The sequence below is a fragment of the Lethenteron reissneri genome, chromosome 17 (assembly GCF_015708825.2).
Source record: "Lethenteron reissneri isolate LAM-NWPU_2019-01 chromosome 17, ASM1570882v1, whole genome shotgun sequence".
Lineage (NCBI taxonomy): Eukaryota > Metazoa > Chordata > Hyperoartia > Petromyzontiformes > Petromyzontidae > Lethenteron > Lethenteron reissneri.
Genome location: NC_083795.1, coordinates 6,182,298 through 6,254,005, shown reverse-complemented (window position 1 = coordinate 6,254,005; position 71,708 = coordinate 6,182,298). Strand labels below are relative to the sequence as shown.

Genomic DNA, 71,708 nt, shown 5'->3' with positions numbered 1-71,708 from the left:
GTATTTGCGGTGCGACAAAAGATGTACACTGCTAGAATGTGCACCCAGAAAGCGACCTCCCGTTGCCATGTTAAAAAGCAAAAACATTTTGCTGGAATTTTTCAACCGACTTGTGGTTGAAGGCCTCCTGCATGCCTGGTGGACGATACGTCTGTTTGACCATCCGTCAACACGCTGGTCAGTGCGGGTTTGATGAAGGGGGGGAAGGGGGAGTGGGAATTTCCAGGACCCGTTCAGGTCTCGCTGTTGCCAGAAGAAGCGCGCGTGATGGTTCGTGAATGAAACAATTCACTGGAGCAGAAGAGCGAAGCGTGGGGCAGAGGCGACGCGCCAGTAAACTTGTTGCGTCACGCTCCGTTGAGAGTCAGCCACTTCTCGGGCAGGGGTGATTATTGGGATGATTATTGGGATGATTATTGGGATGATTATTGGGATGATTATTGGGATGATTATTGGGATGATTATTGGGATGATTATTGGGATGATTATTGGGATGATTATTGGGATGATTATTGGGATGATTATTGGGATGATTATTGGGGCCAGTGATGACTTTCTGTTGTGGGAGGGGCGGAGGAGGAGGAGGACAGAGTTGGGGAGGAACTTTTTTTTTACCACTTTTTTTTTACCACTTTTTTTTTACCACCCAAAACTTCCCAACGAAGGGTCACACGACCCTTCACGACTCCACGGCACGGCACGGCATTGGGACGGCTTCATCCAGCGGTGGATGGAGCACGATGGCAGTGATGAGCAGAGGGGGGGGGGGGGGCGAGTCCGTCGCCTTGCAGAGGGACGGATCGACGGTGCCGCATCGGTCACGCAGCTGGCGTGCCGAGGACGGCACACCGGGTCGGACGTGCCGAGCCATTACCCCACGTTTCCACTGATGGAAATTTCCACTGCTAAGCGCACAATAGTCAGCATTGACATTTACCACCGATAATGTGTTTATGTTGTGTGCTTCATTTCGTTGCTTATGTTAACTTCGTGAAAACAGGTGTCGCGAACCCTTGAAAATTGATTTTTATTTTTCCGTTTGCTTTTATGTCTCGGTGCTTAAGAAATCTTACAAGGAAATAGTGGAGTCAAATCGTCCCAAGACTTTGCTGAATGTGATCAAGGATATAGGCTACTTACAATGAATTCATGAATTTTTCCATGTAAATTATGGTAAAATATATGTATACTTTGATAGTGTAGGCTTTCCAATTTAACATATATTTACATATTGTTCAACGTGTATTTGCTTTAAAGTAGAAAAATAAAACGTATGTTACAGTTTTTAATAGATTTTGGGTATTTAAGTTCACAGTAACAAAAATAATTAAATCTTATGCAAATGCTTTTGTACGCATAATATGACCCATTTCTTATCATGCAGGTAAATTGTCTGAATTCTGCTTGGACTGCCAGCAAATATAGGTGATGAATTATTATTCTAAATTGTACTTATTCAGTGTAATCTAAAACTATGAAGCTACATTTATTACATTTTATCAGGTAAGGCCTACTGAGCTCTATACAGCTCTTTTTCAGAAGCGACCTGGCCAAAAACAATAACCTGATGAAGTGGCTTATGTCGACATGTATAGCAGCCAAATACTCTAAACGCGTGTTTCTAAATTTGGAGGGGAGAAACCAGAGGACCAAAAGAAAAATCCACAAGACCACGGGGAGAAACATGCAAACTCCAAATATACAGGCGTCATGGTTGGGATTTAACCCACGACCTCCTGTATACCAGGCGAGGTAGTTAACATCTCACCATCACGGCACACCTCTCAATGATACCTGTACAAATGCTTTTTTTTGGAACTGAATTGCATCAGGTCAGCGGTCTGCTCTCGGAGAGGTTAAACGACCAACGTTGATCCACGTGGAGTTTTTATCTGACGATGAGATGTTCTTTGTACTGATCCGAATAAGGGCTTGCTTTGAAATGCTTGAGCAGACAGGTGAGAGATGTTTTCGGATGCTCACACGAAAGGATTTTTATTTATTTAAATGCGATGAACCCATCATCCCAGCAGCTTTCTCTGGATGTGCGCGTGTTCAACATTCTAAATTGAACCGTGTTTATGTATTACGCGAAATAATAAAATAATGCTGCATGTTCATAATCCCACCAGATAAGTCGCAAGCCCGTCATTAGAGCTGGCAAATGACTTTTAATCTGCATCGCCCATCGCGCTCTGCTTTCGTCGTCTTTCGGCACCCACTGTGTCCGTTCAAAATCTTGCCTCGTGGTGATTTATTTCCACCCCACCCCCCCGCCCGCCCGCCCGCCCCCGTAAATCCACATCTTTGATCTCCAGAAGTAGCACTTTTCTTTTCTTCTGCACCGTCCCTTCCCTCAAAAGCTGTTTTGATATAAGCTCTTCCTTTTACAACTCTTCCATTTGTCTCCCCCAAACGATTACAACGGCCCCGTTAGTGTAATGGGCCGAAACCTGAGACCACTACCGCTGCACCAAGCCCCGCCCCGCTCGCCAGCCAGCCAAGTGTAGCGGTGTTGGGTTACCGGCGGGCTAATCCCCCCTCCCGCACCGTGATTGTCAGAGCTGTGCAGCACCGGTGATGGGAGTGCTCACACCCCTTAACGGTATAACGCTGGGGCTCCCTCCTCCCCCCTCTTCCCCCGTCCCCCCCACACACACTCCTTCCCTCCCCGCCTCTCGTCCCCACCTCTCCAGCACCGCTGCCTGTTGACAGACGGGTCTAGCAGAGACAGATAAGAGGCTTGACCCGATGAACCCTGGCCCAGCCTCTCGGCTGTGCGGGGAGGCTAAATCAAACATGTAAGGCTTCGCGCGGGGGGTTATGCCTTGAGAACTGTATTAACAGCAACGGGGGTAACTTATTGCACGCGCCGCGGACCCGAGCACCTTTGTCGTTGAATGCGTTCGGCCACTTTTGTTTTCTTTTTTTACCATTCGTCATTTGCTCTCGGCGTTATTTTGAGCGGCGAATTTGCCATTTTGACGCTCGCATCGCTTTGCAAGGTGTCACCCCCCCTCCCCCTCCTCTCACCGCTTCGCAGTGGTAACCAATAACACGCAGCTATTCTTTCAAAATGCGAAAGGATGGTTTAGGTTTTTTTAAACAACTTCGCAGCTTTGATTTAAAACCAGAAAACGCGAGGCCTGTAATGATAGCTCAGGGAAGAAGAAGAAATTTGGAATCTCGACGGCGAAGCGTCCCCAAGTGTTGCACGGAAGAGTCACTTTGACCATTGTGTCTTGTGCTCGCGTCAAACACGGCCACGGCTTAGCCGAGGGACAGCCTGCAACGTGTAGCAGCAGCAGCAGTGGGGCCAGATTAAATGAGAGGCATTAGCGTGCCAATTTAGTTTTGTTCTCATTCATAATGGGTCTCAGCTGGGGCTCGGATCAATGGTAAAAGGAACGCGTTGGCACCTGACGCTTCATCTACATCACCGTGGCATTTCTCAGCAGTGTTAGACTGCGTCGCGTTAATTTAATACTTGACAACATAAAAATAAACATCGTACCAAACGACTTCAGAGTTGCGGTTGGGGGCGCGTTGTTATTGTTGCACTGCGGCGATGTCACTCGTGGCACAGGTCAAACGTCCCCATTGCAGGACCCTCGTGGGAAGAAAATAAAAGTATGAAGGCTTAGCGAGGCTTTCATAGACAAATAAAGGGCAATGTTGTTTTTGTTGTTGTTCATAATCGAGGTTTTATGGGTTAGATCGCGTAAATATAAAGGTGTCATTAAACCCGCCACCACCCGACACAGCCAATTAGTAAGGTTTGTCACGTAAACAGAACGTGCCAATTCGTTACTAGTACAGCACACCGGTGTGTTGGAGAGCAAATGCACAACATTTACAATATTTACATCTATGCATTCGAACCCCCAAAAAACTATATTACGGATGATATTGGTTGCGAAAGCCTACGTGTTAAATTGTTGTTGTTACGCTTTCGTAACGTGCACTTCCACAAAAGTGTCCGTGCGTCCGCACACCGCGATCGCGCTCACGCTCGGGACGATTTCGTGTTTCTGCTCATCTCCAAGCTCAATTTTAAGAAGAAGAAAAGGAAAAAAAGACAAACCCCTCCTCTAAACTGATTCACGGTTGACAAGCTTAATGACAGTGACAGGGGGGGGGGCTGCGCATAAAACGCGACTTCAAATAAAGTGAAGGCCGGAGCCCCCCCCCCCCCCCCGCTTGACGGTGCCACGCCCGCGTGTCCGTGCCGGAGGCTCCGCGCATCTCAGCCGCGACACCAAAGACAGCAGCCCCCCACCCCACTCGTACGCCCCCCCCCCCCGTGCTCGGATTGAGACGACCTCAGTCGCCGCTCGGTAATTCAGGACCGGTGATTTTGATCTCGAGTCTTTGCGCCGTTTGCCCCCCACAACCACCCCACCCCCCACCGCCCCCCGAGGCACGCTTAAGCTGCCTCTGAACTCCAACAACCCGACACAGTGTACATATTTCTTTTTTCATTTTTCCGCAGCGGTTTTTTGACGCCTCCGTAATTTGACGCTGTGACATCGTCCGACGACAGCGGTCAAACACACTTGGTCATTTTCAACTGCTGTCGCTCCAGTGTCAAGCGGTTGGATGAACGTTTTATTATTTGTTTCTTTTTCTTAACCCATCACCCACCCCCTCCTTCCCCGTTCTCGATTTCGCCCGCGCTGCTGCGGCATCACTGCCGGCAGCTACACCTCGGTGCCGATGCTGTTTTTGATCATGTGACTGTGCCATCGGATAGAATTTTATTTTTTTACAACGATGATGATTTGTTTGGTTTACAAAGCGCCCTGTATGCCGGGTCGTGTCATCGCATCTCCTCTCGACGCGCTTGAAAGGGAAACCCGTCAGTGGAGGCACAAGGCGACCCAAACGGGGCTTCGTCCGCCAGTCGTGGGCGATGATTGCTCACCTCCGATTAGAGCGGTTGGCTATGTACGGCATAGAATAAGTTCAACATATTATCCCAATTGAGTAATTTGCGGGTAACTTTAAAATTTGATATATATATTCTTTTATTTCGCACACCTTTACTACGTACATAAAATTTTTATTAGCAGTGACCTCCTATTCTCAACGAATTTAGCTCTCAACCATTGCGACTTACGTTTTTGAAATGGGCTCTGGCCATCGAGGTGTAGGCTTGTGAGGACGCGGTGACGTCGCTCCCGCTTCGCTTCTGTGTGGAGCTGTGAGCTTTACTCACTCGTATGCTGCCACGTGAAGCCAGATACTCAAAGGAATTGGCCTAACATTCAACGAGAGACCATCCTACAAAAGGCCCTGCAGACTCAGCGAGGTTTTGACTTGTAAATGAATGCCATTGCTCTACAACGCTGAATACTTGTCGCTACATCGCGAGAAACAGAAGGCAGCGCAGAAAAACAAAAACAGAACTCATTATTGCACTGTACTTCCATGTCCCCACATCTACTCTCCCCCACCTTCACAAACCCATCTTGGTGAAGTGTGGTGAAAAGAAGACACCACACCACGGACCCACACGGCGTGGATAGAGGCCCTCCTTCCAGCCAGCGGATTGACATGAGGGCCGCGCGTGCTGTACTCCACGTCCTGCCCGTGCGTCTGTCCGTGTGTCTCTCCGTGTGCCTGTCCGTGTGTCTCTCCGTGTGTCTGTCCGTGTGTCTCTCCGTGTGTCTGTCCGTGTGTCTCTCCGTGTGTCTCTTCGTGTGTCTCTCCGTGTGTCTGTCCGTGTGTCTCTCCGTGCGTCTGTCCGTGTGTCTCTCCGTGTGTCTCTCCGTGTGTCTGTCCGTGTGTCTCTCCGTGTGTCTCTCCGTGTGTCTGTCCGTGTGTCTCTCCGTGTGTCTCTCCGTGTGTCTGTCCGTGTGTCTCTCCGTGTGTCTCTCCGTGTGTCTGTCCGTGTGTCTCTCCGTGTGTCTCTCCGTGTGTCTGTCCGTGTGTCTCTCCGTGCGTCTGTCCGTGTGTCTCTCCGTGTCTCTCCGTGTGTCTGTCCGTGTGTCTCTCCGTGTGTCTCTCCGTGCGTCTGTCCGTGTGTCTCTCCGTGCGTCTGTCCGTGTGTCTCTCCGTGTGTCTGTCCGTGCGACTGATTCATGCAGCGCGCAGCGCGACGCGTGGGCCTGCTGTCACGAACGCCGGTGCGCTGTGATGCCGCAAAGAAGCTGACAGTTGAATAATTGCAATCAGCGCCCTTTCTGTTGCTGTTGAGCACATTCTGCTGGTGCTCCCAAAGATAGAGGCCATGACCACTGTATGTTTGAGAGTAGGAGCGCTCGGGTGTTTTTGTTGTTCTTGTTGTGCAATGTTGTGCCCCACGCATGCTGCTGCTGCTGTGTTATTGCTAGCAAATGTGGGTCACAAGGGCGGTGGTGTAATAATCCTGCGTTCAACTTTACGATACGCTGTGACCAGTCTGGCTACGTAGAATTGCTCCATACTATTGGACAATTGAGTGATAATTTGAATAATCAATGCATCTTTTGGTCGAGCCCTTGCCGGGTGAAGGGCTTCCCCACAACCGTGTCACTCGTGGGAGTTGCTTGACCATACTTCACCGCACCGGTCAGTGCGAGTTGGTGAAGGGGCGGAGACCCATAAGCGGATTTGGCGTCACTCGCTACTGATCTCAGCCATTGCCTGGGAATCGAACTCAAGTTGGCCTGGGTTCAAGGTGCATCGCGCTAATCATTGCGCCACCTACCCAGCGAAAAACTATTCAGCTACCCGTAGCATTGACAACTCATTGCGATGTGTCTTTCTGCATGCCTGTACATTCTTGGAATAGTCGCGGTTTGCATTGCCAAAAAACATTTACAGCTGATTGTTGGGTTGACTGGGCAAGTGCTGTTAGTAAGCACTTGACTGAGGTCTTTTCGGCACTTGAGGGTGGGTGGGTGGGTTGGTGGGTGGATTGGTGGGTGGGTGGGTGAGTCACGCCACGCCTGGCTGACTAGCTCCCTGGCAGCAGCTAAGGCGGCTTCAGGAGCTCATTCCAAGATGAGTCAACCTGTGAAGGGCGCAGCATCCTGACTCACGCGGGGGTGTGAGGGAAGAGAACTTTAATGCCCCTTCACTGGCTGTTGTTATTTGCCTGTTGTCTGTTTGTTATTCCCTTGTAACAAAAGTTTACCGGCTGAGTCACACGTTGTAAAGACGCCCCTCCAAAATCACCTCCCCACCCTCCCCCCCCCAACAAAAAATACCTAGAAAAAGAATTTGGACCATTTATTTTTATGGCTTAAGAATCCGTTTTTTTCGTTTAAACGAACGTTTTCAATAATTGTAACGCGCTTGCGCCGTGTGTGTTGAGAGGGAAGCGTGTTGGAGCACACGTTCGGCCGGTGCAATGAGAAGATGAAGAAGAGTCGCGTATTTTGTTTGTCAAAACGTTGCGATGCGCCGTGATTTACAGACATAATAAAAGGCAGCAACACGTAATAGTCGTGGCGGACAGAACCTTCAATTTTTCCCCGCCCCCCCCCCTTCTTTTTTTTGTTCACCCGTCCTCCTTTCATCCGCCGAAGACACAACACTCGAGCAAAATGTTAGTTTCGTCTCGTGTTACTGAGAACCGTTGACATTACGGCAATATTTGCGGAGTGGCCAAACGCTGAGGAAACAGGTGTTGTGTGTGGAGCACAATGTGGGTTGTGACTTCAGAGAAACGCAGAGACACAGGAACACCCTTGCTGATTACAGCCGAGCCTGTCACTCCTCTATAATATGGAGGAATTCCTTTCAGTGCCTTCGCTTTGGTGAATCTTTTTTTATTTTTTCTTCCTTTTTTTTCTTCTCTCTCTCTCTCTCTTTCTCTCTCTCCCCACTCCGACTCCGTCGTGTGGTATCGTTTCAAAAGCATCAAAAGCCACGTTAATCCAGAGGTGGGGCTCCTCATGCTTCAGATTGGTACTTACAGACAAACTCTTCTCTTTGCCTTGTTTGAGCGGAAGGTGAAAAAGACTTTTTAATTCACCGTTTGCCTTACATCGCAATGCGGGCATGCAGCGTCCGTGTTCATAAATGACCCCTTGGATGTGCGCACGCGTGTGTGTGTGTGTTTCTTGTGTGTGTATGTGTTTCTTGTGTGCAAGCGTATGCGCGTGCGTGTGAGGAATCTTTGGCGTTCGCAAGCTTATTTAGCTCCTTGAAGGTTTCGTTACCATTCGTTAACAGCAATGAATGTTTTGAATTTGTATCGTCGCTTAACAAATTATGCTTTGTCATCTTCACGATGAACAAAAACACTTTATCATATTTTGAATTTATAGTTGCTTTGTGCCCAAGAGTGAATTATGATTAAAATTACTGAAGCCGAACCATAATATCTTTTTACAAATTTTTTTTATCCACACCTCTTGTGTTTATTTGTGAATGTGTGTGTGTGTTACCACAGTAGGGGAGCGCTAGTGCAGCGGTTAGACCTCTGTGCTATGAGCCACGGCGACCCGAACTCGACTCCCGCAGGTCGACTCAGCCTCAATAGAGTACCTGGTGCAGTGTGGAACCATTAGCCGGTCGGGAGACAAATGCGGCCGGGCGTGGTGTTGGCCACTCACCCCTCCTCGTGTGCCGCTCCGGCTTTCATAGGTGCTATTCGCTAACAGCGCATGCCCCAAAATGTCTCTTAAGCCTATTTAGGGCATCGTTGTCTTTGTTACCACAGCGACATGTCGATTGTACGTAGCGACGTGGCTATTGAGTGTGCAGGCGGTGCAATTAAACCAGGGCCCACAGGCCGACAGGGCCCACACCTATCCAGCTCAACGATATCAAATTAATCGCACCTTGCTCAAGGGCCGCATTTCAACCACGCATCGCCACTGATATGAAACAAGTTCATGGATTCAATCAAATGCAGTAGGTGTCCAGCGAGCTATGGCCAAACAACTCCCATGACTCGCACGGCACGGGGATGCTTTCATCCAGCAGTAGATTGACAAAAGGGGGGCTCCAAATGATGAATGAATGAATCGATGCAGGGTGTGGGTGTGTGTACACCCTCATTGACACACTCGGGCATGAATGGGTAAAGTGGGGCCGCGCTGCCCTCTGCTGGTAAGAAGTTCCACTGCAGGGGATGTGCATTGGTTACCCGCGGGGCAGGTGAGTTAACGTTTGTGTGTTGTAGAGCAATATGGGTGAAACATCAATGAAGTTATTTATGTTTTAAATTAAGTTGTTATTTTTTTGTCTCGCCACATAAAATTATAAATGTTCGCCCATCAGCCTGTTGGCCTACCAGGCCCATGTTATCCGGCAAAAATGTGTTTTAGCAGGCAAACTCTCGGCTGCTTTTAACCTTTTGGGTTTCATCAGCAGTCAGCCCCGTTTAAACAAACATGTTTCTGTACCTGGATACTATTGGTTGATAATCATGGGGCCTGTTAAGTGGCGTACGCATTTCACTTTGCAATCGATGCCTCGTAGCTGTGATTGTTTATTTTCTGTAACTATGGTAGCACTGTGTTTTCATTTGCTTCAGTAACATTTTAAAACAGTGCAGCTTTTAAAATAATATATATTTTACGCAGTTTGTATTCACACAATTGAAGGTAACATTATAAAGAAAAATGAAGTCATACCGAGGCTTTGACGACCTTAATTGTGATTGATAATTGGTTTCTTCTCGGTTAGGTCGTGTAAATAAAATGTGTGTCGTAAACCCTCCTCCACCCGACACAGCCGTTTAAAAAGTGTGACGTGAATGAAACGTGTCCACGTTTAATACTGCTTCAGCAGCACCACCGATGGTGATGATGATGGTTGTTGGAGAGCAATCTCACAGCATTTTAATGGGTACGACGTTTCGTTGTAGATTGCATCTGTCATGATCAGATCTGGGATCTGAGCTCCTGTTAACAGGCTGATGATGCTGGATAGGGCAGGAGTGAGGGATGGTGGGGGGGGGGGGGGGAATTAGACATATTTACCTTTATTTAATCAAAATCACAATCTTTATTTAGACTTCAGGAGGAATCCGATGAGCTATGAATCTCTTTTTCACAAATGTGCAATATGGACGGGTCAGCAGGTTACACCAGCAAACAATACACAAAATGATAGCAGTGCAAAATAGCGAACATGGTACGCAACTTATTAAATAGAATAAAGGAATCACTTCATTCGATATAAGTCCGATATCTAAAGCTTGGTCAAGGCAGCAAAAACAACAACCACAACAAGAATTCCCAGACCGCACCAAGATAACACACATTCCCTTCGTGAAAATGGCACACTAACATTGAACTATCGATACACAGGCAAGGACCAACGTTACGAAATCACATTCGCAAACGTGACTGCGACCAGCACCAATTCCCTGCACCAGTGCCTATGCCAACCACCTGCGGTGTCGCTGTCAAAGTGTTCGCAGGTGGCACGGACGCGTCGGAGCCCATGGGCCGGAGGGGGCCGAGGTTCCCTGTGGCCATGAGAGTGTGGTGGGCGGGGGGGGGGTTAGGTAGGAAATTGGACCGGGGTTTGCCCCATTTCCATTACCTGCACTCGGGCCCGTGCCAACCACGCTACGGGTTTTGCCCCATTTCCATTACCTGCACTCGGGCCCGTGCCAACCACGCTACGGGTTTTACCCCATTTCCATTACCTGCACTCGGGCCCGTGCCAACCACGCTACGCCACTGGGCTACACGTGCAACGTGAACCTGTTGCGTGCCACGTAACCGCGTCGCAAAAACATCAAATCGTGTAGGAGCGCTTCGACGCGTGTTTCGTGATTCTTCAGCAACGACGCACTCACAGTTTCATCCCCGATTTATTGTCGACGGCAGCGTTCGCCTGCGGTAAACTTTTGTTTAAATCTCGCCAACAGCAATTGGCATTTAATTAGCGCTCTCGCCGACCGCGCGACATATCACGTGAGTTTAAATGTTAACAGGATTTTCCCTGGCACTCTTACGAGCATGTGCGTGTTATACATCACGATAATATACGCTGACAACAAGTTGTTTCTGCTCGCGAAGCTGGTAACTAAATCTCCGTGAATTCGGCCGCGGGGGGCACCAGCCGGGGGCCGTCGGCATGAAGAGATTTACAGTGGGTCTGTTTGCATGCTGATAGGCGCGTCAGGCTTGTAAATATCTCACTTGTGAATTGCCTTAACGCCCGAGCTCCGTGCACTTTGAGCTTCGCTTCCCGATCACGGGCGCAAGGGACACTCTGAAGTTTCCCTGATGTGGCGAACGAAGGCATCGGACGTGCCAGTGCAGCAAACGGAACGAACCAGGCGCCCATCTGTCAGTCTTCGCCCCATCTCATTTGTGCTAATACTACTTCTACCAGAACACGGGTTTATTCATGTCTAAAAGAATCGTATTCCAACTGGCCAAAGCGGACACAATCAACTATTTCCCCAATGGAAAATAAAAGAGTAACTAAAATACAACATCGGCGCACTGCAACGTCCACTCTCAGTCTACGGGTCTCTGTGTGAGCATGTGGGTCTCTGTGTGAGCATGTGGGTCTCTGTGTGAGCATGTGGGTCTCTGTGTGAGCATGTGGGTCTCTGTGTGAGTCTGTGGGTCTCTGTGTGAGTCTGTGGGTCTCTGTGTGAGCATGTGGGTCTCTGTGTGAGCATGTGGGTCTCTGTGTGAGCATGTGGGTCTCTGTGTGAGCATGTGGGTCTCTGTGTGAGCATGTGGGTCTCTGTGTGAGCATGTGGGTCTCTGTGGGAGTGTATGGGTCTCTGTGTGAGCATGTGGGTCTCTGTGTGAGCATGTGGGTCTCTGTGTGAGTCTGTGGGTCTCTGTGTGAGTCTGTGGGTCTCTGTGTGAGTCTGTGGGTCTCTGTGTGAGCATGTGGGTCTCTGTGTGAGCATGTGGGTCTCTGTGTGAGCATGTGGGTCTCTGTGTGAGCATGTGGGTCTCTGTGTGAGCATGTGGGTCTCTGTGTGAGCATGTGGGTCTCTGTGTGAGTCTGTGGGTCTCTGTGTGAGTCTGTGGGTCTCTGTGTGAGCATGTGGGTCTCTGTGTGAGCATGTGGGTCTCTGTGTGAGCATGTGGGTCTTTGTGTGAGCATGTGGGTCTCTGTGTGAGCATGTGGGTCTCTGTGGGAGTGTATGGGTCTCTGTGTGAGCATGTGGGTCTCTGTGTGAGCATGTGGGTCTCTGTGGGAGTGTATGGGTCTCTGTCTCAGCCTGTGGGTCTCTGTGGGAGTCTATGCATCTGTGGGAGTGTATGGGTCTCTGTGGGAGTGTATGGGTCTCTGTGTGAGTCTGTGGGTCTCTGTGGGAGTGTATGGGTCTCTGTGTGAGTCTTTGGGACTCTGTGTGAGTCTTTGGGACTCTGTGTGAGCCTGTGGGTCTCTGTGGGAGTCTATGCATCTGTGGGAATCTGTGGGGCTCTGTGTAAGTCTGTGGGTCTCTGTGTGAGTATTTGGGCCTCTGTGTGAGTCTTTGGGACTCTGTGTGAGCCTGTGGGTCTCTGTGGGAGTCTATGCATCTGTGGGAGTCTGTAGGTCACTATGAGTCTGTGTGACCTCGTGTCCACTGCGAGTGATGTCCGACAGCACAAGTTGGATTCGTTGTGCCCCGAAGCCAGCAGCTGGATTCACTACCGAGACATGGATTCATTTCAACTAGATTCGAAGCTTTCGTGACTGCAGAAATTACTCTTTGGTTATTTCGGTAAAGTCACGCAGAAAGAAATTAAATTAAATAATAATAGAAAACGACGTTTCGATTGCAGCACAAGCAACCATCATCAGGTACAAATGAATGAGAAAACAAACATAGTAAACTTGGAAATGTAATGCAATACAACACAGAGAGTCGGCCAACACAACAGTCAACACCCCACCTGGTTGATTACGTTCTTCCAAAGATTGCTAAATTTGAGAGAGAGACAAAACACAGGCACGGAGACACACAAGTCCTGTGTGCCTATGTGTGTCTCTCTCTTTGTTTGTCTCTGTGTGAGTCTCTCTCTGCGTGTGTGTCACTGGCGAGCCGGACAAGCCCCTCTCTGTACCAGCGTGGACGGCACCCTCGTTTTCACCTTCTGAAGCGCTCGCTCATCACCGTAGCGTGCGCGATGACCACCACGTGACTTTTCTTTCGTGTTTTGCGCGGTGCTTTTAGCGCCACAGCGCGTGGATTTGTAGCGTTTATTTTCATTTGTGTTGCTGGTGACTTTGTGTATTTCATATCGAAATCGCTTCCAGTGCTTTTGCTGCTGGCGGCAATAAAGTTATTTAAAGTAAAAAGTCTGCGTGTGTGTCTGTCTGTGTGTCTCCGTGTCTATGTTTTGTCTCTCTCTCTCAAATGTAGCAATCTTTGGAAGAACGTAATCAACCAGGTGGGGTGTTGACTGTTGTGTTGGCCGACTCTCTGTGTTGTATTGCATTATATTTCCAAGTTTACTATGTGTGTTGTGTTCTCATTCATTTGTACCTGATGATGGTTGCTTGTGTTGCAATCGAAACGTCGTATTTTGTTAATATTTGATTTTCTTTCTTTCTACGTGACTTTACCGAAAGAACCAAAGAGTGGATTCATTTAGGTCTTGGTTGGAGACAGCTTGAATAGCGGCATCAATGCACACTGACCCCAATGCCTTCTCACAGTTGACAGGGTTGAGCTTGCCATTCTGTAGTCTTTGCGTGAATTTGATTGACAGTGTGCACGTGGTCGATGGGAGATAAATATTTCTTGCACCCCGCTTGCTCGCATGGTTGGGTTTGCGCTCCAAATATTTAGTGTTTAATTTATAAGTCCACTTTTAACAAACGTGTTTTTTATTCTATATTCGGTTTTGGGTTAGGCCACGTGGTGGTACTCCAATCGTGTTTTTGTCTTGCGTGTTGTAGCCTTCCTGCCCGCCCCTACTGGACATCTATGAAAAAGAGCTTTATAGCTCATCGTATTCTTCGAGTATAAATACATATTCTGATTCTGGTAGTTTTTTTTGCCAATGTTCTTTTCATTAACCCTGCGCCACCCGACTAGATTGACCGAACACAGAAACAAATATGGACAATTGTTTTGGCTACGAAACCCACGTTTTCAATTAATCACATTTGTATTGATAAATTCATTAATTGAGTTAATCCACGTGCTTATTTTTTATTTTTATTTCAACTACATAATGTAATTGTATCGCTAAACATTATTGGGCTGCGAGGTGGCTAGGTGATGGCAGTGCGGCAATGTCTTCGCTTAACGCGTGGTGTTCACACAACGTGTCTTCGCTATAACACGTGGTGTTCACACAACGTGTGTTCGCTATAACACAGTTCTTCCATTCGGTAACAATTTTCGCACAACGCGGAACGTGCACCGTTATAACGCGATTTCTGAGCGGTTGACGATTAACTACTTTTCTTGAGCTGCGTGGCTGTACAGTACGTGGAATGAAACAGGAACGTGGCGGTATTCCCTTAGTTATTCGTCCCGCCATCTAACGGTGTGAGCGCAGGACATCGTAACTCGCCAAACATCATCCTACCGATTATTTACGAGAACATTTTTTCACTTTGCGCATTTGTCGCTTTCGCACGACACTGTCCAGGAACGCATCTACCGCGTTAAACGAGGACTTGCCATACTCAATTTCCATCCCACATGCCATGAAATGGAAACTGCTCAAACTTTCCAAAGTAATACCCTCTTGACAGATATCATCTTCAGATTCAGTGAGATTTTCCTGAGCAACTAAAGAACAATATTTCTTGTTACATATAATTTGCACTGACGTGTGCAATATTTCTTCAAAAAGATACTTATTCTGTACCATGCAGTGGCTTTTACCTTTGCATTTTTTTCCAATATCCATGAATTTCAAAGTCACTTTCGATACCCAAGTCTGGAATGGGTCAGTGTTGGTTTGGGAGTAGTGGTTGCTGTGGGGGGGGGGGGGGGGGCGCGGGGGGGAGGGGAAGGTAGGAATGGGGGGGGGGGGGCACGGGATGATGAAAGCAGCATTGGATTTGCGCGGTAGAAACATTCTCCGTGTCGCATAGGGAGGGACCTTCAAGTGAATGCGGAGGCAAATGAAAACACTGCGGCTTGGAGTGAGGCCAGGACCCTTTGAAGAAAAGAGAGGGGCAGGCTGTCTGCGCAAATGGTGCACGTTGTTGTGCGAACGCCCAGGGAACAAATGCACTTCGCTGCTTGCTAGCGGTGTAACTCCACGCGCATTCGCCGCGGCTGCCCGTTTCGCCGATAACACGCGGTGCCTCCCACGTGTTGTTCGGCGTGGTGCCCGTTGTTTTTCGCTCCTCCAATGTCGGGTGCTTCTTCAGCGTGATGAATGAAGCTCCCGGAATCCACTTGGGATACGCCACGTCTCTTGACGTGGTGAAGATGGCACCATTCGTATAAATTAAGGGAAGGGGAAAAAAACAAATACAACAAAAAACATGAAGCACGCTTACGTGCCAAATGGGTTGAACTTAAGAGTTTTGAGTGTAGGCATGTGGTGCATGTTGACAAACCATTTGCATACTGAAGCGTTGTCACGATGTTTACTTATTGCATGTTGTCTTTAGCCACTCCATATTGTTATCGATACTAATGTGGGCCACTTCATTTCGCCGATTGAATTTACAGTGTATAACTTGAGATGTTTGAAGATTTCCATAGTTCCAAAAATATACATTTTCCACGTGGTTATCAATGCATTGTGGGTTTTCAACATTGCTTGTTTGTATAGAGACTTGGGAATGTGGAACTTCCTTCACTGGCTCGGAAATGCCAGTGGAGATGACCGTTGGAGCACATGGACACTGTCAATGTGATTTTTAAAAAAATCCGAGTGCGAGTTTTTCCCACGAAAAAAGCAACTATATTTGCCAGTTTTCTTCAGCAGCAGCAATGGTAAATCCACTGCTGGATGAAGGCCTCCGCAAGCAGCTACCATCTCCCACAATCCCGCTCCATCTCCTGCGCTCCATCTTATCCAATTCATTGCTCCATCTCCTCCGCTCCATCTCCTCCTTGTAATCGCTCCATCTCCTGCGCTATAATCTCCTCCGTTTCATCGCTCCATCTCCTCTGCCCCATCTCCTGCGCTCTATCTCTGTTTCATCACTCTATCTCCGCTCTATCCTTTCTGATCGATCTCCTCCACTCCATCTCCTCTGCTCTATCTCATCTGCTCCATCTCCTCTGCCCCATCTCCTCTGCCCCATCTCCTCCACTACATTTCCTCTGCCCCATCTCCTCTGCTCCATCTCCTCCATTGTCACACGCTCAGACTCAATCGTTACTCTTGACCATCGGTGATTCTTCACAGATTTTCAAATCTACAGAACTAAATATATAGTGACTCAATGAAGTACATTTTGGCCCAAAATTATTACTTACAATTTTAAATAAATTAAGATGGTTATGTGTTTTAGCCTCCGGGGGTGTGGGGTGGTCGGCGAGGGGGGGAGGGTGGAAGGAGGGAACGGCGTATAATTCACTTCAAGCAAAAGGACTGAAGCTCTCATCTCCTTGAAATAAACGAAGCCTCCGTTTCTCGATCCTGAACCGCACTCTCATTTTTTTTGGCGGGTTGTTCCCCCCTCGCACCGCACCGTGCAGCACTCGAGGCACTGGCCCGACTGTTGTACCAACAGAGAGAGAGGTGCTCCAAGCGCGGCGCTGTTTTCTCTTTGCTGAACTTGGACAGCGGCCCTCTGGAATGCGGCCCGCGAGGCAGCCGTGGTGGGCACTGCCGGTTTGTTTAAGGGATTTCTTCGCCGGCGAGGAGCGGGCGACGGGGCGAGGAACGAAGAGCCGCTCCGCTGCTCTTGGGGTATTGCCGCGTGAGCCCAGCGAGCCAGCCCAGTGTCGCCACCTCTCCCCCACCACCACCACCACCACCCCCACCTCCGTCACAACCTTTGAGGACCATCGTCTTGTTGATCTTGGCAAGAGACGCGTAAGCAAAGAGAAGCCCGTGCGATCAAAAGGGCCTCGAGAAAATGAGCTCGAGTGAATCCGCGGTGATTAGTTGCATTTTAAGTCAACTTTCGGATTCCCCTACCCAGTAATTGGATGATTTGGAAGAAAAAAAAAGAAACGAAAACTATGGAGGCGCATGAAGCATCCTTTCTGCTCTGCGGCTGTTATGAGGGTGTTTGTTCAAGAGATGTCGAACAATTGCGCTTTTTAAGCTTTACAGAACACTTAGGGCACTCGGGACGAGGAAGGTTCCAGGGAATGTCCCGCGCGGGGCATTCCCAAGAGAAAACCAGCGGCGTTTGTGACAGCGATGTTGAAAAGTACACCCCCCTCACTCACCCACCCGCCCACCCACCGTCATTAACACGAATATGTTGAGCAAAGAGCCGCTCTCTCCTGAGCACATATTAACAAGTAGCTGATTACGTCCTTAGGAAATGGCTTTGAAATGGCTCCTCTTTCAAGAGACGCAAAGATGAGTTTCAGAGCTGCCCTTTTTGTATCTGACTCGTGTGGTGTTCAAATCACAAACTTCCACCCCCCCCCCTCCGCATGCTTTCGTGTTCTACTATTGTGTTATATCTTCTGCGTACGCGTATATGCGTGTGTGTGTCTGCCTGTGTAACGCAGTACTCTGTGCGGCTAACTGATAGTGGCGTGGAAAATTATTTGGCTCACTGTTGACGAGGGTGGGGTATTTAGAGCGTTTAGCGTGCGAGTTGAAGCAGTGTAGACTAAGGCTGCACTTTACGTGAAACGTATCAATCTCTGGGCTGCGATTATTGGGGGCCAAAATAAGAACATTTGCGTTTTAATGAGCATGAACTCAGTTACGTTTGCCATACATGTATATATTTGTAGCCCTTCTAAAACACAATTAAAATGTACACCAGTCACAACTGTACGTGTGCATTCTCAAGGTTTATCATTTGTCACTAGTTCCATGTTAAGTTTGGCTACCCTTCTACTTCCAAATGCGTACTTGATGAGAAGTCCCGACATCTAATCATTAATCATGAGATAGTGAATAAAGATATTCGTCTCCTCCGCTCCATCTCGTCCTTTTCATCGCTCCATCTCCTGCATAATGTGCAACATGACATGTACACCTTATTACTCTTACATTTTTATTTCAAACCGAAGCCAATGCCTGTGGCAGCATTATGCCATTACCAGACGAGGCAATTAAATTAAGTCGTATTTAGATATCGGGCCATGTAAGTCAAATTGATTACATTTTAGGTATCGTGGTCAGGTTAATTCGATATGTTCAGTTCTGTTTAGATATCGTGGCAATGTCAATCAAGTAAAACGAGTTCATGCAATTTCCTTTTTTTTTCCAACAAAGTATGTGAACGATGGACTATGTACATAAACCCTTCTGGTTCTTCTTCAGAATATTTGAGGACACAGTGGTGGCTAGGTCAGCACTGCCGAGAACTTGGGTTCAATTTCAGTTTACAACCACCTGTGGTTAAACTGGATTCTCCAGTGTAATGGTTTGACGGTCTGAGACTATAATAGAGTTTTTGGGTTAGATCCTGTGAATATGAATGTGTCGTTAAACCCGCCACCACCCATACAGCCAATTAGTAAACCCACAACATTTACAACTCTGGCTATCGCATGTTGATGCTAGTTGTAATTACTGCTGTACTAGCAACAAATTGGCATGTTTTGTTTACATGACCAACCTTATAAATTGTTTGTGTCGGGTGGTGGTGGGTTTAACGACATTTATATTTACGCGATCTCACCCAAAAACCTCTTAGAAATAATATTGGTCGCGAAAGCCTTCGTGTTAAAGTGGTCTGAGACTGGTCACCAATGATTGCGCCCAATAAAAACCCCCATTATATATATGTTTTTTATTTTACAATCAATTTAGTAAAATTCAGTCTCTAAAAATTGTATTCTTCACGTTACTTTATTGACAGCAGGGCATGCGCAGCACCTTGAAGGGATCTCAGCAGCGGATCTGTGACATCTCTATCTGTGGTCCGTTCACTGACATGCGGAGATGAACTGCTGTACGAGATCTCATGACATGATGCCGACAGCACAATTTGAATAATTTTGTAAAAGTTAATCAATTTTATTAAAAACAACATTTAAGTAACTTTTGACACGAGCATCCTGTAATGATTGCATAATTATTTTCATACCTTTATCAAGTCACTACTAGACCATACCTCACCCCACTGGTCAGCGTGGGTTTGGTGAAGGGGGGCGCCCAGGACCAGCTCAGAGATCGCTGACCGCTAGAATTGTCCACAGCTGGAAATTGACCTCAGGTCGCTGTGTTCATTGTGCACTGCGCTAACCATCGCAGCGCTGCTCCATAACAGTGGGCAAGTACTTTACCATTCCATTAGAAACGAATTTAAATGTCGCCCGAGTGTGTTCAGATGTATCCAAATCAAAGCAGGATGCATCCAAATCCCTTCAGGAGACATTATACGGTCGTGCTCATTACACACAAAGTGCTTGCTGCAAATGAATCACAATGCCTTGCCGATCTCGTCATGGAGCATACACCGTCACGCAAACTCCGGTCGTCCTCGCAGGCAGCGGCTTTTGGCTGGCCATCGAACAAAAGACGGTCACTGCAATGTGCGCTTTCAGATGCGCTTTTGCGACCGTCTGGAACGCTCTTCCTTCTGATAACAGGAAGCCACTGGAGTTATGCATTTTTAAATCTAAATTGAAAACGAATCTCTTTACAACTGCTTTTTGTGTTTAGTGTGTTGCTCTTCCCCCCCAACTCCAATCAGCACGATTGTATACGTACGGTGTGAAAGAAGTTCAGCATACATACACACGTACAAGTTGAGGATTGGAATGTTAACATCGCCGTGGAAAACCTGGGCACTGCATGGCGTTGTGGCACAATTATTTTTGAGCGGAACGAGGTGCCTTTTGGAGAAAGGACATGTCACCCTGTGTTGCCAACGTGGTGTGTGGGGAGCTACGCTTGCTGTGGTGTTCCTGAAGGGGAAGGGGGCTTGCTGATGTTGCTCACCCGAGCGTGTCAGGAAGGCCAGGCACCTGCCCGGAATTAGCCGGTCAGCTCTAAACTTGTTGCCTTTTTTGAAAGCCAGCCGGGCCTGCCGGGTCCGGTAAGTGCTTTTACAAGGCTGGGCAAAAGAAAAGACAGGTTGATACAACATTAGCAAAGAGAGAGAGGGAATCAAAGTGGGCTGAGGCAGGAGGTGGAGGAGGAGGAGGAGGGGAAAATAGGCCCGCGTTTGTCTCTTAAAAAGTTTACGAACCATGAAAGGGCTTTCACAATGTGCCATCTGGGTTTGAAATTTGGACCTCACAGCACCGGGCTGTTTTAGCCCAAGGCTTTTGAAAAGAAAATTACTTAAGGAAAAAATGCAGGTTCCTCTGATGCCGACTTAAAAAAAATGTTAACACTTTTAGTTTCCAAAACAATATAATGATTTGCTATGTGATCTCCCGTAGCATTTGTGTTGATAGTGTCACACGTAAGCGTTGCATGATGGTTATACGAGCAAGTGTTTACTGGCGTTAAAAGCAATAAAGTTCACGGGTGTAATGTTTAAAGTGGCTTTCAAGGAGGTGTCTGCTATAATTGCGCATTTGTGCATGTGTGTGTGTGTGTCTCAGCAAAGCTTCACTTACACATTTCAGACGTGAAGCTACAATGGCCTTCATTAAATTGGTGTAAGTTGCAGATGTCTCATTATCCAGAGCATAACTCTTCCATATCAGTCTGCGTGCCAGTGATTTTCATTGCATCGCAGTGAAGCAATCGTTGATACGAGCTGCATTTTATTTGACGAGCGAAGTTTGAATGCCATTTCATCACCACGGTGACCCAGACGTTATTGTTTTATCGACAATGAGGTTTATAATGCATACACACCGCACACGTGCCCAACAAGAGCTGATGAAGGCAAATTTGTGCCCACGAATATCGGCGCGGTGCGTTTATCCGCGTATGCATTTGCGCTGCTATTTTGCTTCTCGTCAGCAAAGGTGCCTCTGAGCCCCTTGCATCATAATTGGAAGGGGCTGGGCTTGACACAGTGACACACTGTGGGAAAGGGAGTGCTTTGACCGCGTTTGCTGAATGTAGATGCAACCGGCGTGCGACAGAGAGAGAGAGAGAGAAGAGGGCGAATGGGATGAGAATGGAGGTGTAGGCGGCGAGGGTTGGCCGAGAGGGAAAAAAAAACCGGGAGGAAGGGCTCACGCCAACGGAGGGGGCGGGAGAGGTGAAGGAAGAGAGAGAGAGAGGAATAGGTGTGTGAAAATCGCTTGTGGTTTAGAATTTGCGGTCAAGCGGGGCGATTCCCGGTGGGTGAGATAAAGTTTGGAGCGGCGGCACAGTAATCAAGCACTTAGCACTCATCACCGGCTTTACACGTGCAACACGACCCTTGCACAATACCCGACAGTCAATCTAATCGCTGTCCACTGCAACGCGCGCGCTCTTCTCTCACGCTGCGCTCGCTCTCTCTCTCTCTCTCTACGTGTCCATCCATTACGTCGAGATACATTTTACATTTTGTGCGGCGGGGAAGATTTTTGTAAAGATTTAAGAGCTACCATTACGAGCGCTGGGGGGGGGGAATAGCTAATTTGGTTGAAGGGAAAGGTGTCGCCGATTGTGATATCGTGAGTTAAATTCCTGGTCTGGGTCAACTTGGTCATCGTCAGCCTCCCAGCTTTCGTGAAATGAGTTCCACCTGGTGAGATGACACGGATGGGACCAGATTTAATTGCTCGACTTTGAAGGTGGAGACTAAAGAAAGTGCGGGCACTTCACATATCAAGAGAAGAATTGCCCCTAAATGTATATTAGCCATCTAAACCACGGTGCATGTTGCCTTTGTGCTGCACAATTTAAGCCGCGTGTCTCAAGAAAGGGAGGGAGTATTGAAATGTCATTCTATATTTTGCTGTAAATCACGGATTTTTGAAAGCGGACAACTTCATTTGAAGATGAAACTTGACCGAGGTGCATCACCAACCCACATAAAGGCCTATTTCACTTTTTTTTATATTTCCACGACCTAGCGTTCCCTCCCAACATAATCACAGAGCTCGAGAAATGCCAGAACGTTTATGTTTAAGACCCCTTCACTCGTAACAAATGAACAAAATCACTTTTTTCTTTCCCTTCTTCCGTCTACCTCTCTGATTTTTTTTTTTTCGCCAAGCGCGCATTTTGTTTTGCCTTTGATGTTGTGGCCTCGGCGCGGCAATTCTCGTGTAACAACAATTTGGAACATTTTGCGGATTAGCAGCCCTGGCCGCTGTCAAAGATCTTCCTCCCGGAATGCGGTAATACGACCTGGCCCCGGACAAAGACACCTCCCGCTCCAAACCCGCCCGCCCCGCCCCGCGCGATTACTGGCAACAAGGATACAACAAAAAAACGCACCCGATTTTGGCAGGGCATTTTCAGTTTCACAGAGAGCCCATTTGACCTGTGCAGCAAGCGTTCATTTAGAGCCTTCAAAATTTCAGGACCTTTCACAACTCGACTCGGCAACATTTTGGACCGGGAATAAGAAGAAAAAAATAATACGAAAAGCAAATTCTATTTGTAAAATGTAGCATTGTTTTAGTTTATCCAAGTCAAAAATTCAAATGTGCAGATTAAAACACGAAATGTCATTGTTCATATATACATTCAACCTTTTAACGATTGATGGTGCAATGTGAGAAAACAAATACTCAATGAATGAGGCACGAATTGTAAAAATCACTCCAAAAGATCAAACTGGTAATTCAATGACAGTGATACATTTTAAACACAGATATACATTAACACAGCTACATTTGTGGACTATAAATGTGCACAAATTTAACCAAAATATTATCATTTTTCCATTTGCATTTGGAGTAAATAAATTATTTTGTAATAAAATAAACTTTTGTTTTATACGTAGGCTTTCACCACCAATATTATGATTTATAATTGAGTTTTTTGTGTAAGGTCATGGAATAAATAAATAATTAAACTTTGTATATTTTATTTATGTGATGCTTTTATTAATTGGCTGTTGGGTGAATGAGGGTTTACTACACGTATTCTTTACGTAAGATAACCCCATAAACTTTATAAAAAATCATAATATATTTAAATTATGAGACTATAAATGTATGCACATGAAGACATATATAAACAAATGGACTGTGCAGTGCACATGCATTTTCGTTCTGTGTACACGTTGTGGGAGAGAGGCGGTGTAGTGGCCAGCGAAGAGTGCGCGATGTGCACAGCAGCCTGAGTTCAATACTGGGGCTTGGCTAACATCGGTGGCGAACCTACACTCTTCATCAACCCACACTGACCGGCCTAGTGAAGTAAGGTCAAACAACCTCCATGCCACTTTGTTGTTCTTCCCCCGCGCCTCTGGCTACGTACGGTGCGAAGGAAGTTCAAAATAAATACGTACAGATCCAGAACTGACTTTACCGAAAGAACTAAGAGTATGAATCCTTGCAGCCACGAAAGCTTCAAATCTAGAATAAATATGTGTGTCTATAAAAATATGTTTTATGCATACTGTATGTTTCCACCAATGCAGTATGTAAAATACAGACCTTACAGAGTAGAAATGTTTCCCTATATTTACGTGCCATATTTCATTTTATGTATAGTCCTTCACTTGGAACAGCATTAGATTACTATACTCCTTCGCTCTTAGAAAAGAAAGAAAAAATAAACTTGCTGTTTTGCTTTTATTATTCATGCCGCAGCACTGCAGTTTCTTCCACAGAGTTCCAAACAATGTTTACACAGCCTCTGAAGAGAAGGAGTAGAAATAAAGAAAAGCCCTTACAAAGCGAGGGTCATCTGTGCAGCTCGCAGATGACCAAAGAATCGGCCATGCATGCTTTCTTTACGCTGTTGGTATAGAATTTATGAAACGTTGAAGTAGTACGTTTCCAAAAGCTTGCTTGTTTGGGCAGTAAATGTCAACATGAGATAGCTTAGGCGTGTGTACACAATTATTCTGTTATGTGCTCGCATCACAGGCAGGCATTTAAAGCATCCTTGTCGTAGTAAATAATAGCGGTTTAATGGGGTAGAATTCCCATGACTCGCATCGCAATGCAGTATTTTTTTAAAGAGAGCCCTATATTGGCATTGGATCTAAGTTACAATTGTATTCATTATTGCAATTTATCGATTTGGTATTGTTAGGTAGCTTCGCTGTCATTTGATTGACAAATCGTGTACTAATGCTACGTCATTAGTGGGGGTTTCTTGACCATATTTCACCACGTTGGTCAGTGCAGATTGGTGCAGTTGGGGTGAGGAGTAAGATTGGTCTAAATTTCACTCTTGCATGACCAATGTTAGTCATGCCTAGGCATCAAACTTAGTTTGCCAGCTTCATAGGACAGTGTGTTAGCCACTGTACCCAGGAATCGAACGCAAGTTGCCAAGATCATAGTACAATGCGCTAACTACTGTTCCACTGCTCCAACTTGACACTTGATTTATTGGGCTATAAGAATAAGCAAGTACTTTGCATAATTTGAATAGAGGCTTAACAATGTCCCGATTGACCCTTTAGTATCAGTTGCTAAGCCATGGGTGCGTAGATCAAATTGCACATATCAATGTTATCCTGATTGATTTTTTTAAGTTTTGCTGGCTGGCTGGCTGGCTTGCGGGAGGGAGGCACAGATGGATGGTCACGTCCAAAGGACATGGTCGTTGCTAGTTATCCTAATGTTGATCCATGGTGTGTGTAACATACTCTACATTCGTAAGTTAATATTGGTGGTGTCAGCAGGCCTTCATGCAACAGTGGCTACCCAATAGATGATGATGATGATGAAGTTCATATTTTTGGCTAAAATGATCATACCTGGATTACGTATAACACTTTAAACAAATATATTTTTCACCAATCTCTACAGCAATTCATATTGTGAAGATATCATGTATTTCCCATTTGAGATGACAACTGTGATAATGTTTTGGTATATTTGTAGACAATTATAGGGAGTTTTGTTTCTCAAATATCCAGGTAGTTTGTGGAGGTGGGCAGCCTGCTTAGCCCTGCATTTGGGTGGCAGTGCATGCTCAACTCTCAGTCCAAAGTTCAATGATTCAGTGACCCCTCTGAAGAGGTGCAATGTACTACAAACCCACACACACATGCACACGTATAGAAAGTTTGCATTATGGGTGAGAGGTTATAAGCCATCTGGTGAGAGTTTGTAACTTTGCCTAGAAGAGTTGTGAAGAATACAGATGTTTATTTAAATGATTTGGGGTTTTTTTTCTGCAGTGTATGGAAGAAAAGTGGGGAAGAGGAGGAAAATGGATGAGTTTTTCGGACTTTGTGAGATGTTCAAGATCGTGAAAGCTGTCAAGCATCTGTCGTGGCCATCGACCCTCAGACATGAGGATCACATTGGATTAATTGTTCGGTATAGCCAGTCATGGGTGAGCGATATCAATGCTTATGATATTCTAGAAGGGCTATAAAGCTGTCATTTGGCACTGACATAATCAGTGTATGCTTATAACTATAAACATCATTAAACCTACACTTCGAATTTTTGGGCTCCGCTACATTTTTAAGTGAATCTTTTAAACGTTTTTGCTTTAAAACCAAAGCCTATGAAAGTTTGCATCTTAAAATTTTGAAGAGTGCTGAATCGCAATATATTCATGTTTTTGATCATGCTATTTGTCATGTGCTTTTTGAAAGAATGTGATGCTAAGGTTAATATAAAGTGAGAAAAGCCTGTTTTTATTTAGTGATTACTCTGGCAAATCTTGTGTAATTTATCAAAGTAAATGAGCCTATTCTACCAAGAGCTGTTCTAATTGAGACAGACATATATACCGACGAAAGAACAGACAGACGAAATGTGATTTTTTTTTCATGTTTAGCCAACTTCACATTAAGCAAACAATAGTGACCACGTTCGATTCCCACCTGATTTGGTATTTGCACTAACACGTGCACTTGTTCATCGTCGTATTTAATTGAACATGATAGCTTACACATATAACCTTGTAAAACATTCCTGCCTCTCTGAAGTCTGAATGCATCATCTGTCGGCATTCGCCCATCACGCATAAAACTGGACGCTCCATTGTGGCCAAAATAATATAAAATAAGTGCACGGGTGTGACCAGCATTCATATCTATAACAACAAAGCATCAAATGTCCACTGAGCCACTGAGTAATGAATAACTATGACATTAGTTCTAGCCATGACCTAGAGGTAATGGGTGTGTTAATCTCTGACAGTGCTGATAGTCCTAAAATATATGACTGCTTTAAAACTAATAAAGACCCAAAGAAAAATCTTAATTTCAGAAAACCCCTGATGGACTTCACATTATCTCAAACAAGGAAAGAAGAAATCTTTACAGCTGCTGTATAATATAACTGAACTCCGCCACTGACTGGTGAACGAAATAATTTAATATTTTATTTTATTATTTTAATCTGCGTGATCTACAATTTTTTTTTACGTAGGTTTATCGTGAACACGGTCATAAAAGTGACAGGAGGAAATGTAAACAGTTGAGACAAATGGCAATAAAGGCACAGTTACCACTGTGCTTAGACCTTCGCCAAATCGCTGTTGGCAATAACTAGCCCGTTTATGGCTGTTGGACACTGTGTAAAGTTCACGCAAGTGGAATTCTTTGAACAACTCTCTTGCGCCTCCTTGTGTCAAGGAGAGACGACTACCCCAAAGGATCATTTGAGATTAGTGCACTCACTGCATATCTACCACTGCACTTCATATCGAAGAAAGCATGTCTCTTGCAAACCATTCACAAAGTCGCCATTGAAAATAAACAGTGCTATAACAAAAATCAATATTGCAATGTGACAAAATAATTAAGTTATTAATCAGTGAATATTGCCTATTTTGAAATATATCTCAGACATATGGACACTCACAAAGAAAAAACACATTGAAATGCATCCAAAGAAGCGTGGAGAGATGCAATGCATGGTATTATACTGAGAAATATAAAGTGGAATACATGAATGGGAAAACATTGACACGTTGGAAACATTATATTGACTGTTAGTAAAAGTGTGCTTGGGGCAGGACACATCGCTGAACGGGATGATGGTTGGTGGTCAAGGGATGTGCTGGAGGACATTTGCCGAAGGGATGGAGTGATGACATCAGCTCATGTGCAGGTGCTGGAGGGATCGTTACATCACGGGACTGTGAAAGATGATGAGATGGCTGTGGGGAGACCATCATCCAGTAGTCGTTTGAAAATGATGCCCTTGCACTTGACTGGAATATGTATTCTTTAAAATTGTAAATTTAACAGAAACTTTCGTGAATAAGTCAAGAGAATACAAAAACTGTGAGCTCCTTTGAAGCTACTGCTTGCAGATGATTCAAAAGATTGCCAAATTATTGAAAAAAACATTATTGCAGACATGTTATATCCCTTTCATGTGTTTTCTTGGATTTGACATTATAAGCCACAAGGTTAAAGACATTCATAAATTACAACGCATGTGCCATTATCATTCATGTTTTAACATAGTTTATTCACGTGAATATAACATTTTGATTATGTTTGCAGGTACTGTACTTTGTTTAATACACGTGCATTCAGAAAATTACATTTCATGGAAGATAGGGTAAACAACTTGGAACTTTGGAATAGAATGTGGAAAGAAACTGTTGCAGATGTAATTATGGAGAGGGACACGTTTACAGGATGGAGGGGAGCACACGCACAGGAATGTGGCCCCCAGAGGTCGGAGACCAAAGGGAAAACCTGAAGACCAATAGTGGGATCATTTAAGAGTGGACTTTGGAAGTTGGATGTTGCAACTACTACCCAGTCTAGTGGAAGGAAGTGACAATGAGGTGTGTAGTGCCATGACATCTTTACGTTGACTATTCTTTTTTACATATTTACGGTATGGAAATGTGAAGTCAGATCAAACAGAGCTACCGTGGTAAAAGTCAATTGTGTATGCAGCATAATTTGTGTGAATTGAAGACCTTCTTGTGCATTTTTTTTAATCTTCCAGAATTAACCTTATTCGGGGTTAACAGGCAGAGGGTGGATTTGTAACTCAGCGTTTTGTATGAGTTGGTCCACAGTAATGTAAGGGCGAGGCACGCTTGGGAGGACGGGACGCAAGGTGGAGTGAAATGTGAGCGTGTTTGTGTGTTCAGACTCTGGTTGATGGTGCAGAGTGCCCGACTTTATGTGATTTCCTTCTCGCACCACCACTCCCGGCGATGGTTGAATTTGATTAAGCACAGATGGCGTGAAAGGCAGGACTTCCTCCATTTCGAGGCGCTCAAAGCTGGATGTCACGACAGCTTCTGCTGGCTTTAGTTTATGAACATCCAGCTGTTTACTGCGCGGCAGACTCGGAGGCAATGATGGAAGAATGGGCTTGACTCTTAATGCTTTTGTGCCTTGGGCACCCTGCCATAACCTGGAGCTGTGTAGTCGTGCCATAGGATGCAAACTCAGTTGGCCTCTCTTGCTCTCAATAAAAAAAGTATCAACTGCCATGTGACTAGCTGCAGTGGCTGCATCAGCCCTAAGATGTGGTTTCTGAGAGTCTTTGTCTTTGCGGAGGGGTTGATTGGCCAGCCGATGTGGAGTGTCTTGTTGGGTTTCTGCCACGTGGATTTTCGGGCAGACACGGCGACTGGGAATGTGAGCAGGGTCAATTTTACTCACAGCCACGAGTCGACCGTACTCGTCAAACTCTCCAAACGCAGCAGAGTTGGAGAACTGAAGAGAACCACCATTATTCTCTCCGGTCTGGACCCGGCCAGCCTGGATCTTTAAAAGATTTTGGAAGGTGGCTGGCAAAAGAGCCATGTGCTTGGGCATCGGCTGAGGTTGTGATTGGTTGTGCAGAATTTTAGATTTCAGCTCCTTTTGAGCAAGCTCTTTCTCTGTTTCCTGCAAGGATTTTGTAAGGTCGATGAAACTGTTTGTATTCAGTGGACCGATGTGAGGTTTAAACTTTACCTTACTTCTCTTGGGCTTTTCTAATTTTTTGATCGGTGGTGATGGTGTGCGAACTACCACTTGATTTTCAAATGTCTGAGCACTAGCTATAGTATCCTCTAATGCCATTATCAACTTCAATTGGTCGGCCTCTTTAGGACTGTCAATTTGTACACTGTCAACCTGCTCCTCTTCAAGATCCACTTCAGGCTCCTTGGGAAATAATTCAGGCTCCTGTGGAAACATGACATTATATCAATATCGGTACACTTTACATTAAACAAAACACTTGCTCGCATACATTTATATCGCACATCTCACGCAAGTTTATTCATTAGTGCTAGAGATATTTTTGTGAGACTATACCAACCACGAAAGGAAGGGACATTGAACCAAAGTGGACTGAGAGATCTGGTACATGCAAAAGCACCATACAGGAAGTGAAAACGTTTCTTATCCATTCGCCTCAACCAGAGGCCCAGTAACAACTAACCGGGGCAGTGCGAGAAGTCAGTCCAGAGGGGGCAGAATCTGTAATGGGGACAGATCCCTGTGCCCAGGTGTCGATGGAACATGGCTGGGGTTCCAGGTCCTCCTGCCAGCTGGGGTCACATTCCACTGACAGTTGCCCCTCGTCTCGTGCCAGGAAGCGGCACTCAATCACATTCAGAAGAGCTTCCTTTGCCTGGCTCACTGTGAATGGGATCAGCTGGTGTATGTGACAGAGGGAGACACACCACCAAAAATGAGAGAGATAATAACGAAATTATAAAAAAAAACAAATCCTTACATTGTCTATCAGTGAAGTGGTTAAATTAATAAAAATGCAATACACTATAAACAACTTTCGTGGCTTTGCCATAGGTTGGTTCAGACTTTTGACTTGATTTAAAATTGAATTACTAGATCAGGTAAGTGAGATAAATATTTTGATTTAAAGCTTTCGTGACTGCAGAGATTCATATTCTTGGTTCTATCGGTAAAGTCACGTAGAAGGGAAACAATAAAATAATACAAATATAAAACAATAACATTCTCACGACGTTTCGACTGCAACACAAGCAATCATTATCAAGTGTGAAAAACACGTCAAGAAAATTTAACAAGTAAACCCGTAAAAACAAAGTTTTTCACTCTAAATCCTTTATATGCGTGGCGGCTAGAGTTCTCTCGTCCTCTGGCTTGAGATGGCTGCACTCTATGGGTCAGATGATTGTCTGCCAGTATTAAGCAATTGGTAATTAAATATTTAATTAGTTTTCCCTAAACAGTGTAAAATTTTGGAACAAAAATTTTCACGAAAATTAATTGTCACACACAACGAGTCTGTGTGGAAAATGTCAGCTCGATTGGATCACGGGAAGTGGGTTAAAAAACGAGCGAAAGATTTGCACGGTCCTAAGCAAGCAAGCGAACTTAATATAAAGGATTTAAAAATATATTCGCCTGTGGAGGACGCGGGGATCGATCCCGCGACCTTTGGCATGGGAAGCGAGGGCGCTACCAACTGCGCTACTCCGCCACGGCCTGTGGTGGGGTTACGCTCTGGGCTCTTATACTGTGGCGTTCAGCCAAAGCTATGAATGCGTTCTATTTGAATATATGTAAAATAATTTTTTTTTGCCTAAAAAGTGTACAATTTTGGGAATTTTTTTTCACGAACAATAATTGTCTGGCACAACGAGTCTGTGTGGAGAATGTCAGCTCGATTGGATCACGGGAAGTGGGTTAAAAAACGACCAAAAGATTTGCACGGTCCTAAGCAAGCACGCGAACTTAATATAAAGGATTTAAAAAGTGGTGGTTTTTCTTAACGTTAGCACCACGGACAGCGATTTTGTCGCAAAAATTTTATTGCTTTCTATTTTTATTATTTTATTGTTTCCCTTCTACATGACTTTACCGAAAGAACCAAGAATATGAGATAAACATTGTATGCCTTTTCTGTGTGTTGCAAGGATACAGGGAACCTGTAACATTTGTATACGTCTCAATACAAAAAATAAAAGCATCACTAAAATACACTTCCCTGGAATGATTTAAAACCAGCTGGGGTAGTTCTTGCCTTTTTGGTAAAGCCAATTAATTAAGATGAACGCGAACTTAAGTCAACGACGGTGAACCTTAACCAACGCCGAGACGAACCTGTCTCTGGATGTATATTTTGTGGCACTCCTCCATGGTGCACTCCAATAGCTCCTCGAGGAGGTCCCTCACGTACATCTCACCATCCTCCAGGTCCAGCATAGTTAGCCACTCGGCCTCGGTGAGACGACCAGCGATGATATCGTTGGACACGACCACGGGCGCGGGGGCCACCGGCGGGGGAACGGCCGTGCTGCGGCCCTTCTCTGTCCGAGACCTCGTGGTGCCAGAGCGTGACATGGTCTCTGCAAAGACACATATTGAGACGTCACTTGCAATTGTCATTATCATCATCATCATGAGCAGCAGCCATGTATCAGAATCTGAATATGTATTTATACTAGAGGAATCCGATGAGCTATAAATGTATTTTCACAGATGTCCAGTAGGGGCAGGTCTGCATACATACATGTATTTTGTACTTCTTTCGCACCGTACGTAGTCAACCGTGCTAATCGGAGGTGCGGTGGAAGGACAAACTAAACACAAAACACAATTCTAAAGAAATGAGTTTTCATTCTCGATTTAAAAGTGCCCAGCTCCAGTGGATTCCTCGTGTCAAAAGGAAGAACGTTCCAGACGGCCACATAAGCGTGCATCTGAAAGCGCGCGATGCAATCGCCGTCTTTGTTCGATGGCCAGTCATGATCAATACACTTATGGATCACCGATTTCTCAAGTCATTGTCATCTCTCACGATCCTGCGATGTATAATAATCCACAAACGAGCTCACTTTAGAACTCCAAAGACCACGGTGGAGGTCCCTCCCGTGGCTGGCAGTCTCTAAGCATCGTGTCCTGTGCCCAGGCCGAACTGTTCTGAACAGTTAGAGCGACAACATTTCAATGTTTGTAAGGAAGACATCGATTCTCCCCACCCCCCACCTCTCACAACATCCACTAGCACGGTTGGCTACGTACGATGCGAACTGAGTTCAACACACACACATGCGTGACATTATCAGCCAGGCACAAATGAGTGACAAGACCGTCAACTATAACCATGAAGGGGGAGTGGATTCAAGACGAGTTTCGATTTAAAGCTTTCGTGACTGCAGGGATTCATCTTCTTGGTTCTTTCGGTAAAGTCACGTAGAAGGGAAGTAATAAAATAATAAAAATAAACATAATAAAATAATGTTAATTTGCATTATTTTATTACTTCCCTTCGACGTGACTTTACCGAAAGAACCAAGAAGATCAAGAGGAGTTCTCAAGATTCACATCGGCGCGATCTTGCCGGTGAGCTCACCGTCTCGCCGCGGTCCCTTCAGCTCGGCGTCGAGCGGCGGCGCAGCAACGAAACGACGCAGAAGTAGAGGGCAACGACGGCTGCAACGAAGGCGCAATCGATGAGGGAAGCCAACGAAACACACGCGGAGAGAGCGATCACAAATGCCGCGACACGTTCCGTGCCCAGGGCCGCGTGGTGGTTACCGTGGCGACGCCATCGCGGCGTTGCTATGCGACGGCGGCCGCGCGTCTCGTCGCCATTTCCGCGTGCGCGATGACGTATGGGGGGGGCGTGTCGTCGCCATTTTCGCGTGCGTGATGACGTATGGGGGGAGGCGTGTCGTCGCCATTTCCGCGTGCGTGATGACGTAGGGGGGGGGCGTGTCGTCGCCATTTCCGCGTGCGTGATGACGTGATGGGGGGGAGGCGGGCGTTGCTATGCGACGGTGGCCGGGCGTCTCGTCGCCATTTCCGCGTGCGTGATGACGTAGCAGGGGGAGCGTCGCTAGGCGACGGCGACGTCACCCACCGCCGCCGTCGTCCCCTCCTTACCAAATCAACGTTGCTCGGTCGTGCGTGATGACGTCACCGAGCGGCGGCGCGTTGACGTCATCACCCCTCAACCCCCCCTCCACCACCACCAACTCAACGAGAGAAAGAGACGCTACCGAGGCCATGACGTCCACCACAACCGCCGCCGTTTCTTCTTCTTCTTCGTCGGCTTTAAGCAGCAGCGGCGGCGGCGGCGGCGGCGGCAACATTAACAACAGCAGCTCGGTGTACAAGAAGGAGAAGAGCATACAGATGAAGAACAGCGCGTCGGCGCTCTACAACAACCTGAGCGTGCTGTGCGTGCCCGAGCGCAGCCTCACCTACCTGGCCGTGGTGCATCGCTCGTCCGTGTGCATGGTGAGCGCCTCGGCCGACGGCCTCAACCTCTCGCACCGACAGCTGCAGGCCAAGGAGGGAGGCGCCGCCGCTCAGGCAGCATCGCTCGTGCTGCAGGTGAGAGGGGAGGAGGGTGAGGGAGGAGGAGGAGGGAGGAGGAGGAGGGAGGAGGAGGGTGAGGGAGGAGAAGGAGGGTGATGGAGGAGGGTGATGGAGGAGGAGGAGGGTGATGGAGGAGGAGGAGGGTGAGGGAGGAGGAGGATGATGGAGGAGGGTGAGGGAGGAGGAGGAAGGTGAGGAGGAGAAGGAGGGTGAGGGAGGAGGAGGAGGGTGAGGGAGGAGGAGGAGGGTGAGGGAGGAGGAGGATGATGGAGGAGGGTGAGGGAGGAGGAGGGAGGAGGAGGAGGGTGAGGGAGGAGGAGGAGGGTGAGGGAGGAGGAGGGTGAGGGAGGAGGAGGAGGGTGAGGGAGGAGGAGGAGGGTGAGGGAGGAGAAGGAGGGAGGAGGGTGAGGGAGGAGGAGGATGATGGAGGAGGAGGAGGTGAGGGAGGAGAAGGAGGGTGAGGGAGGAGGAGGAGGGTGAGGGAGGAGGAGGAGGGAGGAGGGTGAGGGAGGAGGAGGAGGAGAAGGAGGGTGAGGGAGGAGGAGGAGGGTGAGGGAGGAGGAGGAGGGAGGAGGGTGAGGGAGGAGGAGGAGATGGGAGGAGGAGGAGGGTGAGGGAGGAGGAGGGAGGAGGAGGAGGGTGAGGGAGGAGGAGGAGGGTGAGGGAGGAGGAGGGTGAGGGAGTATAGCCATTCAGCTCTTGAATCGGGTGCAACCGCAACAAACAAAAAACAAAAACATGAACAAAAAACATCTTAAAGTGAATATGTGACTAAGTGCAAACAGAAAATTCAAGAAAAGACAGCAAAAATATTGCAGAAAAAACACCGTACACCAACGCTGTGTGAGGGAGGAGAAGGAGGGTGAGGGAGGAGGAGGGTGAGGGAGGAGGGTGAGGGAGGAGGGTGAGGGAGCAGGAGGAGGGAGGAGGAGGGTGAGGGAGGAGGAGGAGGGTGAGGGAGGAGGAGGGTGAGGGGAGGAGGGTGAGGGGAGGAGGAGGAGGGTGAGGGAGGAGGAGGAGGGTGAGGGGAGAGGAGGGTGAGGCGAGGCATGTGGCTGGGAGTCGGAACACGTGGGTGGTGTTTTTGACTTGCGTTGCTGGATGGACAACTCGGGTCAGGGACATGGTTGTTGTTGCCCAGGCGTGGTCGTGGCCAGGGGTGAAGTGATGTGGATGATGTGGATTGTCAGGTTGGACGATGAGCGCGAGGGGTGAGTAGACAGCGGTGTTTGGGGGCAAGGGGCGAGTGAGTGGGTCGACTGGTGGCTTAAGGGGTCACGTGAACCCATTGCCTAACACTATGTAACGCAATTTTTGTTCCTGGGTAGTAAGTGTTATTTCGTAATTGCTTATGCCTAAAAAGTATAGAAAAATGGCTATTATTCCCCACAAACTTTGCTTTTATGACCAAGACAGTGATATTTTGAAATTGACCTATTTTCAATGGGAAAATGGGCGAATTTTTGTATTGTCGTTCACATAAAGTCAGAAAAAACATGAATCAAAATTAACATGTATTTATGCTAAAGTAACACAAAAATGACTGCAAAGATCTACACACCAAGGCGCACTACCACAGACCAAATCAGACCTTATTGGTCACCCCGTGCCCTTGTAAATCTCAGCGTTCATCCTACAAAGTCCCATCACAAGGGAGAAACACAAACAAATAGACGAAAACAAATTTGCCCGTATTGAAACGGCTGTATGCCGTAAGGACCTGAAATTTCAATGTCCCTGTACAGGAATACGGGTAAACCGTATAGGTTGACAAGTATGCATAATGTTTGTAGAAAAGGCAAAAGGTGCAGGCCTGACATTTACTGCGTTACGGTTGGCGAAAGGTCGTCCACTAGAGGCCACAAATGATAGCTCAACGAAGTGGCTTATCATGTGGAAATTTATAGCTGCGAAATACTCTAAACTAATGTGTCCACGGGGAGAACATGCAAACTCCAAACATACAGCAGGTGTCGTCAGGGTCGGGATCGAACCCACAGCCTCCTATACTAATAGGGTTTTTCCCCTTTTTTCTGGCAACAAAACTGACACCTTTTGCAAGGAATCATGCTTACATTAACCACAATACCTGCAGTCAAATGCAAACAAAAAACAATACTCTGATAATTTATGCATTGTCTTTGAAACTGATTGGTCCACACCAGAGACAGCTTTCTTTGGAGCCTAGTCTCATATGGTGTTCGACCAGATGACGCCAAAAGACGCACAGTTCAAAGACAACGCAATACCAGAGTAAGGAGAGCTCGAGGTGAGCAGCTACAGCATGGGATCTCCTTTGCCAGTACCAAAATATACTAATAGGGTTTTTCCCCTTTTTTCTGGCAACAAAACTGACACCTTTTGCAAGGAATCATGCTCCTGTATACCTGGCGAGGGAGATAACATCTCGCCACCGTGGCACTAGAGGGCGCCAGAGAGAGCATGAATCTAAAACTGATATTTTCACATACGCTGTAATGTAAGTGTCATGAACGTCATAATTTAACTATAACTACTGATCGATGCATTGTCGCATCTCAAGTAGTTACGGCCATGGTTGGATCTATAAAAAAAATTAGCGTCTGGGATGTGTGAATAGAGGTAAGGGCTGGGTGACCCAAGGCGAAGAGATTAGTGGTCTAGTGTGGGATTATTCGATATCACCTGCTGTGACATATAAATCATAGATATGCACATTCGGAAAGAAAACGGAATAAAAGGTTAAACATGTGCCAAGAACAATGCAGATGTATGGGAGCTAGATGGTTTGATGCATCATAGGACTTATATGTTGACAGCATGGGGTGGCCTTCATCCATCAGTGAATATATCATGGCTGATGATTGTCATATTTTAAGCGATGCATGTATTTCATATTATGTCCACTGATCACAACAAACAATAAACTGCATGTGTTATGTGCTGTGGCTTTTTGAATGCCGTTGCAGGCCAGCTGGTGCATCCTCCCATCTCGGGTGCTGTTGGTGCTCACATCTCTCCGTGGGATACAGGTGAAAAGTGACGGCGCTGCAGATATAATGGCGTTGCACACAGAGCAGTTCAAGCCACCAACTTTGGTTTACTCAAGAGTGTCTTCTTCTTGTTTTTGATATTATGCGTGATTATTTGCAGATGTACGAATCGGATGGCTCTATAATGGTGTACTGGCATGCATTGGAAATTCCCGAGACTCCAACAGGTATAATGCTTATGAGCGTGCAATAGTAATACTATGAGGTGTGTATTTATATGCATATAAATGAATGGACTGCATTGGCAGTGGTACACTTGCATAAATGAAAAAAACGTTCCACACTTATCATTGACACTGCCTTATTGTATAATATAGTTATAATGGGCTGAAATTTTGGTGAATTTTCTGAAGAAAAGCCATTACCTCAAATGTCTATTGTATATTGTAAAGCACTGTTATTGATTGCGGTGAGTTATTGTTTTCTTTGCATATTCACCTTAACCTAATGTATGTTCACAATGACCCAGTGACTAAAGTACTGAAACTTTACAGCCAATTGACACTGCGCTGCTGGATGAAGGCCTCTCCACGCCATTTTGATTGTCGGGGTTCTTTATAAAATAATTCACCTCGACTGATTGGTGCTGGTTGGTGAAGTGGAGAGCTCCGGACCGATTCAGACATCACTTGCTGTCGATGTTGGTCATTGCCAGGCATCAAACTTAGGTTATCGAGTTTATGGTGCAGTGCCCTGACCACTGTTCCACTGCTCCACCCAGTGACTAATATACAAGTAATGCAACGATATGTTGATGCGTAAATAACTGGTTCAAATTCAGATATATCCATTTGAATTTTAGTAACTCGTGTTTTGTAATGTCTTTGTTTCTATTATGCATGCAGCTCGGGCTATATTTGCAAGAGGAATAGCAGCTGTGGGAGGTCATTACATCTGTGTTGGTAAGTTGACTACAGTATATAAAAAAATATATATAAATTAACTTGCCAAATAATTATCCATATAGTTGTATTTTACGTGATATGTACATCACTTGAAACTACTCGGCGTGTGAAGAAAACCATAAAGACAGTTCGTTCTAGATTTGAAGTTTTCGTGACTGCAAGGATTCATACTCTTTGTTTTTTTCGGTAAAGTCACGTAGGTAAAAAATTTTAATAAATTAAATCACCATGTTTCGGGCGCAACACAAGGACGCTTGTGTTGTGCCCGAAACGCGCCCGAAACGTGATTTAATTTATTTTAAGACAATTCTTGTAGTATTAGTTTGTAACAGAAGGTGGCAGTATAACGTCACTGAGGAAGGGTAAGTGAAATGTTTTGAGGCATTGTCCATGATGGCTCTGACCACACCAAAGAGAGAGGAAATGTTTCCTCTCGCTTCTAACCTGTAGTACATGTTAGTTACGTATTTCTTATTTCAAAAGAGATTATATAATTCACTTGGGTTTAAAATCTTCAGAGCCGGGATCATTAGCTCTTGACACGTGTAATTTAGATTGGCTGCAAATGTCAGCATCTCTTGACCATCTTGGTTTATATGATGCCACCTTAATAGATATGGACATGTGCTGGTACTGGTAGGATTATTGTGTCCGTCCATCGTGCATCCAAAAATGGGAGGGGTCGGACTGGGTGGAGAGGGGAGGGTGGGGAGGGGCTGGGTGGAGAGGGGAGGGTGGGGAGGGGCTGGGTGGGGAGGGTGGGGAGGGTGGGGCTGGGTGGGGGTTGGGAGGGATGGGGCTGGGTGGGGAGGGGCTGGTCACCCCGTGGTGCCCTTATAAAACTCAACGTTTAACCTACTCACGCCGGCATGTGCCCGCCCTCACAGTCAGGCATATTTGCGGAATACACCACGCCGCCGTTGACCGAGCAACCCAACGTCCTACCAGCTCCCTCCACAGGAATGTGTTTTATGCGTGGAATAATTTGTACGTAAAACTCATCTTTAAATCAGAGATTGATGTAAATGTATACTATTATATTTACTTATTTTTTTGCACTTAATTACTACATTTTTAAATAGCATGGATTAAAATGTTTAAATCGTTGAGAGCTGTGCGTCTTTCTAGCTTTGAAATACAGTTGCATCTGTTATATCCTTAATATTGAATTACATACGGTCACATGCATGCATGCATGCCATTTCGAATGTCTTCTTATGAATTGCCTCCCCAAGGTGATGACAAAGGTACATTCTATCATGCAGTGCAATGCAAAGTCAACTATTTCCGTCATTTCAATGCCGTCCCTGTAAAAACGCTTTACCCACTTACGTGAAAGCATTCACATTGTGCACACATTAACTTTTATCAATGATCGCAACAGCACTGCAGCACAACGCTGACCTTGTTTATTCTGCCTCATTCAGGCTTGGCAAGCCTTGAGACATAAATTGTATGGAGCTTGATGCTAAGCCAGCACGAGCAGCTGCGTTCGGCGTGCGTTTGTCTTGGTGTTTCGGCAGGGACATCCTCGGGGTGCATCTTAGTGTTTGACGTCCCCGTGAAGGGCACCAACATCACGCTGTCCGAAGAGCTGGGGCAGCACACGGAGGCCATCACCTCTATTGCTGCCGAGTGCTCCATGAGAAAAGTGAGTTGACTAGGGCCACACTTTGATGTGGAAATGTGGACCCTGTCTGGCATCTTGGAGCAGTGGTTGTTTATCCTGGGTGTGTGCGAGCTGCTGTGTGTTAGATTAAATTTGAGTGTGTTGTCTCTAGTCAAAAGTTGTTATAACATAACGTAAACTCGCATAAGCAGGTGTCTGCATTTTAATGTTCACATTTTATTATTCTACTTGAATGTAAATAATAGAAGTCTACAGAAAAATATTGCACGATAGACTCATCAAAATATAGCAATAAATGACCAGTTTTACCAAAATTGAAACTGTTTTTAAGGAAACATATATCACGTGACTGAACGGGATAATGCACTTCCAACTTTAAGATTACTTTTAATATCCTTCCATGTTTGTGCTTTTGAAACACTTTAGCTACTTAGTCTTACTTAATTTATTTTAATTGGTATTTGTCTCGGAAGCCTTGCTTTTATTCAGATTATGAAACTGGCAGCATAATACCAAAATATCAATTTCACTACTTTAGTTATAAATTATGGATCAGTAATAGCTGTCGTTTTGACAAAAAGGGCCATCAGCCTCAAAATGATGCATGCGCTGCAGTAATCCATGCTGTATGAATCTTGCCAGCACTTTAACATGAAGAGAGCAGGAACAAAGCTTTCAATCTCCCTAAAACATCATTGATCTTAAACTGGACATTATGGTAATTAAATCCCCATTGGAAGATATTAACCTGAAATATTTATAATCCCTGTCCTGGCCTTCTGGTAAAGTAGAGCGGGCCAACGCCATTCGCCGCAGGAAAGATAGGTCCTCTGTATTATTAAAGAGACTTTTAGTGGGTTTTACATTAAGAAGCAGTTTGCCAAAGTGCTAATACATTATTCATGGTGCTCTTTAAAGAAACGGAGGCAGCGTTCTTTGGGGATTACCATGCTATATGGCATGATGAAACTGGGCAGCAGGTAAAATCTTTATTATCAGACATTCTGGAGGTCTCATGAACCTTGAGGCAAATGACTCCTCATCACTAATTCATAGCTGGAGATATTGTACATACTGCAGTCAAACAATGGCAAATTGGAAACATTCCAGGCTGTCACTCACAAATAGAGGATGTATTAAACATGATGGGCGCAATAATACATTCAAACAGTATGTCCCCGATGGAAGGAGGATTAAGGCTCGACTCATCTGCCATCCTCAGGGAAGGCATACTCATCTGCCAAGGCCATAAAGCATGAAGTTTAAGAGCTAATTCATTGCACAATAGCTCTAGGATGAAGTTTTAAAAGCAAATTCATTGCAGCTTTATCAAAGGGCACTCTAATTGCTGTGGCATGAGTGTAATGGATGTGGATCTATAGTGCCATAGTTAGTACTCTGTCTGCTACTCATGCTCCATGCATTTATAGAGGTCACATTGAATGGCAAATACCAAAGGCTAATGGATTGTTCATTGAACACATATTTGGTAGATATAATCAAAAGTGTGGATGCATATATGTAGGTGTATAGAAGGGTTGTGCCCTCGATGTTTTGGATTAATTAAAAAAAACGTTTAAAAAGTCAGACCTTGATATGATATTTCTGATGATTGAAAATTATATTTTTTCAAATTATTTCAAAAAGGGAAGTGATGTCACTGATATTATGTCACTTCCACTGTTTTCCCACCCAACAATTGTGTCACATGGTGTAGAAGGACATCACTGTTGTGTGCCCGAAGACACATACATATATAACATAAGGTAAATTATCTGAAAATATACAAACTATTCTTAAAAATGCAACATTTTACAATCTGAAACTCATCCCTAGAATGCATGTAGAGCATATGAACATGATAGATTTTAGTGTACACTTACAGCCTTTTTGTCAATCCTCTGTTGGATGAGGGCCTCTCTACCAGTTGCAGGGGTTATTTGATCATATTTCACCATGCGGATTGGTGAAGACAGGGAGCATAGTACAGGACAAACATAGATTTTGCTGTGCTGTCCTCACATAACCACAACATAAGTTCTACAATAGCCTATAACACCTGTTATGCATGGTGGTTGCCCATCCAAGGACTAGGCATGCTCAGATTCTGCTTAGCTTCTGAGATGTGATGAAATCGGGCGTGTTCCAGGTGATATGGTCTAAGGAAGATTTCTGTGTATTTTATTGTAACTGAGATGAATACAGTAAAACCTTGGATTGCGAGCATAATTCGTTCCGGAAACGTGTTAGTAATCCAAAGCACTCGTATATCAGTTGTGATCACGTGACGCTCGGCAGACAAAGCGAATACTGTACTACTCGTATTGCAAGATCTCGCTCGTTTATCAAATTAATATTTATTTTAAATGTTTTCTCGTCTTGCAAAACACTCGCAGACCAAGTTACTCAAAATCCATGGTTTTACTGTATATTCAAAGTACACGTGATTCAAGGCATTTGAGCTACTTGTATTTTTAACTTGAAATTGATTCGAATTCGTGTCTATTTGTACACAACCTGCATAGCTGTGCTTTATTGTATGCTAATGTTTATACAATTGACCTAAATATGAAATAGAAAATATCCTCGCAACGTACCGAGTTCAATTTCAGGTCGGCAAGTGTGGAAAAAGTGTTACATTCCCATGTCTTGTGTTTGGAAGCATACACAGTGGAAAGCGGCCAACTTTTTACATCCAAAGCAAACAGTTATGACTGGTGCCACGTGTAGGTCACTTGGAAATATTTTAGTGTGTCATGGGCGTAATTCCGAACTTCACGGAGCGCATGGTCGCAGGCAGTTTAAACTCCCTGCATGTTAGATTGAGATGCATGACCACCGTCTTTCACAGGAAAAGAACAACAACCGTAGTTTAGTTTGGCCAGCTAACCCAAATTATTACGTATTTTGACATTCCGTGGCTTTGGGGAACAAAAAACAGGCACTTGATTTGAAACACCTGTACTGCGGCTCGGCCATTCGCCACACAGTTGTGCTCTTGCCTCAATCAGCCATCGAGAATGAAGTTATTATATCATTGATTATTTGGTTCAACTAATCCACGTCAATGTATTGGTTCTGGTGTAGTGTGAGGCCTTGTAATTGGTTGTGTTTTATTGCAGGGCAAGGGGCTTGGTTTGAGTTATAATTGGTGTACATGAATTTTAGTTTACGTGATTTTTTTTTATGGTCAAACTAATTTATCGTGTGTTTTCAATGGTGAATCCATTTACTTTACAAAATGTATGCTTTCATGCATGCTGGTGAATTTCACGGACACGGTTACCTATTTTGCAGACATAGTGAAACATTTCACGCAACGTGACAGGAGTGAAATTGTGAACGATGTTAACTTGAGCTGTGACTGAAGCGTTTAAAGTCTGGAGCATTAAAAGTGTACGACTGAATATTTTCAGCTCGTCAAAAAAGTTGCAACTGATCTACATGCCTCGGATACGATGGTAACGACTCACAAATTCCAACCGTCACAGGCAATCTGTTTCGGGAAAAGGTCGAGCTTGTAGAACAGATGGGCTGCAGAGACCATGCCATCAGTTTGAATTCTTCAGCAGATTGATGCAATAGCCATATCTAAAGAGGCTTGATTGAATGACTAATTGGGTCTGTAGGTTTTCCATGATTTGATACAAGAGACAATAGTAGATTTTAAATACTGCCATGATAACTGTTTGCCTTTGACATGGCTCAATGTGGACATTGCATTACTGCTTGTGAACTGTAGGAGGAGATAATGCGCTTTTATTGATTATTGGGTTTTTAAAAAAATAGTGAGCATTTAATATGCTGTAGAATGTTTACAAAGAGTTAATGAATTGCGAAAAAAATTAAATGAAAATGTTACATATGGTCATTACAATAATATAAACAACTGACAGTTTTATGTCTGTATAGATTTTTTTAGAATGACAGTTCTTGGTTTTAAAAAGGTGTGATATGTTCTGGTGAATATTTTTCAACAACTTTGTTGCAATATTATTTAGCTTTAATTTTGGCGCACAAGTATTATATACTTAATGTTTTTCTTCACCCATTATTCCACAATGGTGTAAGTTTACTAAATTATAAAAAAAAAGTAATTGATAAATAAGTGGATAAAAGTTTCAGCAATATTTTTAAAATTTATACTTGGTATATTTTATTAGTTTTAGATTACTGCATATTGTAATATTAAGGACAGCTAGAAATCAAATGGGGAAGGAAAGTGATTAGAAAAGAAATGAAGAGTTATGTGAAATCATGGCAATATGAAAAGTTATTAGAAAAGCAGTAACTCTTATTACCATCAGCTGTACGAATCCAGACAGCTTTATTGGAACCATGCGTTTTATATTCAGAATATCGCAGACCTGACAAGCATATATGCACCATTAATTGCTAGTACTGTGACCGATAGATAGCTGACGTAATCATAATTTCTTAGTCATATTATGTTTTTTTTCTAATTGTGTGTGTCTATACATATATACACACACAATTAGAAAAAAAACACTGGGCAACTACAATAAATTAAGAATTCCAGTTCAAGCAACCTTTTGTTAGATTAATTTCTTCAACCCTTGCTTTATGTAATGTTTAATTTAATAAACACTTTGATATTTTGGGTCAATAAAAAAATACATGGACATCTTCATGCATTAATTTTTTTCTCAAAATGTCTTCAAGAAATGTAAATGGTATATTAGGCACATGCACTTTATATTCTTAATATTGATATATCGTCATGATTCAGAGTTAGAGAATCAGTCGAATAATATATTTTTCGTCTCTTTTGACCAACTCGATTAAATTGTTTATTGTTTCATCTGCCTCGCTTGCACCGTGTCTTTGCTGTGATAGCCGAATGTAACATTACATTAGCACGGTTGGCTACGTACGGTGCGAAATAAGTTCAACATGCATATGGAGCATATAATTTACATAAATTGTAAATAGAACATTTTCATAAGCATGATTAGAATTGTGTATCATGTGCATAACGTTTTAAATATTCGTACCAATGCATTGCTACATACCAAATTTATGTATATATCAACACAGCATTATACTTTGAAATAAAATAAAAACTTTTTTTACTCTTCAACTCGTGAAACAAAAAAATTGGAAAAAATAACAACGATTTACGCTTATTCCTTGCGAACATTAATTGACATAGCGGGAAGTATCATTGTTAAAGCGTGAAATGAGAGAGCTATGTCAGTCTGCCCATTGGAACAGCCGTCTGTTACTAAATCCCACCATCGCCTGGGAGGTGGATCAAAGGAGCGGCATGGGGCTGCGCTGGTTTCGGCGCGTCTGATTTGCCCATTAAAGGCGGCTAGGGGTCAGTGGCCTGGCCCCTGGGTCACTAGTGTTTGTGCAACCTTTATTCTCCGGCAACACTGCCGCATGACACGTCTATTCATCACGTCACCCCCATCCTGGTGTGCTCCTTGTGGAGTTTCGAGCTTGTGCGAGCCACCAGAGCTGTTTCATCGCTTTTCATTATATTCGTCTTGAAGTATATATGCTCATGTGCAGGGATTTTGCTCAGAGTTTTAAATCATAACGGGGCACAATGTGTTTCTCTCCTACCGGTGTAGCGGTGCAGACACATACGCATTCGCTGCTGTTCAGTGTAACTGTGCAGCACTGGGAATTTTTTTTCTTTCCATAGCTCTTTATTAAATAATAAATTCATTATTCCAGTCCTATATCATTCATTCAAAATGCACTTGCCTTTGGAGTTCACATTTGTCTTTAATGCAGAGATATTCTCGTCAATCAAAGAAGTTCCATGTACTGTTTGGTCGTGTTTATGGATAGTAAATATGTTTATGTAACAAATGTTCGTAAGAATGGGGTTATAATTTTCCAAATGTAAAGCAAGAGTCAATGTTTGCACAAAGGAGGACATGAAATAGCCCTGTAGTTTTTTTTGGGGGGTGTAGGAGTGTCTTGGAACATTTAAAAGAGATAAAGCACCTGAACTTGGCACGCTATCGGGAGCAGACTTAATGGACGGCAAGGAAAAGAAGTCGTAAATCAGCACGGTTTGACAAGGCCAAGGCCTAGCTTGCAAGACTGATTCCAATTTCCAAGTCCTCCCCGCTCCCCCCACCCCCCTCAGCTCCTCTCATCTCCTGCCGCATGCTTCCCGGTTTCTGCACTGTAAGTCCACAGGAGCTCAGTGGGGATTGTATGAGTCACTCATGCACTCCCCGCACGCTCCCACCGCCAGCCGTGGCTTTACGAGGGCTTCAGGATGATGCCTGCCAGCCTGGCTGCACATCCCAGCATGTTGAAATTTTTTTTCCCCTCCCTGCTTCTCCCCTTGTGTATTTTCTTGGCCACCGTTGAAGTAGCCAAGGAGCCGAAAAAGCACATGCCATGGGTTTAACCTGGCCTCGCATACATTCCATAAACGTCTTCGCTTTGCAGCTTAGTCTTCATCTCTGAAAATGCTAAGTTTAGAATAGCGCCGAGCGGAGGTGGAAAGAAATCGTGATGATTGGAAAACATTGCGGGGAGGCCTTTGTCTAGCAGTGGGTTTGTAATGGCTAATAAAGAAACTACAGTGTGGTTTTAGGACCAGCCTTTGTCCCATACGCACACTTCTATACACAAAAACATGAAGGTTGTTATACCAACGGTTCGCCAATTAAGATGATTAATCGACTAAGAAATTGCTGTTGACTACTTTCATCGTGGTTGACTAACCGGGCCCCTTAATCGAGGCGGGCGCACCAACATTCTGTCTGCCGAAGGTGGGAAACCCCTTACAAGCCATGCCCACAGCATGATGCCTTGCATTTAGGATTCGTTTCTGTTCAACATTTTTCCACGTAGTTTTTTTTCCCAATATAAAATATATATTTACATTGTAGACATGTGTTTTTATGTTGTAGGCTCACATTATGCCTCTAAAAGATCGGGAGGGCCCTCTTTGTGTAGTGTCATGGGAACTTTGTGCCTGGAACATGTACCTTTCAACTCCTACTGATAAGAATACAACATCTCAACTGGGAATAACAAACAGTTATATCTATTGAAGGTAATTATCTTCGGCGGCAACTTTGGCACGGTCTCTCCACTGCAGCCATGTACATTGGAAGGCTAGTGTCCTGGAAGGTTACCACTCGGGATTATGCTCTCACTACATTTGCTCATCAAGTTAAAAGGTAGAATCATTAATAAACATCGTGTGATACGTCATAGTCATAGTATAATGATGATGATGAAAACAAACATTTTAGTAAGTCAATTTTAGCCATCCAACAATAGATATCTGCAGCGAGCAATCACAAGCATCCAACTCGTCTTTCAATTACATCATTTTTCCTGCTCTCCAGATCTGGTTATGCCCTAAAAACAACAGTTTTCTCACCCAGTTGATTAGCACGGCTGGCTACATGCGGTGTGAAAGAAATTACGTTTTTTCTTCCTTCAAAAGTTGGCTCTGCAGTAGAGCGATAATCGCCGCGCAAGTTAATCAAGACACTTGAGATAGTTTTGGTCGCGACAGCGCGACGTACGTTTGCTTATGTATGCGACGCCGCTGTGGCCGGCGCTCTATAGACGGGGGGGGGGGGGGGGTGGAACCTGCTGGCCAAGCCGTCTTGCGGCGGTGCCATGCTCCCTACTCGAGGAGTCGCGTTGGGAATTTTGCCAGCAAGGAGCTGCCGCGAGGACAGATCCTGACACTCAGACAGCCATTAGACCGGAACTCGGAGGGCTGAAATGTGAAACCCTGCCACGGGAACCCCAAACATTCACACCATCCCAGTTTTATTCATGCTGGCTTTAACCTCTGTGACCTACCGGCTTGTGTGTGGGGTTTTTTTTGTTTGCCACCGTTACGTTGGTTGACAGCCAGCAATCATCGCAGCATATTTATAATTTGTAAGTGTCTTTTACTGTGTGATGAAATAAATGTCTGTGATTTAGTTCACAAAATTAATGCAACTAAGTATAGCTTATAAGTGTTGAAGTTATCAGGGATTTGTATTTGAGGGACGCAGTATTATTATTTTAATCGTGCCGTCATATCATTGAAATGTTACCTTTTAAACCGAGTGTGATTGTATTATGCGGTGATGCTCATAGATTGCGACAGCCATTTTTATAAATTTGGTGAAAGGTTTTAGCATTGGTAATTGCAATTATTTGGAAATTTTGGGAATTGACTAATTACTCAACTGGAAGCCGAGATTTCTACCACAGCCTAATCTGTAATTAGTATGTTTATAATTACAGTTTTGTTACAGGATTTTACTAATCAACCCGACATAAGTTGCACAACTATATGCAACCTTTGCTTTTGTATGTAAGCTGAACACAACTTTTTCTAATAATCAAGTTAGTTTTTTCACTTTGAAAAGGACACTTCCTGTTAGAGTTCAGAAACTCTTCACGCTTTAATACTTCCATATTTTAATTCATGTATGATTGTCACCATCTTCCCGTTGAACATTATTGTCGTTTGAACGTCATTTCTGTAAGTGATACGCACATTGTAATAGCGCCTAAGCCCATAGTCCATTTGCCATTACCGCTCGTCTGCCACATGCGCACATCTGATTTTGTGGCACTTTAAGGCAGCCCCTTGCGCTAAAAGCATTAACGTTTAAGCCGCTGCCACTCTCCCCGCAGGACTGTGTCCCTGACCTGGTCACGGCCGATGACAGCGGGGTGCTGTGTGTATGGAAATCGGGAGAGGAGTTTACCTTGCTGTACAAGCTGCCTGCATATGGGTGAGTGATGGCCACAGGACACGGCGTGGCTTAATGGGCAAAACCCGAGTTGTTCCGTTGCGTGTTAAAGGATAAAAGTCCATGTCCTCAGCGGTTCATTCGCTTAAATTGCGAGGGAGATTATTGGTCTGACTGCGCAGACTAATATATAGCGGTTGTAAATCAGGGACCTGGCACATTCCAAAAAGGGAGAAGTCCACGCTTTCCTTTGCCAGCTTTCTACTCGGGGCCAAAATCACACGGGGGAACTGCGCTCTGCAAAGTTCAATAAATCAGGACGACAAATTAATCATGTTTTTACACTTTTACACATCATGTGGGGATTTCGGGAAAAAAGTGGGTTTTTTATTAAATGTTTGAGCAAAAAAATCTCTCTCAAGCCTTTCTGAGAGCACGTTTGGGTGGCGTGAAATGGCTGCGATGACTGTGTATTTAGTGGCTTGGCAAAGATAGTCCCTCTTTTAAATTCATGCAAACTATTGATTATCTTATTTTGCATTGTGATGTCAGATATTTAAAATCACTTATTGCTGATTTTGGCAAGCATCGACTAAGTCGCTAACTTTAATGCGCAAAATTCAAGTAAAAGAGGCTCGTTTGTGGTGACAACTTTGTATATTTCGATCAGTGGATAGTAATATGCTTGACCATAGACACGCTACAGTCTTTGCACTATCAGTAAAAGTATTTCCATGTTTGTTGTACAATAGCCCTTTGCAGCAAAAATAAGTTAGACCCGTTCACACGCATGATTGCCGTTTGCTGAAACAAGTAAACAATCTAGGATTATTATTATAAGTGTAGGGAATTAAGTGTGCCAAAACATTGTTCTAATATTTGTACACATGATAGAAACTTACGTACGTGTATAAAGGTCCACCATTTAGTCGGTGTAAGGCGCACTGGTACTACACAAAAGGAGTGGGATGATCAGCATCACACCTGGCCACCATTGTCTTCTCCGTACTGACTTTCACAAACCGCACCAGGTACTCATCGTGAGCTCAGTTTATGTATGGTAAGCATATGCTAGCTTCACATATCGACGGCTAGGGCTTGAGCCCAGGTCGGCCAAGAATATAGTGCAGTGTGATAACGCAACTTCCAACTCTTTGTAGAGATAATTGCACACACATCAGAACTCGTAGTTTGCCCACTCTCAGTTGAAACTAAGAGCCAGTATTTTAACAAACGTTTCTTAGTGAGCTCATACTTTCATTTTGCATTCAGTGCGTACTGTTAAAGCCAGAAGCAAATCGAGATATAATTAAGGACAAAATGAATTCTTGCTCTCTTGCATGTATGAAGCTGACTGGGCAAAAAAGGAATACCAATTTAATCTTGAACTTTTTTCAAAGGTCACCCAGAGTCACTGTTTCTGCACTGGGTTGAGTTAGATTTTTTTTCTAATGAAATATGCATTATTAAACAGCCATGAAAGATGGTAAAATAGCTTCTTATGGTAATACTTTTCCCAATCACCTGTGTGCAAGCTGCATGGCTTCATCTCAGTACTGCTAACGCCACAGCAGCCAGAGCTACTGTCTGATATGGTCATTTACACAAATATTTCCTTTATGGCTCTCAATCTTAATGTTCCCTTGGCGCATGCACAAAACACATACGTTATTCTAAAACACATAAGTTCTCCTCAGGTTGTCCAGACAACTGAAATATTATGGCATAGTTGTGTGTGCAATAAATCTTTTAAAAAACGCATACGCACATAAACAAAATGTCTTCATTCGAATAAATGTGTATGTTGCGCTTATTTTATGTATGTTCACGGTATTCTTTCGCGTTTGCTAAAGTATTGCCTAAAAGCCATCTCAATGTGTCTTTGTGACTTTATATTGAATGGGAATAGTAATCAGTGACATACTCGAATAACTCTTTCTCAATTTAACTTAGCAGTATTCATAACCCACTATTTAGTCATACATGTTATCAAATTGCATATTGAACTTCCCATTGAAATTGTTAGGTAGCAGCTATTGAAACATTGTCAATGTTAAATGGTGGCCTGACTTGATCTGGACCTCCAGTGCCACCTTGGTACACGTATGAAAATAGGTCCTGGTTGGCTTTTTGATGAAGCCCATTGGGGCTTTGAAAAAAAAAAAAATTTCCAATAGACGCTCCAAGCCTGGGGTGTGTCATTCAGACTCTGTCTTCTCGACAGACCTGTTCTTCACCTGAGGACGGCTGCTTGCATTGTGGCCGAAACGTCTTGAGAATTATTTTATTATGTTTTATTTTTATTATTTTATTCTTTCCATTCTACGTGACTTTACCGAAAGAACCAAGAAGATGAATCAGTCACGAAAGCTTTAAATCGAAAATTAATTTCCAACCAGGAAACACTAGGAGATTCAGGGACCCACTTATGCAATCAATTCACAAACCAGGGCTCTAAAGGAAAAATCGTGAATTTGAGAGAAGGAGCAGGATGAGGAGGAGGAGGAGGCTCGCGTTTGCTGCCACGCCGTGTCGGTTGCAGGTGCTCGTGTACCTCGGTGGCACTGTGGGACGGCATCGTGGCCGCCGGCTATGGCTCGGGCCAGATCCGTGTCTACGACGGCGCCACGGGGGCCCTGGCGGCCGAGGCCAACGCCCACGCGCGCTGGATCAACGTGCTCGATGTGGCCCCGGAGAGCGGGCGTGTGAGTGAGCCCTGCGGCAGCAGCGGCAGCAGCTGTCGTCGCCGTCCGTAGCTTCATTGCACTTTGTGTTTTGTTTTAAATATTTGGTTGACTCGAGGTTGGACAGTTGGCTAAGAGCTAAGATTACTGAGCTGGAGCTGCGAAGATTGGGGGTTTCAACCCAGGTTGCTAGCTTAGGATTTAACCAGTTTCTAAAGTGTATGGTGTCAGCCCAATCACTAATGTGACAGTACAGAAAAAAAAACAATACAATTTGTTTCTGCACTTCATTTTTATACATTTCAGCTCCGACAATTAAAATGTTGGTTTGACTGTCATGTGAAGACCATCACTGTCACATGGGATGGCGGGTATGAAAGTCCTGCCCCATACTGTGGTGATCAGAGGTCACTTGAACAGATCTCGGACGTGATTTTATTGTATCCGTTTCCGTGTGTGGATATCACAGCAGTGTTGCACTGCTCTACAATAGGTCCGAATATATATTTTGTCGTATGAAGTGACACTTACAACACAATTGGGATACAATTGGGGAACATTTGAAAGGCATATTGTTAGACATAGTTGCCTAGTGGTCACTATGATCAGCTCCGAATTCAGGGGTCACTTTTTTCGGGCTTCCTGAAAAGGCTTGCGCTCTATGCTGTGCTAGTGTGCGTGTGTGTGTGTGCTGTGACTGTTTCAGCTTCTCTCAGGTGCTGAAGACTCCTTTGTGAGAGTGTGGAAATTGGGGCGGGCAGCCGACACGGGTCTTATTGAGGTAACGCGAACCAATTGTGTTACTCTACCTTTGGGTAATACAACCAGGATCAAATAGGCTATCATTGCTGTCAAATTGTAGATCTAGAACTGAATTTATATCCCATGCCCACGTGGTCAAATATTCCCAAGCTTATACTACATCTATATTAAATCGTTAATACAATGGATGTTTTTGTCCTCTTTCATCTTTGCGTTAGAACATACACGTTGTACTAGGGACGTGCTGTGAAATATAAAGCTGCGTGTTGATTTTACATGAAAGGTGATGGACGCATTTTTATGCTTGCACAGTTTTTTTTTTGTAATTAAAGAATGTCAACCATTTGCAGGAAACCAGAATGAGCGTTTCACACCATTGAAATAAAGTGTGAGCCCGTATTTATCACGAGCCCTACATTTATCGCCCTACACATCTGTTGTTCGCTCAAGTTATGTCAATGAATTCCCAATCATTTCCGACGAACGGATGAGAGACGCTGGTGCAGATAAAAGTGGTTCAAATATGTATACCGGCTTGTTGTTCTTTGGAACTGTCAAAGCATGCAACACCTGCATGTTTTATCAAGACAATCTTGTCAGGGGGGGGTGTCTAGCTGATATGTCTCTTTTATCCAAGGGGATTACATGCAGGTGTTGTATCTCCCGGCGATCCGAACCTTCCTGTGGCTCGGTAAAAGACAATCCACGCAATTTCAACTTGGCGTATCAGTGGCTTATCAACCAATTAGTTTGTCTCACAGACAGTGGCGTCAGTGCGTGAGGCTGCTGTGCGAAATGGAAATATTGTACGTCCCACGGGAAGAGGCACGAGTGAAGGTGGCGAAACGTTCCAATGAGGGACACGAGACCAAATGGGAGCTGTGGAACGAACCATGTGCTTTTAAGCAGCTGTCTTCTGAAATAAATATTTTCAACGAACACTTATCCAACTAAACGGAACGTCAAGCTTACTCTCCGCATCTACACTATATTTCAGTATTGTCTATTGTAAATGGTATACAGGTAAATTTCTTCATGTTAGTGTTCATAAGAATAGTTTATTTCCGCCCAAAGAGATTTTATATCTTGTAATGGTTGCGTTGTTTTAAATGGCAAAACAGTGAGTTGTGGTAAATGCCACGCACTGTGTGAACTCAGTATAAGAATATTTTACTCATGTTCCACCACAGTCCAGTTTGTACGCATTTACCAAAATTATTAAATTTGATGTACTAATTGTTTGATTTATCCTGGGAAAAAAATCACCCGAGTCTCAACGCTTTAAAGATGATGGTGATTTTATTTGTAGGTAATGTGCACATCAAGCGCCTCAACAAGGAAATCTGGACTGTAATGGCGCTGGAGGAATTGTTGTTGGAGAGACGTGGGCCGAGGAGGTGACGGTGTTACGTCACGCCGGTGACCGGAACTTTTTTTTTTGCCCCTTTTTTGTTGCAGATTGAGCACAGGCACAGCGAGTGCGTGACAGATGTCCAGATAAGCGGTGCCAAGTTTTGCGACGCGCAGGGACGGGCCTTCGCCGTCACGGGCTACGACCTGTGCGAGATCATACGCTACGTGCTGGCGGCCTGACCGAGGCCTGCTAAGCGCCGCCGGCTCAACGCGTCCTTGCTGGTTTAGCTCGCCATCCTTTCACTGTTGAGTGAAGCCGTTGCCTCCCATCGAGTTGTGGCCATGGCCACCCAGTTTTGCATTTGTTGTTGTTGTTACATTAATAGAACCAGTTACTAATTGGTGACTGTTTGGTGGACAGGAATTGGCAGTGCAGCAAAATATGTTGTTGTGCTGTAACTTCTATGCTCCCACGGCTATGCTTCCCACCTTTACCAACGCACACTGACCAGCGTGCTGTAGTATGGCCAAATGCAAAGATCCCCCGTATAACCTTACATTTTTGGGTTTAAGTGCTGTTAGTGAGCACCTATGAAGGTCGGCACAGCACGCGAGGGGGTGTGTGGCCAACAGCAGGCCAAGCCGCCTTCGTCTCCCGAGTGGCGATGTTTACATACTGCACCAGGTACTCATTTGAGGCTGAGTCGACCGAGGGGAGGCCCAGGGCTGGTTCAGACAATCGTCACTGGTGTTGGCCGTAAGCTGGAATCGAACCCAGGTCGCCGGATTCGTAGCACCGTGTGCTAACGCTCCCCAGTGTGGTTAATAACCCCCATGACCTGCATGGCATGGGGAGGCCCTCATCCAACAGTGGAATGGCAAAAGGTCCTGTCCATGTACAAAGCTAGTTTACAGATGCATTAGTGAAAAGAGGAAATCATATTGTACATTATGACTCGGGTGTTACATCCTTTGTTGAACGCGACATTTCTCTCCTTTGTTAAACACAAGGCTTCTAGCGATAGTTGTTATTCTCTTTTCATACAATGAAGCATTTTAAAAATATTTCCACTTTGGAGGTCACAACTTGCGTCTCGCTGCATTGTATTGCAGTGCAGGCGTGCTGGGCTACCACTAAGGGGCACTGCAGTCCTTTGGCGTTGAAAGCCTGACCTTTCCCTTCTTTCCTTGTTGGAAAAGGTGCAACCGTGATGGACGTGCGTGGTGTCGACCAAGCGTGCAGCTCTCAGATTCTCTCTTTGGGCATTCGTTAACTTTCGTACGTGCGTGGGTTTTTTTTTTTTTAAACCGGTTGTAACACTCCCGTTTTAGCACTTGAATCCTCTAATCAGTGGATTGTGCGTTTCACACTGTCTCTGCAAGATTACGCCGATATGGATCTGCCGAGTGTGGGGGTGTCTGGGTGGGCACGGAGCACCAGGGATCTTACTTCAAAGCTTCACACTTGAGACCACCATCTTGAATCCCCGCCATAATCCTAAGCGGAAAAAAATAAAAATAAATTACGTGGTTGTAGTTGACGGTCCTGTCACTCCCGTGTGCCTGGCTGATAATGTTACGTTTGTATGTATGTTGAACTTCTTTTGCACCGTACGTAGCCAACCGTGCTAAACAAACTAACACATAAAAGCAGTTCTAAAGAAATTAGTTTTCAATCTGCTTATGCTCGTTGGATAGCAGTCTTGGTCATTTAGAGGATATCCTTTTATTTATATTTACACGCCACTAAAAGTTGCGTAGAGAATATCCATGTTTTTGGTCTTTATTTCTATAGTTCTTATTGACTCGGACATAGTGTACATTTTGGAAACTGGGTAAATAAATGTGAACACATAATTTGATGCCTGATAAAGGCAGGAAGGAAGATATAGAAAATTTTACGAACAGCAGTTAATGTAAAAACCATTAACTGAATAATCATGATCTTGACTTAAAGTTTTCGTGACTGCAGGAATTCATATTCTTTGGGTCTTTCGGTAAAGCCACGTAAATGATTATTTTTCTATCTACGTGGCTTTACCTAAAGACCCAACGAATATGAATAATAATATTTTATCACAAACCCATTGTATAATCTATCTCCATTTGTTTTAAATATTTTTTTTTACTTAGAAATCACAACATGTAACAATTTGCACGGTGCTTATTTAAACACGCTTGGAAAATGTTGCATTTAAAAGCAGTTTTTAAGGTGTGTGTTATAGTATTTGAAAGTTTGCTGCGTGTACCGGCCAGTCTGCACAGTTTCTCCTTGACGCGAGTGTGTCGTTGACGACATGGCAACTGGTCGGCATCTCATCTGGTTAGTGTACTAATGTAGGCTGTTGTCAGTTTTTGCTCCGTGCTCTTGGAAGGGGGCTCCAGCTCGCATATTCTTTGATAAATAAATGACTTGTGATGTGATCTCTGTGTGACTTTCATGCCGCATGTGCTCGCTATGGATCTGTGACCAAGGTTTGTGGCGCAGAGAGAAAAATGGCTTCATAATGATACTTTTGGCATGACCACTTTTTGCCTGCGTGATTAATCATTTAGAGGCAGGGACATACGAAAGTTGTATTGATTCTTATCGAGACGAGGGTCCCATATGCTGCAGTAGTTAGGTCATGCTTTATTCATTTTATAAATGCATATTTTATTATTTTATGTAACTGCTGTTACTTGATATGTGTATGGGATTTTCCAAAAAAACAAACATACCTTTTTAGAGTTTTCATATAACAAAATAGACGGAAGTATATTTCGTCATGACTATTACGTCTTTTGTTTTTCAAGTTTTTTTTATTCCTGGAATTTTGCGTTCTCAGTTTTGCTCTACAATTCGTGGTCGTTCCCATCCCGAGTCATCTCCGTGTCCACTTCACGGTTAAGTTTCACCCCAAAAGTAATTCCGAAAACGTACTTTTTTTTAAAACTTCCACGTGAAATTGTGCTCATTACATATAAATATCACTCCGCGAAGTGAGAATAGACATTTAACGTGCGCGCGGGTCACGCTAATTGGCGTGCCTTTTCATGCAAAGACCGGGACATCAAACGGCGTGGACTTTAAGCCCCCCAGAAATCGCTCTGTCGTCACTGGGGCTCCAGAAAGCATCCCACTTGCCACGCAGACTCCTAATTAACGAGAACCCGGGGGGGGGGGGGGTAGCACGAAGGGCCCAGCGTTAACGGGAGGCGTGGCGCCTCCACTCTGCTGCCCTTCGTTGCGGTAATTGGGCACGGTCCGAGTTGGCAGCCACAATCTTTCCCGTTCCCCCCCTACTCCAACCCATCCACCCTCCCTCCCTCCCCGCTTAATCCGCTAATGGCAGGATCCGCTGACGCCCCACCAGGACTCTGGGACCATTACATAATTCCCCATCGGTAAACACGGCATTACAGGCAGCAGCGGCCGCCGCCACTGCCCCCCCACCACCACCATCCCCGGCGTGTCCGGAGGGTGTGAGCGCGAGACCGCAAAGCGGCAGGGATGCCGAGGAGGGGCGGGGTAGCCGAGGGGGGGGGGGGCCTCTGGGCGAAACCGCAGGAGCTAGCGGCTCCCAGACCTCGTCGTCGTCGCTGAGTCGGACTTCACAAGGCGGGGAAGAATTTGATGTGTGTTGGGTTTTTTTTTAGTTGTTGTTGCGGATGGTGCCCGGAAAAACGGCGCGAGTTGCAGTGGAAAAGCGACCTAATTGCCGTCGCAGATGTCTTGATAGATATTATTTCTGAGTTTCGTTATAAGCTATTTCACATAATTGTCGGATTTTAGTTAGAGACGCCGTTAGTAAGGAAGATAGTTGTTTACATGCTCTGGTTTCCATCGATATTTTCACAACCACAGTGGGGTTTTTATTCTCTCTCTCTTTGCGAAGTGTCTGTATGTGGTGTCCGATCTGCTTTATTTTCCTACAAATGTGTATTGCCTGGTGAGCACGCTACTTCAACAGCAGGAATAGCCGGATAGTTAATGCCCAGCTTATTATTTTTTCAAAACACTTACCAGATAGGGTTATTTTTATTGGAATAAAACATCGCCTTGTTAAAATAAGAATCTGATTTTGATTTTAAAAATGGTCTTCGTCATGCTAAGCTTAAGTTTAAGCTTATCTGTAATCTTTTGTCTATAAAATAATGTAATTGTATAATTGACATTTGGTTCTCTGAGCCCTTGCATCTACTGATAAACATATATATTACAAAATTACTAGACTATCTTTACAGCTTCAATTGAGTTTTTACTTACAAATATAAACATTTCTCCAACTCTCCCACTGATGCAGCACCAATAACAGACGATGGCTCTTTGTACAGTTTCTGAATGTCCTTGGGGTAGCTTTTGGTGTCCTGGATGTGGATCAAATGGGGAGAAATTGCCACGTGTAGTCTGCGCTTGTTCAATGGAGGAGGAAAAGAAATACTAAAATGTCTCCTGCTCGTGGCAAGCAGAACTCGACAATCTCAATTAGCTGCTAAACCGATTGCCATCGTGTACACGTTTTAGAATAGGGATTTTTAATGGGGGCCCATAAAACACATGTTCAGATTGAAATAGGAAAATTCAAGTTACCATAACGCTGTCATGTGCAGTATTGTGAATAATTGTATGTTCACAATAATGCACAGAAGTGGAGGTTATCTCTCTTACATGCACATTTACTAAAGGCCATCAGAGGGCAGCATTGCTCCTAGGAAAACGGCCGATGGGCATATTTTATTTGAAAGAGACGCTTTCCTTTGTCTAGTGTAATAGTTTCCTTTCATTGTAAGAGATAACAGATATTTGAATCAATAACTGTGGAAGACATCCTTCATGGGAAATGTTTTTCATTTACTCAGTCTAGTATGCTTTTACAAGAACCTCATTGGTTCTTAACATCCAACAGGCTTAAACGTTATTGTATATAAATGTTCCCTGTAGACGAAAGCTAATGTTACCATTGTATCATAATAATCCATAATGTGCCATTCAAACACTTGAATATGTGCATATTATATAAACCACTAATGTAATATATACAAGGAAATGTATCAAATGTAAAACAACTGCATTTTATATTCTTGGTTCTTTCGGTAAAGTCACGTAGAAGGGAAATAATATAAATATTAAACAACTACATTTTATGTAAAGGAAATTCATGCAAATTAAAGAACGGTGATGGAGAATATCTATGGTACCAATTGTAAAACAAAAAGAGATTTGTTTTTCAGACAAGCTTAGAGGTTAGAATGCTAACGATCAGGCACCGTTGAGATCGTGGGTTCGAATCTCGGCAGCTGCCTGTGATGAAACTGGGTTCTCAAATAGAGAGTTGATGGTTTCAGTGCGGTCGTCAATGAATGCACAGCAGAGGTCGCAACAGGGTACCCGAGACCGTGAGTCACTGGTGAGTAACTGTTTGTCACTCATTTCCCAACGTCTTGTCTCTTCTTACAATTCAAGTTCCTAGAATCAACCCACCCGCGCCTGCAACATGGCTTCATCCCAGAGGTCGCAATCAGGTACCCGATACCCGTACCCTACCCGATACCCGGCCGGGTACGGGTAGGGTACGGGTACGCCCGGGTACGGGTACCCGTTTGCGACCCTGGTGCGGCCGGGTACGGGTAAGGAATCAAAACCCGTTTGCGACCTCTGATGCACAGGAACGTACTCATCACGTTAAGTTTGCTTCTGCACTTCAGTTTGGCTTCATTTCAGCTCTGAGAATTAAAACTATTACTTCGACTGTCATGCGACTTTCACTGTCAGAGAGAAAGTGCCATCCCCTGCTGTGTAGACCAGAGGTCACTTGAAGGGATCTCAAATGTAGCTCTATGATATCTACTTCCGCACCTCCGATTATCACGGTTGGCTACGTCCGGTGCGAAAGAAGTTCAACGTACATACATTACGTAGGTTATTCTCTCACACATAGCTAGGGTTGCACTGCTCTGGGGGAGATCCGAACCAATGCATAATTCGTGATGTGTCACCAATTGGGATAACATTTGGAGAAACGATTTTAAAAACGAAAGAAAAAAACACATCTATTGCCTAAGAATTTGCTTTTAATCCTTCACGAGTAAATGTGTTTCAGTTTAATTTCAAGGGGTAGCCAAGACATGTACAGATGGAACGCATTACAATGCAGCTTCTTCACATCTCATACGCTAGAATTACTGCTGATGGTAATACCAGTCATTTTTATCTTACAAAAAAAAAGAGATTTAGAAAGGTCTCTTTACCCAAAGCCGTATAATCGCATCAATTGTCTCCCATTGCCACCGCACGTATCGCGCGTGCCATTAATTATACATCGCGCTTAATTGCCCTCATTCTTCCGCTCGGAGTCGTACAAGTGACACGGCGGCCGTCTCGCCGTCACCGCGTGGATTGTGTGCCGCGGTTTCCTGCCGACGAATCAATGTCAGGGCCAGCTGCCCCGGCGCTCGCTGGGGGAGAAGACGCCGAAAAGCCTACGACAAGCAACACAACACACGCCGTGATCATTGTCCCCCAACCCCCACCGCCACCGCTCTAAATCGGCAGAATTCCGTCCTGCGTCTCGAACGTTTGGAAAGCCAAGTTGGCCTCGTGGCTTCCTGAGACCAATGCTGTCCAGCGGGGAAGCGCCGTGTTCGGAGCTCCGTCAACATTCTAACCCCTTGCAGCTTCTCCTCTGAGCTCACTATGAAATAAGGCTCGGATGCCTTGGATGCCCTGGGATTTGTCGGTGGATGCGCCGTAGTCCCTCGTGGATGCCCTCGGACTAGCTGGTGCTGCCCCTGGCTGCCCTGGCTGCCCCCTGAGGCTCGTCGTCGTCGTTATTTTGTCCCGGGCTGTACCGCAAATATTGCCACTCTCTCCTCGATGCCGCGTTTCCCCCTGCACAGACTCCTCACCCAAAGTCTGATGTAGTTTTAAATTGTGTAAAGCCCCTTGAGATTCGAGCGCATTCAGACTCCACGTGGATTGAGACTGTTGTTGTAGTTGTTGGATTCGCATGCCTCTCTAGAAAGCTATGGGGGTGGGGGCGGGGGGGACGGCATGCTTGGATGGCCTTACTTTAGCCACAAATATCCGCACTGCGCCTTGGCATTAGTAAACGCACCGGGAGAAGGCAATGTGGTTTCGACATTACGGCTGCAAACCCAACAGTGCTACCGGACATTGCCGCGCACGACTTACCGCACTGGCTGCCGTGCGGGCTCCTGTAAAGCATCAGCCACTGCTCTACCCACTGCTCTACCCACTGCTGTACCCACTGATCTACCCACTGCTCTACCCACTGCTGTACCCACTGGTCTACCCACTGCTGTACCCACTGGTCTACCCACTGCTGTACCCACTGGTCTACCCACGATCTACCCACTGCTCTACCCACTGCTGTACCCACTGGTCTACCCACTACTGTACCCACTGGTCTACCCACTGCTGTACCCACTGGTCTACCCGCTGATCTACCCACTGCTCTACCCACTGCTGTACCCACTGGTCTACCCACTGCTGTACCCACGATCTACCCACTGCTGTACCCACTGCTCTACCCGCTGATCTACCCACTGCTGTACCCACTGGTCTACCCACTGCTGTACCCACTGCTCTACCCACTGCTGTACCCACTGGTCTACCCACGATCTACCCACTGCTGTACCCACTGCTCTACCCGCTGATCTACCCACTGCTGTACCCACTGGTCTACCCACGATCTACCCACTGCTCTACCCACTGCTGTACCCACTGCTGTACCCACTGATCTACCCACTGCTCTACCCACTGCTGTACCCACTGCTGTACCCACTGCTCTACCCGCTGATCTACCCACTGCTGGACCCACTGATCTACCCACTGCTCTACCCACTGCTGTACCCACTGATCTACCCACTGCTCTACCCACTGCTGTACCCACTGCTGTACCCACTGCTGTACCCACTGATCTACCCACTGCTCTACCCACTGCTGTACCCACTGCTGTACCCACTGGTCTACCCACTGGTCTACCCACTGCTGTACCCACTGCTGTACCCACTGCTCTACCCGCTGATCTACGCACTGCTGTACCCACTGGTCTACCCACTGCTGTACCCACTGGTCTACCCACGATCTACCCACTGCTCTACCCACTGCTGTACCCACTGCTCTACCCACTGCTGTGTACCTACTGCTGTACCCACTGATCTACCCACTGCTGTACCCACTGCTGTACCCACTGCTGTACCCACTGCTGTACCCACTGCTCTACCCGCTGATCTACCCACTGCTGTACCCACTGATCTACCCACTGCTCTACCCACTGCTGTACCCACTGCTGTACCCACTGCTCTACCCGCTGATCTACCCACTGCTCAATGAAGGCCTCCCGTGGCTGACCCCCCACCCGGCTCTCTCGCGGTCTCGCGATGCAACAGTCCATCCTAGTTTGGTTTCCGCACACGAAGCTGATTTCGCCGTTCCATCTCCACGGTGATAGGGGCACTCCCCAGGCGTGTTCCCTCTTTGGCTGCTTCATAGAGTGCAGCACTGCCATTGAAAGTAAGTCGCATGAATGGACTGATGTATTAATTATGATATCTGTTTCGTGAACCTGGCCACGTATCGTTGTATAAATGTAATGCAAGTGAGCGCCAATGTGGGAACTTGTGCTTAACATTTTTACGAGATTTTGACACAGGGTGAAAGCCGTAAAGTCTGTTCTTGTCGTATGTTACACGAATAGCCAAAAAAAAAACAGCCAATGAGTAGCAGTTTGCTATAGCAGCATGTGCAATGTCAGAGTCTAATGTGATTTTGGAATTGCACTGATGCAGTACATCCCACTGGAATGTCTTTAAGGCATGTCGGAGGGCGCATTTGGCAAGGTTATTAGTGTCCGTTCATCATGTCAGTTCGCATTGTTTTCATTAATTTCCCAAGTCAATTAGTTTGCTGCCTTTACACAAGTGCTGTAATAGGATTAATGTACATCTCAAATTATGCCCCCGTCTGTGTAGGCCTATTACACTTTGCAAACTCATAAATTCGCCCGCCCTAGACCATTCTCACATGTTTTCCATACCTCAGTCCCATCCCTGATTGCTTATTTCTACCCCCCGCCCCTCTCCCCCCCGTATAATGCCGGTCACATGTCCATGTGGTGTACAAACAAGGCTCAGTAGAATTGGCGCAGTGTATGCAGCGATGGATCGGTTCGTGCGCAGGTGCCGAGTGAATTGTTGCACCGCAAGAACGTGAGAGGTGGCGACGACTTGAGGAGGCCTTCATTCAGCAGTGGATTGACCGTCGCTGTTGACGATGATGCCCGGCATCTATGGCCGACGTTATCCTGCGAGGCCATTGCCTCGTGGGCTTGTCATAACGGAGTGATTTGGGGTCGAACGCCAATTGCGTGCGTAACGGCGTCGCGAAAAACAATCGTGATGCTCGCAACGTTGAAACATTTCCCCGGCTTTGAATGTCAGTCAGCCCCTGGGCAGCCGTATATCTCGCTGGCCTGCAAAGCCAAACCACTTGCGCGCGCCGCCCGCATGCAGGGGGCTGGGATCTGCTGCAACGCTGGCGAAAATTCCTTCTATCGGCCGTCGTTTGTGCTTTCCCAGAATTACGCCCCCCCCGCCCCGTCTGGCGTTCGGGGCGTGTGGTGGGAGGGCTTCAAGGCCGGCTGGCTCCCTTTCCTTGGACAGGTGTCCCAGATCTCCGAACTCGTGGCAGTATCTAATGCTTACATGCCACTTTAATATGTCGACATGTTTTGTAAAGTTCAGATGAAATGTTAGTGTAGAAACGTCCCTCTGAGCAAGGGGTGGTCAAAACGCCTCAACGTGATATTAAACACGCACAGACTCGCGCATAATTAATTACCTTAAACAGTTGTCTGGGACATCAATTTAGCTGGTTTATGATTGGCAAATGAAGGTTCTGGTGTATTATTTTATGATTTCCCTGGAACGTTAATCATTGGGAACGTTTCACTCTCCTTGTTAGTTCTTTCTTTACCAATGTTACGTTTTATTCCCTGCCCGTGAGAATGACTCTGCAGTCAAAAGGCCACTTCCCGAGTGGAGAAAATAAAAAAAAACATTTGCGGCGGTGGCGGAGTGAGGATTTCCACTCGTTCCAGACGCTCATCCTGCCCGGCAGTCCGTTGGCACTGAAGTGGGCTGGCTGGGTGGGTGGGTGGCCGGGTGATGAGCGAAAAATCCGACAGAGCCGTGCAAATCCTTGTCGAAAGGGAAATAAATAAATACGGCCATTTCTTCTCCTACGTCTCTCAACGATGAATGCAAACCGATGGCGTGGCAATGGATGAGCATTCGGCTCTTGTGCGTAGAATTAAACGCTACCTCACCCCTCCCGCCCAGAGCCGGCCCAGACACTAAGCGACCCTTGCAATTGCAAAGGGCCCCGTGGCCAGCAGAGGGCCCCCTAGAGTCACTGCTAGTTAGTGGGTGAAAAAAAATCATACATCAAAGGGGCCTCCAACCAAATTTTGCTTAGGGCCCCCAAAGGTCTCGGGCCGGTTCTGGCAGCAGCCCCCGGTCCACTTCGTCTCTGCCTCTTTGTCGTCTGGCGCCTCGGCCACCGTCATTCGCACGCCGCCTTCACGCACGACAGCTATCCCGCCGGTGTGCGCGCGCGCGCGTTTGCGATACAAACACTTTGCAGGCAAAGTGTTGGTGGGTCACACACGAACAATGTTTCTGTTATAAACCCCCCAAACTCACCAGGATAAAAATTAACCCGTAAAAACAAAGTTTTTCACTATAAATCCTTTATATGCGTGACGGCTAGAGTCCTCTCGTCCTCTGGTTTGAGATGGCTGCCACCTATGGGTCAGATGATTGCCTGCCACCATTAAGCAATTGGTAATTAAATATAGTTTATTTTTTCCTAAAAAGTGTTAAATTTTGAAAAAAAAATGTCACGAAAATTAATTGTCACGCACAACAAGTCTGTGTGCAAAATGTCAGCTCGATTGGATCACGGGAAGTGGGTTAAAAAACGACCGAAAGATTTGCACGGTCGTAAGCGCGCAAGCAAGCAAGCAACTGAACTTAATATAAAGGATTTAATGAGATGTATGTCGAACTTATTTCGCACCATACGTAGCCAACCGTGCTCATCGCAGGTGGCCAGGAGATGGCAGCATCGGAAGTGCGTTGCACGAGTCTTCTCGCGACACACCACTTTGCTTGCATACGACCCCCCATCAAACGAATCTTCAGCCTCAGTGAGACTTTGCCGATTAACCAAAGGGCAATTTTTTGTTGTTAAATCATCGTCATCATTACATGGCGTAATGACAATCCGCGCCTGGATAAGCTCCATTGTTGAGCCTTGTCCCTGTGAAGCGGAACGAAAGGGTAGCAGTGCTAAAAGCTCCGTGGCATCAGAAGCGTGGTCTGTCCCGAGCGATATAGGCAGCCTTTCAACCGCGGCTTTTGTCTTGCCGTCGTACCACTGCCATTGAAAAGCACCAATAGATTACATTCGTCATGGCCTCAGCAGATGGCCGTGGTCTGAAACGCTGTTCAAAAAAAAAATATATATGTTGGCACAAAACTTTCCCGTGTATACTTTACAGGCTGTTGTCGATGCACTGCTGGATGAAAGTCTCCCCACGCCGCGTAGGGTCACAGGGCTGGTTGTTTTGGCCGCACTTTACTGCGCTGTTCAGTGTGAGTTGGTGAATGGATTGAAGGTCAAGATGGGGTCGGACATCACTCGCCGCTGATGTTAGCCGTGGCCTGGAATTGAACCCGGGTCGTCGGGTTCAGAGTGCAGTGCGCTAATCACTGCGCCACCACTCCATCCCTTAGACGCATCCTCGACTGAACAAATACTGCGAGGGTTCGGTCGCTGCCGATCAGAGCTCACGTTGTGTTGTGTTCCCATGGGGAGCATTAGAAGTGCGTGCTGCCGGGACATTAATCTTGAACACTAATGAGGAATGTGATGTTAATTTTATTTTACTTGACACTTGCAGACGTGAGCTTGCATCAACCGCGTATCGTAGGAGGAGTGAAGGGCCTCGTTCTTAATGGGAAAAAAAACACAGAATATCATTTCTCAATCGGTGAAGAACACACGGTACTAATGGTGCGGGGCACAGCATATGTTTCTTGTCTGTTGTGTGGCGAGCTGCTCGTGAGAGAGGCGTTGCTCGTTTCCAGGGGATGGGTGGCGAGAGAGAGAGAGAAGGGGGGGGGGAGAGAGAGAGAAATAAACGTCGGACAAAGAAAAACAGAAGAGGCCCCTTCTTTTTTTGGCGCCGTTTTGTTTTGACGTCGTAGCGTAAACTTTAAACGCGGCCTTGGCTTCACACTTGATAGGTGAGGCTCAGGGCGGACGGCGTTGGCTCGCTGTGAGAGGGGATGTCGCCACTTGTGTGAAACACGCAACGCCCCACAGTCCGTTCTCCGAGAACGCCGTGTTATTCAGGAACGCAACTACATCTAAGCCTCTATTTAAGGAACGAAACGGGTGGAATTCTCCGCAAATCTGGCTGTCGCCCGATGAAGATTGTTGGAATTACTGACGAAACGTCGTACTCAGATTGTAAATGTTGTGGATTGGCTCTCCAACACACTGTACGAGTGACGAATTGGCATGTTCTGTTCACGTGACAACCCTTACTAGATGATGCTGGTTGTAATTTACCAGCAAAAAGTCGTACTCGAATTGTAAATGTTGTGGGTTTACTCTCTAACACACCGGTGTGTTGAACTAGTAACGAATTGGAATGTTGTATTTACGAAGCAAACCTTACTAATTGGCTGTGTCGGGTGGTGGCGGGTTTAACGACACATTTATCTATTTACGCGATCTAACCCCCCAAACAACTATATTATGGATGATATTGGTCGCGAAACCCCAACACGTGTTAAACAGAACAGACTGTCTATTTAAGGCCTCGACACAGAGGCGTTGTTTCTCTGTGTGCCTATGTGTGTCTCGCTCTGTGTGTCTCTGTGTTGTCTCTCTCTGCTTGTGTGTCTGTCTGTGTGTCTCCGTGTCTGTGTTTTGTCTCTCTCTCAAATTTAGCAATCTTTGGAATAACGTTATCAACCAGGTAGGGTGTTGACTGTTATATTAGCCGACTCTCTGTGTTGTATCGCATTACATTTCTAAGTTTACTAGGTTTGTTTTCTCTTTCATTCGTACCTGATGATGATTGCTTGTGTTGCAATCGAAACGTCGTATTCTATTATTTAATTTATTTTCTTTCTACGTGACTTTACCGAAAGAACCAAAGAGTAATTCCTGGTGTCACTAAAGCTCGAATCAAGTCAGAACGGACTGTGTTTGTATTCTCCCTGTGTGCGGCGAGGGCACGGCGTGGGAAGACCATCGTCCAGTAGTGGATTGACAGAAGGGGCTGTTCGTGTGCCATTATCGCTGCCTCGTGAAGTCAAGCCACATCTTGGCTACTTTAGAGTATTTAGCCGCTGTACATTTCCGCATTGATAAGCCACTTGGTTGAGCTATTATTTGTGGCCAGGTCGCTTCTGAAAAAGAGCGAGACAAGTCAGTGGGCGCTACCTGGTAAGATACAAAGATTGTTTAGTTGTATTTGTATATATATTTTCAAAGTGATGTGTTTACCTTTTCTACACTTTGCACTCTCCTATCGTGTTTTTGTATTGTTTGTTGTTGTAACGTTCTGACCCGCTCCTACCCGACATCTGTAAAAAAAGAGCTTTACAGCTCATCGGATTTCTCCAGTATAAATACAGATTCTGATTCTCTTGCCAGGTAACAATCGATGGCAGCCGTGCGTGGGACACGCGGTGACGTTCAGCGCCAGTGTACTGTGAGCGGCACGCGATTGTTTGTCGGGCACTGCTACGAGTCTGGACGAACATTCCAGACGGTTTTGAAGATGCGAGTAATCAACACATTCCTGCGGAGGGAACTGGTAGGAACGTTGGATTGCTCGGTCAATGGCCAGGGTCAACGGCGGCGTGGTGTATTCCGCAAATATGTCCGACTGTGAGGGCGGGCACAAGCCGGCGTGAGTAGGTTAAACGTTGAGTTTTATAAGGGCACCACGGGGTGATCAGCCACTCCCCACCCAGCCCTTCTCCTCCCACCCCCACCCAGCCCCACCCTCCCCACCCAGCCCCTCCCCACCCAGCCCCTCCCCACCTTCCCACCCAGCCCTCTCCCCACCCTCCCCTCCCCACCCAGCCCCTCCCTGCACGACGGACGGACGGACACAATAATCCCCTGTGGGCTGGTGTAACCAGGAGGTTCCTACCAGTATTAGTAGGATTGTGAAGTGGCTTCTGTTTTCACTGTGGAATTCAGGTATAAATTATTTTATACCTAAACTATTACTTCAGCAGTTTTTTTCTTGATGTGGTTGTCCCACTTGATGACGATTGCTTGTGTTGCGATCAAAAAGTCGGGATCTATTATTTTTCTACCCACGTGACTTTACCGAAATAACCAAGAGTATGGATTCCTGCAGTCACGAAAGCTTCAAATCAAAATAAATTATTTTGTCGACCAGGGTGTTGGGCGTACTCACACAAATCGACGATTAGCACGGTTGGCCTACGTACGGTAGGAAATAAGTTTAACATACATACATTGACTTAGTCCGTAAGTAAGTCATATTTCCCAAAAACTATGAACAATTACCTTCAAAACAACACCACGTTTGTATTATTGGGATGATTGTGAAAATATTGACTGTGAAATTGCCGCATGTGTGGAACTGCTTTTCCGGATCTCAGAATCGTCTCTAGAGGATGTTTTTTTTTTATTGAACTGACTTTACGTGCTCATTTTTATTTTACGACCGTACATACATTTGGGAGATATTTTTTTGTTCCATTGCATTCAACGGGGGTTTCTCCTCGACTTGAAGTTGGTCGCTTGGAAATCCATTGTCCGGATTGATTCCTTGTCCAGACCTTCCAAGGCAATGTGCTGTCGTTTGAAAACAGAGAGAGATCCGGATTGCCTGGCTCTGCTTGCTTGCTGGCTGTGATTATGAAAGCTTTCGTTCTCTGAATATTGACGACAGCTAAGCGCAGGGTGTGCTGTTGTCAGCAGCGTCACAATTCGCCGAGATAACAAATACAACTATTAAAAAAGGACCCGATTGTATAAAAAAAACGAATAACAAAAAAAATGGCACTGTAATAGAGTATTATACAGCTGTTTGCTGATGGACATGAATTTACGAAGATGTTATTCAAACTAAAAGTGCAAGGCCATGTGACTCGACACTTTTGTTTTGGTTGAATAGAAAAGTACATTTTGGGGAGGGTGAAGGGTGAGAAGTGGTGCAGCGGTTAGCGCACTGCGCTGTGAACCCGCTGACCCGAGTGCAACTTAACATCAATAGCGAGCGGTGTCTGAACCAGCGCTGACCCCTGGTTCACCACCCAGCACTGACCCAACGTCACGTAGCAACAGCCGAACAGCCCCCACCGCCCCCAACCCCCTTTTGACCGCCACACTTATCGGGGAGGCCTTCATCCAGCAATGGGATTGACAAATGTCTGCAAATAAAAAATAATTATTATTTTAAAGCAATTTATCTTTGGTGGGAATATTTTGTTGGCTATTTAGTTGCGTTGCTCGCATTCCCCGCTCAGCTCCGGTTCGTTGTGGGGAGTCTTGGCTGTGCTCATTAACACAACTGCGCCTTTTCGCTGCGAGTTTTTTTTTGTATTCGAGAAAGTAAGGGGGCAGGGAAAACAACGTGCGTCCACAACCCTGGATCCTTTCCCAATACTTTGTTGGGGAGAAAATGCATGGAACAGTTACCACATGTTCTGCTTACTGTACAGTTTCCTCCTTCAGCCACAGACCGCCCCCTACCCACCTCCCCCCCCCTAAACAACAACTTGTAACTGCCTCCTGAAGATTGCTCCCAATAATCGCAAGCATCACCTTCGTCTCGATCTCTAACTCATACCCGCAAATCGCAAGTTGTACAGACACACGCACCCGGCATATAGGTCTGTGGTCAGGAGTGCCGTTATTATTCTGCGAAACATCCATCACTATCCGCGGAGAAGCAGCGACACGAGGACTGAGAGGAGACAGAGAGAGAGGGGGAGGGAGGGAGAACAAGAATACAGCACAAGGGTAGAGGAATGTTCAAACATTTCGTAAACTTTTTTTTTGCGAGTCACAGACAGACGTACGGAGGCTGCCACCAGTTCGAGAAACACGCGCGCCTGGAACCCGCCGTGGCGGACAATGCTCCATCTGAGCAGCAGCGGCGCGGAGGATATGAGAAGCGAGAGGTCACTCGCTCGCAAGAGCCCTTACGCTGAGCGTGGCAGCAGCAGCAGCAGCGGCAGCAAGCAGACTAAACACACCCTGACGCCGCCAGCAGAGGACATCTGGAGCGTATGAAGCCCTCGGAAGGACGCGGCCGGGCGCATTTTTTTTGGTTGCTTTTCAAGCTCGCGTGCTTATCGTTGTCGTTAAAGTGAGACGGTTCGGGTGGGGGGGGTCGAGGAAGGGTGTGGGGGGTGATGGAGAAAGGGGGGGGGGGGTGCGGGAAATGTTTGAAACATGCCTGAGTGCCAGGGGTGATGAATGTGCCAAAGCAAGTTTGTAAATGTGGTACCGTACTGAATGTGTTCTGTAATGTAATGCAGAATGTCTCTGCTGTATTCATCGCATCCTGACAATCGCATCAGAATGAAGTCATAGGGAAAAAAGGCTGCGTCCAGAGAGATTGATATATCGTAGTTTGGGCTCGGCAGAATTTGAGCGTTTATATAAATAGTGGAATGAGACATCTTCTGTCTGGGGCAACAACTTTTCAAGGACTGCGTCGGCAGATGTTTCAACGTTTCAAGAAATGGCCCATCCTCAGAGCAGAGAGGATTGAGGGCAGACCAATTGCGTGGCCTGGAGTTAGAGTTCACGCACATCACGCTGCGGTGCTTTGAGAAAACTGTGTTTTCTTACATTCTAATTTGAGCAACAAAATCTTGCATCTTTAATTTCGGACCACTGCCCGAAAATATCAACCTACTACAGAGCGCGCGCGCCTTGCGTGATAACGCTGTTCATAAGACCCTTCACGTAGAGAGCAGGGCACGTGACGTGCTGGGCATGGGGGGCCCCGGTGCCCCAATAACTTGGGGGGGGGGGGGGTCCCTGTCTCAATGCCCTCGCCTCTTCACGGTACGGCTCCCTGAACCCCGTGGAACCTGCCGCTGGTGCAATCAACAGGAGACTTTCTCAGATTGGCAGCCGCGTGGGGGGGGGGGGGGTGCAGAAAACAGCCCTTGCGCGGTTAATAATGGAGCGTTTGCTTGATGTGAGCTGCAAGAGAAGCAGACAAAGTGAGAGGGATTAAGAGCAGCGGCTGGACGTCAAACACAGCCACGCGCGCGCGCCAGCCGCCGAGCGTCTTGCCCTTGTGTTCATATCCCGCGATATTGATTGCGCTATTTGTTTGAATTAAGCTTTGCCGGTTAAAAATGATCCGCTCCGCAAAGCTCTTCGCGGAGCGAGTTCGCAACGGGGCGTAACTCACGCAACGGGGGGGGGGGGGGTCGGGGGGGGGTAACCATCCATCGATCATCGTCGTCGCGATCGTCTTGAGCGGTGTAATCTCTCGGCTCAACTGTCGGAAGGCAGCGTCTTTCCTTAATGGTTTTTGGGAGTCGCGGAGGAATGCGCGCACTGCAAATCACGAGACGACATCCAGCAATTGCAAGTTTATGGTCGCGTGGAAATGAAACCGCGTGCAAGTGCTCGGCGGATGATTACATTGCAGGATTGTGAGAGGTGGTGGTGGTGTGGATTGATCGCTTCGCACCTCCGATTAGCACGGTTGGCTACGTACGGTGCGAACGAAGTTCCACATGGAGCATGTGAGCCCCAGTCGGTTCAGTTGCGCTGTGGCCTGCGCACTCGAGAGCTACGCCGCTCTTACCGCTGTAAGTAGGAGCTGACAACAGTGGGCGGGATACAGAGGAAGTTGGTTCCACGGTGGCGAGATGTCAACTACCTCGCCTGGTATACAGGAGGTCGTGAGATCCATCCCGACCCTCACACCTGGAAATTTGGAGCTTGCGTGTCGTCTCTCTCCCCGTGGTCGCGTGCATTTTTCTCCGGGTCCTCCGGGTTTTCCCCTCCACATTTAGAATCAACATCACCCACGCCTTTAGAGTATATGGCTTCTGTAAATGTCCACACATTGCAAGCCACTTCGTTGAGCTGTCATTTGCGATAGACAGGTCTCGTCTGAAAAAGAGCTTATGCGGCTCAGTGAGCCGTACCTGGTACGTTAAAATAGACACGTGTTATATCTTCTCGGTTCTTTCGGTAAAGTCACGTAGAATGGAAATAATAAAATAATTATTCTATAATTGTATTGTATGATTTTTATTATTTTATTATTTCCATTCTACGTGACTTTACCGAAAGAACCAAGAAGACGAATCCCTGCAGTCACGAAAGCTTTGAATCGAAATGTCCACGTCTTATAGTTTAGTTAACGAAGCGGCAGAACCTCCCAAACTACGCGGTCGTAAGTTCGAATCCTGAGCCTCGTCGCCTTGACCACGTGAGCCCCTCTGGGATTGATGAGACGAGCAACACGCCGCACCCCTCGTGCGACGAACCCCGGATCTGCACGTCAGCGACTTGCCCTCGGTCGCGTGGAGGCGTTAATTTCTCGTGACCTGCTTGTAGCTTAAATTTCGATGCAAAGCTTTCGTGACTGCAGGGATTCATCTTCTTGGTTCTTTCGGTAAAGTCACGTAGAATGGAAATAATAAAATAATACAAATAAAACATAATAAAATAATTCTCACGACGTTTCGGCCACAACGCAAGCAGCCGTCCTCAGGTGGAGAACGGGTCTGTCATTCAGACTCTGTCTTCTCATTCAGACGCTGTCTTCTCGACAGACCTGTTCTCCACCTGAGGACGGCTGCTTGCGTTGTGGCCGAAACGTCGTGAGAATTATTTTATTATGTTTTATTTTTATTATTTTATTATTTCCATTCTACGTGACTTTATCGAAAGAACCAAGAAGATGCTTGTAGCTTGTAAAAAGTAAAAAATTTGCTCGAGTTTTTAAAACGTCCCTTTATGACGCGACCAAGTCACCTTTGCCCAAAACAATTCCCTGCGCCGCGTCGCATATGAATCACTGCGCAATGTGTGCCCCATTAAATAACGGAACAAAACTGGTGTGTGTGTGTGTGGTGCGTGGTGTGTGTGTGTTTTATGAAGCCCTTCGCTTGTGAACTTATATAAGTGTTAGAATAACTCAAGTGTTGACCGTTTTTGTTTGGTGTGTTTGAATGAGAGTGTTTCAAATTTGGAACAATAGCTGCTCGATCCGAGCCATGAGTGTTCTGATGCTTGCATTTCTCTTTTTAGTGTTCGCCTTTTGGCGTTCTTCTCTGGTCTG

General features: G+C 45.7%; 2 protein-coding genes across 6 annotated transcripts; one reads left to right on the top strand and one right to left on the bottom strand.

Moving 5' to 3' along the window:
• Positions 1-27,418: 27,418 nt before the first annotated feature.
• Positions 27,419-32,511, bottom strand: C17H2orf81 (chromosome 17 C2orf81 homolog). 3 transcript variants are annotated; one of them, XM_061552958.1, is made up of 5 exons: positions 32,273-32,511; positions 31,755-31,839; positions 31,021-31,265; positions 29,369-29,584; positions 27,419-29,109 (listed from the first exon to the last, which is right to left on the bottom strand). In XM_061552958.1, the coding sequence occupies exons 3-5, from the start codon at positions 31,258-31,260 to the stop codon at positions 27,940-27,942; spliced, it is 1,626 nt and encodes a 541-aa protein (XP_061408942.1). In that variant the 5' UTR covers positions 31,261-31,265; positions 31,755-31,839; positions 32,273-32,511; the 3' UTR covers positions 27,419-27,939. The 3 variants fall into 3 exon arrangements, with proteins under 3 accessions (XP_061408942.1, XP_061408943.1, XP_061408941.1); XM_061552959.1 differs by having other exon boundaries at positions 31,755-31,834; XM_061552957.1 differs by lacking the exon at positions 31,755-31,839 and having other exon boundaries at positions 32,273-32,510.
• A 279-nt stretch (positions 32,512-32,790) lies between these two features.
• On the top strand, positions 32,791-54,741 carry WDR54 (WD repeat domain 54). 3 transcript variants are annotated; one of them, XM_061552966.1, is made up of 9 exons: positions 32,791-33,162; positions 36,192-36,254; positions 36,376-36,442; positions 37,121-37,177; positions 38,704-38,831; positions 47,439-47,560; positions 50,061-50,223; positions 50,909-50,983; positions 52,423-54,741. In XM_061552966.1, exons 1-9 carry the CDS (start codon positions 32,833-32,835, stop codon positions 52,555-52,557), a joined length of 1,140 nt encoding a protein of 379 aa, XP_061408950.1. In that variant the 5' UTR covers positions 32,791-32,832; the 3' UTR covers positions 52,558-54,741. The 3 variants fall into 3 exon arrangements, with proteins under 3 accessions (XP_061408950.1, XP_061408948.1, XP_061408949.1); XM_061552964.1 differs by having other exon boundaries at positions 32,794-33,258; XM_061552965.1 differs by having other exon boundaries at positions 32,803-33,258; positions 47,460-47,560.
• The last annotated feature ends 16,967 nt before the right edge of the window (positions 54,742-71,708 follow it).

What these genes read in the sequence shown, in the direction of transcription:
- C17H2orf81 (XM_061552958.1), bottom strand. Translation starts at nt 31,260, where the DNA reads ATGTCACGCTCTGGCACCACGAGGTCTCGGACAGAGAAGGGCCGCAGC. An exon ending in AAATATACATCCAGAGACAG is followed by an intron (nt 29,585 to 31,020) that starts GTTCGTCTCGGC and finishes CACATACACCAG; the next exon opens with CTGATCCCATTCACAGTGAG. An exon ending in TGACTTCTCGCACTGCCCCG is followed by an intron (nt 29,110 to 29,368) that starts GTTAGTTGTTAC and finishes ATGTTTCCACAG; the next exon opens with GAGCCTGAATTATTTCCCAA.
- WDR54 (XM_061552964.1), top strand. Translation starts at nt 32,833, where the DNA reads ATGACGTCACCGAGCGGCGGCGCGTTGACGTCATCACCCCTCAACCCC. An exon ending in AGGTCATTACATCTGTGTTG is followed by an intron (nt 37,178 to 38,703) that starts GTAAGTTGACTA and finishes GTGTTTCGGCAG; the next exon opens with GGACATCCTCGGGGTGCATC. An exon ending in CCGAGTGCTCCATGAGAAAA is followed by an intron (nt 38,832 to 47,438) that starts GTGAGTTGACTA and finishes TTAACGTTTAAG; the next exon opens with CCGCTGCCACTCTCCCCGCA.